We start from the raw sequence: 59,978 nt of genomic DNA, 5'->3' as shown, positions 1-59,978 counted from the left end.
GTAATCTGTATCTATAATATGATTTTGACTAAAGTTTGGAATAAATCAGCTCAAGTAAATTTTCAAAGGCCAATCAAACTGATCGAGCCCATAGAGCCAAGGCAACTTGTTGTGCTTGAAACATTTGCGAGTTGTAATCCATTTATTTCCAGTTGATTATTTGTTAGAAATATGCAGGCAAACATTCAGGTTCACGGATCACTGGTCCCAACTCCATTAACGTTAGTGGCGACCTTGCATGATTGTCAGCAGTTATGGAAACTAATAGATCATTCGAAAAAGATCCAGTTCTGGAAGCGTCAATCACTCTAAAGTGTTTACATTTGTTCGAGCTCACAGAGAAGAGGCCAATACTCGTTTTTTCGTGAGAACTTAGTTTCTCAGTGTTTGCATCAAAAATAAATTCTTTCCAATGCCTATAGTTGGATTGTTGAGCTATACCAGTGGCATTTCTATCTTGAAAATCAGACGTAGCGGGTCGCGCGTCGGTCAGAAATAATATGAATGAGCAGGTTAGGGCAAGTGGACTATAAGATCGTTGACGTTACCGAAACTTTCAAGCCACTGAATCCAGCAAACTGAAACAATACACGTACACAAAATAAAAAATTGCTCAGATATTTAAACTCGCAAGTTTTTTTCAATAAATTTTCTTCAGAGATTCGTCAAGGAAGGACTTCTATTCTGACGTATGGGTAATAAATAGGTGAGATATTATTTTCGCAGGCGAGCTGAAATTACAGAGATGTAGCAGAGAAATATTTCATGCTTCAACTGATTTCGAACCTCTAGTTAAGCTCTACTATCGTACAACTGAGTTATGAGTCAAAATCTTCAAAAAGAGGCAAATTTTTAGCGGTTTGATCATTCTCGTGTAGAAATCTTATCGCAGTTCAGTGAGGCCGAAAACTACACTTTGACCTGTTAAAGACAAACAGGACTAATTAACTGACGCTGTGTCGCGAACAAGTTGTTTGCTTGATTAAGTGGAAATCACAAAAGGTGTGAATTTGACTTCCATCAGACATCATTCAAGAAAAGAGATAAAATACTTTTTCAAAGAGGAAAGATACCTTATGTCTAAAAGTAAGGAAGGGAAGTGATACTGGACTAACTCTCCCTCGGCCGACCGTTCGAACAGATGAAGGAATAAATGGTTATTTCTTTGGGAAAGGACTGCTACGTACTGTATGTGGCAAAAATCTTCAAGTACGTCGTCTAATTTTGAAAGGAACGACCAACACAATCACCAAATTATCTCGGCTTAATGGGTTACCACGTGCTTTTCGATGCTCGCTCTGGAGATCCATTACGATGAAAAAAGAATTCTTATCTTTAGTTGTTACAGCTGGTTGTCACCGGAACATAAGAGCAAACAGCCAAATACGTGTGTATGATAATCATCATTTCCTTTAAAAATATCATATCCCTGTGTATGTTAAGTGCATGTGACTGATATCTGATATTTTCAACCTGACTGAATTATATCTGTACAGAATAGGATTTTCTCCGTACCAAAGAGGTCTGACGCAAAACGCTAGTGAAGTAAGTTGTTCGCGATTAACAATGTTAATATCATGAAAAATCCTATCAGTTCTATTGTAGTATTCCATATTTATACGGAGTACTTATGGATAATTGAGAGCATATCAGTTGTTTGAGTCTGAATGTTGCGGCTAAGAAAGAGAAACATTGAGTATGGATTAAGGCCAGTGAGAGAAAGTCAATGTCGCGGCTTTGTTCATCCTCCACCAACAAATGTCTCGCTGGACTAAAAATCATTTTCAATGAATCTGAAAACATTCGCGAGGAATGAAGAAACAGAGAGGAATCTTTAGTTTCTCTCAGGTTAGAGTGTTCCCCAAGAGAAAAGTATACTGCAAAGTAAACAGGACTGGGTTGAGTTATCAACGTTGAATACCGTAATTATTCTGTTCATTACGAATTAAATTTATGGACCTCGAGGGTGAGCACTTATTCGAGGCTAGGCGCTCACCAGATTTTGACCATTTTGGGCGATTAGTAAGCTAATTTTGCAACAGAACAAAAATAATAACATAACGCGAAGACTTATCACTGAATTATGGCTCAGAGGAATCGCGGCAAATTCATAGCTTGTTTTGAAAGTCTTGAAGGCATAGGCAAATATTGATCGGTTAACGAACATGAGCTGTTTTTCAGTGCCACGTTGAAACACCAAGGGAAGAGATTATATATGCTAAACGTGTGTAACAAAAAGTCTGCAATTTTCGATACAAAAGGCACATTGCCGTAAAGTGACTCTCGCTGATGATTCCGGTCTCAATAAAAGCGGTATTTATGTGGCTCAGAGGAATCGCGGCAAATTCATAGCTTGTTTTGAAATTCTTGAAGGCATAGGCAAATATTGATCGGTTAACAAACATGAGCTGTTTTTAAGTGCCACGTTGAAACACCAAGGGAAGAGATTATATATGCTAAACGTGTTTAACAAAAAGTCTGCAATTTTCGATACAAAAGGCACATTGCCGTAAAGTGACTCTCGCTGATGATTCCGGTCTCAATAAAAGCGGTATTTATGTGGCTATTATATAGAATCACTGGCTATTCTCTTCCGGTGAGTATACCCTTTTAAATTCTTTAATAGGAAATCTCCTGTATGTTCACAGACACGTATGCTGATTCAAACTCGAGACCGGTTTACTAATGAAAAGGGAAATTATCTCGTACATCTCGGCCGCTTTACAATAAAGTAGACTTAGAGGGTTGAAACACATAGGCCATTAGCGAAGGTTAAGTCTTAGTCTAGATGTCATTAGACAACTCTCACTCGAGAATCTTTCGTGTGCTGTAACAACTGCACGTTTATCAATGACTACGTGTACCTTTCTATAATTAATGACGTTTCCCCTGGTGACGAAATCTTGCCAAAACTTATCATTGCTAATTTTATTAATAAAACCGTTCAATCACACAGCTTTTTCAATATTCGCCAAGCTTTCTAAAAATAATGACGTGCTTTTATCGATGATACCGCAGACCAGTGGCTCACCGCCGACCAGTGGTAACAATATATACTTATGCGTAATTTGATAGGAGTAAACCTTGTTTCTCTCACTCATTTTACCCTGCATTAATTGTCTTCCGCAGAATCAAAGATGAAAATTCTGATTATCGTGGTTTCATTCCTTGGATGCTTGATTCCAACTTTGAAGTGAGTTAGAAATATTCATTTTGTATTTATTTTACCTATTTATCCATTCTTTTATTAATTTTTTATTAAGCGAAGGCCGGGGAGGAGTGGGGGATCTGTATGGAGTTGAAAGATTCTCAGCGACAATTAACAATTGGTTCATACGTCAGCGTGCGTTCCTCGAGATATGAAGCACGCGGGAAGTTTGGAGAGCCCGAAAGATGCGTAAGCTCTTACGCATCTTTCGTGCTCTCCAAACTTCCCGCGTGCTTCATATCTCGATGAACGCACAGCTGACGTATGAACCAATTGTTTTATAACATTTTCAACTCGATGGAATTTTTTTTTCCTCGAGGGATTTGTTTGCTGACTTCATGAGTGTGCACAATAGAAGTGTGAAGCACGCTCGCGCAATTGAATTTGATAAGACAATATATAAAAGTTCACACGGCAACCAGGTGGACAATCAGACATAGTTTGACGCTACTCTGGTTTGCAGATTTAATGAATGTAACCGAAGAAGTTACGATTCATAGACCCAACGTTTCGACACTCCTGTCTAGTGCCTTCATCAGGGATGATCTAAACGCTGCAACAAGAGGTCCTTTATATGATCACTAATTAGCGGCCTTTTTTCTGACGAGGTGTAAATAGGCGTCAGGAAGCAAACTGCCATCGTCACGATTTAAAGGAGCGTGGGGAAAGACTCAGAGAAGATGTTTCCCTGGGACAAAGAACTTCTTTGCCTGTGGAGGGTATTATTCCCTCTGGACACTATTAAATCAAGAAAGGGCAAATGTCTATCCTTTTCACGCTCAAGGGTGAATTGGATCGACGGCTCTACTGAATTCAAATGCGACAAGAGGCGCTCCGCTTCATTTCCGGATACCGCAGAAATAACATCATCGACATATCGTTTCCAGAAAAAGGGTTTAACCGGTGAAGTGGCTAAGGCCCTTTGTTCCACGTCTTCCATTACCATGTTAGCAATGACAGCAGAGACGGGCGAACCCTTCGCTGTACCAAAAACTTGTTGATAGTAGGTGCCGTTATATGTAAATTGCGTGGTTTTGAGGCAAAAAGACAGCAGATGAATAATATCCTCCACAGGCAAAGAAGTTCTTTGTCCCTGGGAAACATCTTCTCTGAGTCTTTCCTCCACAACCTTAACGGCAAGATCAACTGGGATTTTGGTGAAGAGCGAAACAACGTCGAAAGAACTGCCAAAAACCAGTTACAAATAGTAACGCTCTTGATGAAAGGGAACCAGTGACTGGTTTTGCTGTTATTCCTTACATACAGGGTGTTACGGAACCCATCAAGAGAATTTTGAATAGCCACAACGTTAAAGTTGCTCAAAAACCTTTTCAGACTTTGGGGCACATTTTCGCCAAACCTAAGGATCCTGTCACGAAAGAACAACGAACCGACGCCATTTATTCTATTCCTTGCAATGACTGTGACGACGAATACATCGGACAGACCAAACGTCAGTTTGGTACACGGTTAAAAGAGCACCAAAAAGCGGTTTTTCTTTGCAAAAAGGAAAATTCAGCTTTATCGGAGCATACATGCCTAACCAACCATACAATTGGGTGAGACAATTCTAAAATTATCACCACTACTCGGCGTTACCATCAGCGCCTTTGTTTGGAGGCTTGGCATATTAACTCCGCCCTCACTCCTTTAAATCGTGTCGATGGCGGTTTGCTTCCTGACGCCTATTTACACCTCGTCAGAAAAAAGGCCGCTAATTAGTGATCATATAAAAGGACCTCTTGTTGCAGTGTTTAGATCACCCCTGATGAAGACACTAGACAGGAGTGTCGAAACGTTGGGTCTATGAATCGTAACTTCTTCGGTTACATTCATTAAATCTGCAAACCAGAGTAGCGTCAAACTGTGTTTGATTAGACAAATTTATTACACCCATTTTGAAATCACTGGTGGTCCCTGTAATCTGATTGGCTCACGAATCGCACCATTTTCCCAGCCACATGCACGCCCGTGCGTAAATAAGATGACGTGAGCATTTTTTTTGCAAGTTTGTCTGTCTTCTCCAATTGCACCGTGCACGGCAGCGTAAACATTATTTTGAACAATCAAAACCCTTGATAACTTCGGGTGTTTGACTTTTAAAACATTTTTCAGTGACACTTGAGTTCATTTAGCTTTGATTTTCTCCATTTTCCCCATAAATTTGGAGCTTTTCATTCACAGTTATTGGTTAACTAGATTAAATGTTCTCGCTCAAACGAAACTATAAATTGTGGCATGTTTTTGACCAGCCAATAGAGACGTTTGTTTCCTTTTTTTGTGCGTTGTGAGGATTTTGCACTCTATCCGGCAAAATAAAAGGCTTCTTAGTGCAGATCCTTGTTGTCGCTCTGTTATAAAAGAATTTGCTCATGCTTTTAGCTGTGCGTCTATCGAGTTATGGATGCACGCGGGAAGTTTGGAGAGCACTCAAAATGTTAGAGTTGCTCTCGGATGCGCCTCGAGCTACTCTCACGCATTCTCCGTGCTCTCCAAACTTCCCGCGTGCATCCATAGCTCGATATACGCACGCTAAGCATGAACAAATTCTCATTTTTCAAGAAGCTAGAGTTCTTTCGTGCACTCCAAACTTCCCGCGTGCTTCATATCTCGATGAACGCACGCTGACGTATGAACCAATTGTTAATTTATAGTCTTTTACCTGAAATCCACATGAACTTTAGAGGGGATTTATATGGACCTTCGCTCTGACGAAGGGCTAACACTCGAAACTTCAGCTTAAGAAACTCTATACAGAGGCTTATATACATCCTCAACTCAGTTGATAAAACCAAATTGTATCATTATACTCCGTACCGACGCAGCGTTACCAGTCTGTTTAGAAGTTCATCTACCTTATGAAATATACTCCAATTCTTATCGCCCATGTCGTTTAGAGTCTCAAATGGCCCTCCGTTTGCTTCATACGGCTTGAAAGGTCTCTTTTAAGTAAGAAAAAAATAGCCAGTGTCAGGCTATCATTTGGCAGAGACGAGCGAAAAAGCGGGCAAGCTTGAAACGGCCGACTGGCCAACACCGCGCTTGCTGTTGTAAGGGAAATGGCTATTCTGAAGTTTTCTTCGCGCAGCCGCTGATTTGCAAACACCGCTTTTTTTCTGAACAGGATAACTAAATCGTTGCGTCTTATTGAGAGCAGTTATGAAACAAAGGTTAAGAAAAATGGTAAATATTGTTTATTTCTCCTTATTAGTATGAAGCAATTTTATTTCGTTATCGATACGCTAGGGTTGCTATGTCAGATTAGATCGCTAAATTTTTGCAGGAGGAAACGCCTCTCTAAGTTTTGAAATAATGAGCATCCAAAGGGTGATTGAGAGAATTGGAGTTTTAGAAAAACACGTCAAACTCAATTTGTTCCCTTCTGCAATCGCACAGGCTCTTTTGAGCGATATTCAAACGGAATTCCAGAACTAGCTATTGACAACCAATCAAATCAACTGCCATCGATTAGAATTTTGATACAATTTGAAGACAATATTGGTTTGCGAGTAGTAAGCAATGTTAGGAGGTCGAGTAGGATGAGTTCTCTAATATATTTTAACGTTGCCTATGGATGCCAGCATCACGTTCAAAACTCGTACAAACCTAAGAAGACAAGCCACATATGCGTTTTTCCGGTCACATTCTTAAACCTTCGCTTGTCTTTTTCCCTTTGTGACTGATATCAAGTACACTTATTTGCAATTGAGCAATCAGCTATGTTTTTGACAATACAACGCTTTTCGAAACATCGACGTGCAGTCAAATAGAAAACTAACCCTGCACCTCGACGCACAGTGAACGAACCATGTGCAGACAAAGGTTTTTCAAATAACTTCAACTTGTATGATGGCGACGTGCTTTTAATATGCATATATCCCACTCGAATATACGTTAGTCTGATAAAATCCTAAATGACGCTTATTTCCGATCAAACAGAATGAATATGATAGCGAATTCTTGCGCATATTGTATATTTGTCCGACAATCAGAATTTTCGGCCAGTCTTTTGTTATCTATTTGAATAATTAAAGACACACAAAGCACAAAACACCTATATAAAGGACGCCATAAACTTAACAACACTATTTAGTAAACGCCCTGAAGCAAACTGCTCATACTGTACCAATAGAAGAGCTCTCTTTTTGAAACGCCGAGATGAATTTCTTGGCCTTCCTGGTCACATTTATTTGGGGCTTTATTACTAGTTCAAGGTATGGAAATATCTTCCTCTTTGCGGTATTGTGAGGGTAGTGTTTAATGCTGTGCACGGCACTTAATTTAAACTGAGAGTTAGACTAACGAAGCCATTGTAGTTTCAAAGATGTCCCACGCGCTTTCTGTATGTCGGAGTTATGTTTTTAGTGGTTTGTCCTTTCTGTTTTTTTTTCCCAAAAGTTTTATCATGAAAATTATTCATATTTTAGTTTAACCTTTAATAATAAAAAGAAATTTGAAACACGCGTTCAGCTCAAAGCACGCTGTTATAACTATTTTAGAAATTATGGGTGACCTCGCAACATTCGATAGTGTAATATAAGATTTCTTTGCGTTTTCGTTTCCAGAAGGAAAAATTCCAGTCCTCTTTCCGTTAAACCTGCAGAGCTCTCCTGTATTACTGACCTGGAGACTTTGCGCTAATATTTCCGCACAGCCCCAGCTCTTGGATAGAGAAAACAATGGCAAAAACAATACATTGCCATTGGGAAAACATATTTATTACAGGGCTGTGCGGAAATTATACCGACTTTGCTTAACTTCAAGAAAGTGAAATTTTATGGCCTAACGGTATTTCGAACTGGTTACTGAATAGAAAGAGATTCCAGGAACGCTCGAAATGACAAGTTCAAGTGTTTTCTTACTTGCTGGTAAGCCAACATCATTCGTCATTTAAAGCAAACGTTTTCGTACAAACATTTTGTGTGTTGGTCATAGCAACACGGAAAGTTTGAAGTGAATGGAAAAGATGTTGAATGCAGTGTTAGTTTGATTTTTGTTATCTATTTGTTCTCTTGAAATCTTTAAAAGGCAGAATATTAGTCGGCGTTGAAGCGAATCGGAAAGTTAGTGGTACAATAGCAGTAGTCGAGGCTTCTAAACGCTAAATTCCAGCCTATAGATGATAAATTTCAATTTTTTTCCCGGTTGGAATCGGTTACTTACGCTCAAATATGGGTGTATTTGTGTTTTTTAAACGTGACCTTATCACGGGGCTCTTACGTTTCACGGTTCAAGAAATTCATTGTACACTTGTCGCAGAGTGGTTGATAGGATATTTGAATAATCAATTCCTAAGTGGCAAAAAACTACAAAAAGATGAAGTGAAATCATACAAAGAACCAATATCTATTGTTCGCATTTGTAAATTTTCCAATTCATGGCTTACGTTTTAAAGGGAAATAGGGAAGAGGCGTCTTTTCAATGGAAATTTTTAGAGCAATTTGTAAATATCAGACAGGGGCTTAAGGAGGCGACTGCCTTTAACCCAAACAGAATAGTTATTCATATTTCTGTCTACTTTATCCCAAAAGATCAAAAACAAACATTTCCTCTCTTCAGTATCATGAAATTTTACTTTTAAGAGTCATAAGCCAGAATTTTAAAATGACGACCTCAACTAACCCACAGATGCTATACTATCAAAATTTTGCTGGGAATCTTCTCTACGTGCTCATCCACAAAAGGGATATTCTTTTCATCACTTTTCTCAATTTGTTTTGCAAATAACATTTATTTGTCGTCTTCAATTAAGTTTCATTTAGCTTATTGGCTTTTTAAAACAATGTTAATATTGTACATCTGAACAGGTGAAATAGTTTGAGAGCTTGACGCGTTCAAAATGGCGTACAACATGCTGTTAATAATATTGCTTGCGATATTAAGATAAGGAGATAAGATTACATGAGATAAGATAGCAACTGAGCCATTTAAGGTGTTCCACCCGCAATATCGAAATGTAATTATCGAATCGCTACATAATTTTACGCACGATTAGTATAAGAACACGCTTAGCTAGGTCATATTTAAACAGCGCTGGACTGCCGTGAGTGAAGTGAAGGGTTCAAGTCCCAGACCCGACCAACACTTAGGGATGTTCTTAAAAAGTTTTTGACACTGAAATTTTCTGACACTTTCTGACTGTGTCTCTGAAAATTAAATTATTTCGAGGGAAAATAACAGGGCCTGAGATATTTGAGCACGGTGACCATCGAATTTATACCAAATTGTTTGGAATTATGGTATTATTTTTTAATTGTAGACATGCATCAGCAACGCGTTGTGAAGTCTCCCTTCCTCAGCATGTCAACTCGGCCGCCTGTATGTCACTGAGGAAAGCTGCTATTGCCAAGAACCAGGAGATCTACACATACAAATTTGATCCAGCTGTTCACGGGTTCGCCCTGTTGAATATGACGGTGCAGGAACTGGGAGCGGTTGCTCTGAAGGACCCTTTCATGGCATACTACACCACAGCATATGTGACAATGACAAGAGCCAGTAACTCACTTCACCAATTGTATCAAAACTTGACATCAGAACTAGGCGAAATTAACCAAATTTCGGAATACCTAGCTCTATCAGAGTTTTTCCAGACGGGCCTGGAACCAATTGTTGGGGTAAACTTAGCATTTTCATTTTTATTCCTTTCTAACCTACCATTGATGATTTAAGAAAGCCCCTAAATTTGATCATGCAAATTACGGTTACCACGACTATGGTATAACTTAGAGAAATTTCCCTAATTTTTGATTACGCCTGAACTTTAGATCACTTATTATTCCCATATCTCAATTTAAATGGGCTTGATTTGTTGTAAATCTCTTTGTGCCCCCTCTCGTCCTTTACTTTCCTTTCAATAGTTTTCAACTCTCATTTCAAGGATGGATTTAGGTCGAGTCCAGCTTCAACCAGTATATACATGGAATATACGTGTTCTACACCCTTTAGTAATGTCATACAATCTTTACTTTCTGTGACATGTAACGTTGCTGATTATGTTTTCAGGAATATGTGAGGCTTCCGTCCAGACACGAGGCTTTTATCCGAGACAAAACTGAATGGATAAGCGACAAATTTTTCACTCAGCAGCGTTTGGCCGGTCCTAACCCTATGTCACTTAAAAAAGTCACCATTCACGGTGAAGGTAGGGTAATTTCCATCTTGCTCTATGCTACAGCGAATATATATCGAGTGGGCACTGGGATGGAAGGTGGAGAAGAGAATTGGAGAAGTAGGTACTGGACACACACAATTGGATCTCTCCAAGGACGGCTAGATCTAGACTTAATTGATGACAGATACACTGCCACTAGACATTATTATAAAGGCATTTTTCTTCTTTAGGTAAAGACGGGTATTGTGGAAACCACGTTTATCCAGGGTCGAATTTTTCCGCAAACACGTGAACTCCTTAAAGTAAACTCTTGATGCTGTCACGGTAGTTCTTTGCTCCCCATACAAATTGCCAATTTTATCATCCTCAACAGAATCAGCAGTTGGACTGGATTGGAATGAATTGAAAAAAACGCTGAACCCTGAGTTTGACTGGGATGGTGCTGTCAAACAGGCTACGAAGTCGAAGTATTCGTTGAATAAAGTAAGCTCACAATTTGATTCATTTTTATGAGGATACATCTCGAAAGCGTTCTGTTACCTATCCGAGAGAAAAGGCCTTTTTTCCCCGCTGGTGAAAAAAGAATAACACCTTTCTTTGTTCGAAGCCCGGAAGCAAAAATTTCCATCTTTCTTTCCCTATGTATGCACACGCGTGTTGCTGATTCTACCAGATTTTCGCGAAACTAATCTAGTAATGGCTTAGCTCAGCCACAAGCCCGCCTCTGCAGCTCAGTGGTAGAGCATCGTCGCACGGAGTCCAAAGGTCCGAGACTCGGGGATCCTTATGGGTAGACCTTGTGACAAATGAATAAGAACGTCTTTCTCAAGGCAAGACCTTTATATGTTAAACGCATCTACGATATTTCCCTACGCTTTTGTTCCAAAACGTTTAAAACCTTCAAAGAAGTATCTTCGAAATTAAATTTCCGCAATGATTGCGGAAATAGAATAGCTTAGGTGTTTAGAAATGCCAGGTTTGGGGAAATCCTTCTTAGACTAACAATTTGTTACGAAACAATCTTAACTTGTTCCGCGAAACTTTTTCATCTCGCTATTTTCGCGTTCCCACAGTTGCTAATTTTAAAATGAAAATATCTGGATTTTCACTTAGAAAATTATCCTACAGCTTTATCTCCACACGATGAAAACAGTTGAGTCAATCAAATTTCTATTTTATTTTCAGGCTATCGCACTTGGTCGCATCTTCGCTCTTCGTTACGAATTGTGTGATGACATGCCTCGTTCACTGGATCTCACAGACCGTAATCCAGAAAGGAAGATGTGGAACTTTCTCTCTCCTATTGCCTTGTTCGTATCGAGGAAGGTTGGTCGGAGAAATCAACTCGTTCCTGTGGCCATACAAATGGACTATACACCAGGTAAGATGGAGTTAGAAACATGTCCTGACTTTATACTGGCAGATACTAAATTTTGACAAGGAATATTTGATTGATTACCTAAACCTATCGATGATTTATTTTCTTTTACACCTTGTCAATTTTCGTAAATAAAACAAAAATAGCAGCAGTTTCTTCGTTTATTGTTCAGGGAGGCAAAACTCTTTCTGAATAAAGTCTTACCATTTTAGACTGAGACAACCATCCTTGTACATCCGAATAACGGATAATAAGAAACTGGACTTCTTGTCGTCCAATTCTGTTTGTAATCATTCTCGTGATTGAAAAATTGGACTCCCGCTTCGCGGTTGTCTAATTTTGTCAGTCACTAGTATGATTACAGAGCGAATTGGACTCCACTTAGTTCTATTATCATTACCAATCATTGACACACTGATATATTCTGTGATTGGTGAATTTTGACGAGTTTTAGTCTTATTCGAGTGTTGTACACATTTGAACATAATTTTTAATGTTAAAATGTGCAATAAAAGCAATAAGTATTATCATCATTATTGTTATTGTTATTATTATTATTATTATTATTATTATTATTATTATTATACACTCTGTAAAACATTCTCTCCGTCAGACTCAGCAGTTTACACTCCTAAGAGTGGGGACAACTGGATGCTTGCAAAACTGAATGTTCAAATCACTGATCTGGGATATTCACAAATCGTCGAACACCTTGCTAAGGTAAGAAATTATCCTTTGCTCAGAGGTAAGTTTCTCTTATCTTTTGATAGAATTACTAAGAAATCGTAATCTCCATCTGTAACTCATTACGTTTTCTTATGATTCCGCTTTCTTTGCTATTTGGCGGCGATAGAAATGAGCGGGAACCAGATACTGAGACTAAGGATACCGGGACTGTAAATCAAATGTGCGAGAAGCAAGAATAAAATCGAGAAGCGAGATATTTCAATGCAGAGGTTCATATGCTTTTATAAGCAGGAAGAAAGACTTCAAAAGCAAGTATTAACTTTTTCGTTCTGCATTTTGAATTTCAGGTTCATTTTTTTATAGAGCCATTCTGTATCTCCTTAAAAAGGACCCTACCACCCGCCCATCCGCTGAACCAAATGCTTAAGTATCACTGTCGAGAAGTGATTGTCCCTAATACGTTCGGAACCCCATCGTTGGTTGACGAGTTTAGATTCATGGATCTTCTCTTTGCTTTCGGAAACGACGGGGCTAATAGACTTCTCCGTGATGCCCATGAATTTTCGACTTGGGAAGTCACAGACTTCAGAAGGAACATTAAGGTAAAGGCTTCCCACTACTTACACTTATTCTCATTTCGAAAAATTACAAAATTCTCCTTTTCTCTCTGTCCGTCGGTCTGTATGTCTGGCTGTCTATCTGTCTGTCTGCTTATCTCCTTGTCTGTGTTCCTACTTGTCTGACTGTCTCTGCCTGTCTGTCTGTCTATCTCTCAGTCTGTTTGCTTATTTGTCTGAATATTTGTCTATCTGTTCATCTGACTATTTGTCTGACCAACTGCCGCCCTTTTGGTCTGTCTGTCTCATGTATATCGATACGCACTTTTGAGTCTTCCTTGCCTGAAATGGCTTATGAACTTTGTCTATTCTCATCATTTACAAGAAACGAGGACTTGCAAACCGAAACCTCCTGCCTTACTTTCCTTATCGTGATGATGGTATGAGAATCCTAACAGTCATCGAACGGATGGTGGAACGTTACGTAGACTTGTGAGTGAAATCATAAAATTTATGCTAAAACATTATATAAAATAATGATTCAAACAGAATCTGTTTTTTCACCTTTATTCAACCATTGCACTCAAAACTTTTAATTCAAGTTTACTTTCGTGACTGAAACTTTCGCTTTTTGCTAATCTTAGTAATTTGCGGGGTGATTATTACTTATAGACGGGAAACATGGCCTAACTAGCCAATTAGTTCTCTGTAACTGCATCATTAGGACTATAGAGGAACTCGTTGCTCAATTCTCTTTTTTGGTGGATGATTGAGGTAATGAAATACTATGCAACTTCTTTAGGTATTACAAAGACGACGACGACGTGGCCGAAGATGAGGAACTTCAGGCTTACATCAATGAAGTATCACTAGATGGAACTGGACCCAATGGAGGAATTGGACGGGTAAACATGAATATTATAGATATGGAGTTACGCTGTGCACGTTGCGAGCTCCGCTGTAAACATTCACACGCTTTACTATCGGAGTGTTACTGAAATAACGTGCGCATTAAGCAACAATAGCTGCACCTGGGCTTCCATTAATTCTTCCATTAATTCTGCGTTGCCGTTCCAATGCTGACTTAACTGTGCATTGCTGAATAAGTTTGTTGAATTTTGGAAACACAGCTATTCATGACCAGCACTTGTTTCATTCATCAGATTCAAGGTTTACCATCTACTATTGGATCCAAACAAGCGCTCTGCGAGATCGTGAGTCGCATCATCTCACACTTGACGATTGCACACGCGGCTGTCAACTACCAGATGTCAGACTACGCTTCGTTCATTCCCAATATGCCAACAAAACTGTATAACGATAGCAGAGTCGCTGATGGAGAATTTTCTGTTTTCCGCTTGCCAAACAGGGCTACCTCGGCAGTAAGTTTTAGCTCAAGCTTTACAAAGGATTGGGAGAGAGGATGTGAGAGAAATTAATCATAGGGAAATTTCGTCGTGGTTGAATAATAATGTCAGTTTAAAAAACGTGATTTGTTTCTGGATCCTTGCAGTATCTTCAGATGTCAGTTGGAATCGGAACAGGAATTGAATTGACTATAATCTGGGGTATGCCACAGCAGACAAAATGTTGTGGAGATCTGTGACGCAATGACGATGACGACGACAACATAGGAAATTTGTTTACGGCTTGCTCTACAATTTTTAACTAAGGAATGAACAGCATTGATTGAATTCGGTCGTAACAAAAATTTCGTCGTATTAAAGAGGGTCGTTATTCAATAATCAGAGTCCTTGTTCTAATTTCAAGTTCGAAAAAGGACATGTCTTTGCCAAAATTGAAAATCCAGTAAATGCCAATAGTCGGGAACTTCAACGAAGCCGTTCCTCCCCTCCGTTCTCCGCACTGTTCAGGACTTGATTAGTTTGTCAAGTGTTGATATTGGGATTATTTTGGGAACAATTATCCTTAACTAAATTAGTTCTTCGTTCACTTTTTTTTTTTTACTATGACAACAATTGTGTTAGCGTAGTTCCAAGTATTGATATGACGTTGCATGACCTTCTTTTTTTTTTGCGTTTTAATTTACAGATCGAAGCCAGCTTTGTTAATTCCCTGGCAACATTCCGCTTCGATTCCTTGTTTGACTACGGCAATGAACTTGAGGACCCTAAGGCGGCCAAGCTCGTTAACTACTACTATTGCTTTTTGATGAGAGTTCTTCAACCGAAAATGCAACTAATCAATCAGAGGCGAGAGAAATATGGCTACCTAACCTATCCGTATTTAATTCCAAGGTGGATGCCAAATGGTATTCAAACCTGAGACTCTTGTTAACTGTCAATATGAATGCATGTTTAGAATCGATCCACATCGTATTTTTGGGGTCCATTCTTGTCTCCAAAGCCCACATTCTTTTTTGCAAGCGCATAGATCAATCTTTACAAGGGCCGCATGTAATGAATTATATGCGAGTTCAAGTTATAGATGCATTACATGTACCCAAATATAACGCGCGGGTCGATCAATTTCCGGCGCTGGGGTTGAAGATTGCGGGCTCTGAGGACAAGAATGCGCAGAGTTGCATTACTACCCTTTAAGTGTGTTATGGTCAGTTGAGGAAAATAATAACATAAAAAATTGTGGTTGTTGTGTCGTGTTGAGCGTTAGTGGGGGCAGCTCATCCACTCGGATGGGAATCTTGAATGATCGATGTGGTCCTATCTTTAAGTTTCATGTAGAGCTTTCTCGTGTAACCTTTAGGAAATAAAGATCCTTTCTTGGGCATCTCTTTTTTCATTTTACACTGGACTCAATTATCTTAAATCTTATGAAAACTTAAATTGTCGTTCACTTACCCCTCAGCAATCAATAAGGAAAAGAACACAGTTGTGCCGAGCTCTTCCTGGGAATAATTTTGATGATAATAACGAGAGTAGTTCGGCAAAAGAATAACGTCATGACATGTCAAACTCATCACAGTCATGAAGAAGATGAACACAGTTGATAAACCTTACGTATTTTAAAGCATTTCTATTCTTAAATTCTTGAATTTCGTCTTTCGCAAGGTCACTCATAAAACCTTCAATCGCAAAATTTTAAGCCCTCCTCCTTGTTACAGATGTTGTCAATTTTTTATTGAAAATTTTATCAGGTATCATAAACAGCTACATAACTATCAATATAAATTTCAAATGCAACATTTAAGCATTTTATAATAATTAATTCCATGCAATTCTGATAGACTATTGAAGAAAGCAATATAAATTTCAAATGCAACATTTAAGCATTTTATAATTATTAATTCCATGCAATTCTGATAGACTATTGAAGAAAGCTTTCTCATATATTCATGAAAGCCAGCAGAGATATACATACAATTTTCAAGATAATTTATTTTCAGATCTTGAAAGGGTTTACCTCGTAAGCTCTGAAAAGTTTTATCGGGTCCATAAATACATTTTCCAAAATTCGATACTCTTTCCGATAATTTTGGATGCGGTGTGGAACTATGTAGTGAGTGGCATCTTGCTCTTGAGAGGGTGATCTCGGAACAATCCATTTTGGCAATTTTTCTCTTCTTTTTCTAGACCTGCTGAGTCGTATGGCATAAATGACCGAAATCTAAGGAAGCTTGAGTTTAATCTTCAAAGTCACTGAGCCACCTCTAAAAGATTTTGTGTTCGGCCTGCTTAGCAGCGCCTCACTCTTGAAAATTGAATCTTGAAATTGAAACAAATCGTTCTGTCTATTTATGGTTTACGTGTTTTGTTTCGTTTATTTATCTCTTAATTTTTTTTTCATCTGTCGAGTCATTAAGCATAAATGACAGAAATGTAAACGAAGTCGAAAGGTCAGGATTTCAAAAGCGAAAGTCCCTTCTCTGAAAGATATTTGTCTTGTACATATGCTCACATAAGTTGATCTGTATCACCGCAAATCGAAGTAAGAAACCCAAAGGACTAAGTTGTATGGTTAAATGGGTTCCTGAGGGAAGTAGTTACTGCCAGCTGTCCCAAGACAGACTAAAAGCGAATTACATTGTGTAGCCGCGTCAAAACTTTGGTCGAAAGCGCTCTGTTATCGAGTGGTCTGGCCGTGCGCCATCGAGGTAAGAATTGCATTTTTTTGAATAATGGTTTGATTTTGCAGAGTCCTATTTGCTTTCGATTCCAGAGGCTTTGTTGGATATTTTCCATAAAGTAACAATTTGTGCAAGTTGTTTGATAGCAATCGGCAATCTCCATGTGATCTGTTCGATTATCACCGCATTTGTCTAATGGGCTCGACCACTAGTACTAAAAAAAAACTACTAGAATCTTAAGTTTTTATAACATCGGAGATCGAAAAATGAACAAACAAAACGTACTCATAGCTCTTTAGCCCAATCTTTGTAATTGTGATGTATCTAGTTGTTTTCGATCATGGAAGTCTCAAAGTTCTGCGCGTGATGGTCGAGTCGCGCGCATGAGGAGCATGCAGTGCATGGCTCTGTGTTCATGAATTCCACTCCCTTGTCTCGTGTTGGCCTCCACTCGGCTCAAATACGCAACAAGATAATTTCGGTAATTATTTGGTTTAATATATCGAAAATATTCAATAGAGTATCGAAGCTTTCATGCTAGGTAAATTCAGAGCAGCGGGGAAATTCGACCATCAAATCCGGCTGAATTGAAATACATTTTAAATAGATATGCCACAGCTTTGTGGTAGAATATCGAAATGTGACCTGACCTGTTCATTTATTTGAAATCTTATTATTCACAAAAGCGATCATCTGATAAGTCTTCATATAAGTTAAGTACGTACACCGAATAGCTGATACGTCATGTAAGACCACTATAGCTCTGGGAATGTTGCCTTGACATGCCATCCAATTCTCATGAACAGACAACCGAGAAATCCATAGGTATCTTTACGGTACGGTTTTGGTTAAAACCGTGGCCCCAAATATTTTTCTCGCCTTTTCGAAAAGAAGTTTAAAAATTTTTCAGAACTTCGGCTGTTCCTGTTCGTAGATCCGGCCAAGCCTATATGGTCACTGGCCCTCGTAAACTTGTAAAACTGCCCGAAGAAGCCTACGACAATTAAACGAAACGCGTCGGAGAATAGAGAAGTTTTACAACTACTGTTGGCAGAATGCTGCTCACTAGTTTAGTTTTTAAAAAAAATTTTCAAAAAATTAAAAAAAAAGGCAGAACGATCCGATTACTGGCAACTCATTCAGTTGGAACGTGACTTAAGGCAATGTCATACGATAGGCAGCGATGCGAAGCAAAACAACACGTTCAACGTTCATATCTTTGAAAGACTGCAGCAACTGTAAAATTTGTCTTTGGTTGATCAGTTGACAGTTGACATTAGTTCCTGGTGAGAATAGCTGGTAATTTTTTCTTTCACGCAGATAAGGATTTCACGTGCTTTTTCATGAAAATTTCTCGGCTGTTATCATAAACAAATCATGACTTGATGTACAAGTGGAATTTGTCCTGTTGGTCACGTGTTTTATTATTGATAGAGGGGAAATCTCGATGTCGTAAAATGGATCCACATTTATTTTGGTACCCTCATTGGTTACTGATCAATTCTCCTTCGTGTTGTGTTATACAAATGGTTTACTTTTAACTTACTGAGACTATACTCGATGTAACTTATTCAAAAGTGGAAGAATGATATTAATCTGACACCATTTTGAAGTATGAGCCTCTCTATGGGTACCCACGGTCTTCGTTTTCTTCGCGATTTTTTTGCAAATCTTCGTTTTTTTTAGGAAGATCTTCGTTTTTTCAATGACGTCATTAATGTCATTAATGATTACATTATCAGTGGACTATTTTTGTCGTTTTCAGCCTTGTAATGGCATCATGTGGTTTCTGTGAAATGTGGTCATATGCCAAAATTCAGAAATAACAGATATTTTCTGTAGTGTTTACGAATATTGACAGTTTTGTATCTAAGTGTTCGATTTGATCACGCAAATTTTGGTCAATTTTCAGATCTTCGCTTCAATCTTGAGATCTTCGTTTTTTCCACGGTGATCTTCGCGTCTTCGATTTCTTCGGAAATACCCATAGAGAGGCTCAAATATAGAACGTGATCCGCTTATATGTCGAGTGTTACTAAATTGCAGATCATCCGGAAGCTGCGAAACCTTTTCGTAAAAGAGAAGCAATGAATATTAAAATTAAAACAAGAAAGATCCTAAAACTATTTGAATAATCGTTTTCGGGTATAAAACAGACTATATTAAACCTGGAAACAACTGACTTAATTGTGGTGACACTCACCGTATGAGGGTATGTTATGTCGTAAGGAGCAATCACCAGACATAAATCCCGAGCGTAAGTAGTTTCAATTATAATTTGAAAGCTCTAACGGTTTGAGTACTACAATATCCGAACAACGCCTCATCCGAAGGCTCTCAGCAAACCTCTAGGCTGGGATCGGCGGCCTTTTATTCCATTTCACTGTATTAGAACTGTAAATGACTCTCGAGTGAGGAACACGAGCGTAAAGTAACTTCATCGTCCGTATTTCCGGTTGATCGGGACGTCCAGAGCGAAGTATGCAGTGTTTTGCTTCCCGTGGATTCGTTCCAGGTTGGCGTTACTCACAGACGTACCTCGTGCGTATTAGGCTGACAGATTCGTTGATTCGTTCGGTTGACGTTAGTCACTGACGCATCTCGTACGTATTAGGCTAATCCGCAGTTTAGTAACACTCTTGCATACCATCCAGGAAAAGTAATTCATTTCATTCTGATCATGATTCAGGAAGATTTCTTCATGGCCTCCGTAGCAACACCGTCATACCATTCAACAAAAGAGACAACTAATTACGCCCGGTTATGCAGGCTTCTGGTGGATGCTGGCTCAGATGCCTTAAGAGACGCCTTTGATAAGAGCCGACCAACAGGAGACCTGAACTCAGTTTTGTCAAGTCCTCCAGTTCATGCAGTTTTACAATCACTTCGAAAGAAAAGAATTCTTAATCCTTCTCAATGGGGAAAACTATATCCTGCCATCAAATCTGCAGTTTCATCAAAGAATTTCGATATCACTCTACTGATGGTTTTGCTGAGGAATATATGCGGTCTTGTTCGTCCAGCTACCGGCTGGGATACACTTCCTCCTGCAACAGACACAACCCTTGAGGCAGATGTCGTTCGCATCAAGTGCTACAGAAACACAGTTTATGGTCATGTCAGCCAGGCCTCAGTTGATGATCCAACATTCAATCAATACTAGCAGGACATCCAAGGCGCGTTGGTGAGACTGGGAGGAGCTAGTTACCAAAGTGCCATTGATGATTTGAAAAAGGAATGCATAGACCCTGATTTCGAAGAATACTACAAAGAGCTTCTTAAACAGTGGGTGATGGATGAAGTCAGCGTCAAGGAAAGATTAGATGAAATAGAAGAAAAGTTGTCTCGCAAGCTGGATGATTGGAAAGAATCCATAGAAAATCCAGAAAAGAAAACAGGAGTTGGAGGTAAATAATAAGCCATTTTCGATATATTAAAAATTCTAACATGGCTCCAAGGCTAGGGGTAATAAAAGAAAAGAAATTAATTATTCACCTTCAACCTCGATGTGATTTCTTTCGTTTTATTCCCCCAAGCCTCAGAGCCAAGTTTGAATTTAATATTCATATCAAAGTTGACAAAGTTGTGAAACTTGGGGCAACTTTTTCTCCATAAAAAGACATCACATGGGTCGGTTGCGTTTACCCAGGGCAGTTCGCATGCCTTTCTACTCTTTTCTTATAGCTTACATTTATCTAACAGCCGCACAGTGTAAATGTATTGAAGACAGGCAGGTGGCTTGGGATCATTACTGTTAGGGGGGAGGGGGGGGGGGGAAAGATACCATTATGTGCATCCAGAGCCTCTCATTAAAATGGTGCAAAGTCGAAACTTAGTCAGTTTTCTATGAAGATAAGACATTAATATTCAGTCCTTGGAAAGTAAAATAGGACATGTAAGCCAAATAGTTGCCGAAAAGTATTTTTAGAGTTTCTATTTTGCTTATCTCAGGGAAAACTTTTGGGATTGATATTAACTTTCAACGAGATAATCTGTAATTAATTTCGAGATAGCCATGCAACAATGAGAATGATGAAATACATTACGCTTCTTTCGAAATAAGTGGATATACATTAAGTTACTTTTTCAAAGTTTAACCTTTGCAATTCTTTCCGCATCACTTTGCGTAAAAAAAATTGAGAAATCAGACGGAAAAATACGCTATTCAAGAAAAAAAGAATTAAAAAACCATCGACAAAAAATAATGAACATTAACTCCTCCAGGCAAGCGTGAGATTTGCAGAACTTTCACATTTGAGTAAAAAAATAACTTGAAATTACATTCGGTCAAAAATTAAACTTGACGAAAGAATTGAATGCTTCTGATCTGGTCTTATTTTCAGCTGTAGCGGCATACACAAACGCACTGAAAGCATCAGTAAAAAGCCGAACTGAGTTTCATACCTTACCTTCCCCCACCATGAAGAAGGCCAGAACAGATGACATATACACAAGTCTTCTCATACAACACGGAAGAAAGCCAATTGAAGACCAAGATATGAAAAGGAAAGAACGCTTACGCCAGTACGGTCGAGTGAGTGGAGAGCCCGTTAAACATAATCAAGAAATTTTCATTTGTGATACCGATCGTAACGTGGTAAAAATACCAAGGTCTGTCTTAGTTACTGGGAAGGCAGGGATTGGTAAAACGCTGTTTTTCCAAAAGTTTATTCGAGATTGGGCCAACAACATGTTGTTTGAAACACAAGCAAACTTGCAGCTGCCGGATTTGAAGTTCGCATATTTGCTGACTTTCCGCCAGTTGAATTCACTTGGAGATGACCGTGTTACTTTGAGGGATATCTTAAACAGATCTTCAGTCCTGGATGAACACTCAAATATCGAAGACTCTGTATTTGAGTACATTCTTGATCATTCAGAAGAAGTTTTGATCCTCATTGATGGTTATGATGAGTATTCGAAGAGAAATTTCATCGAGAGTGATTGGGATGACCGTTACCCGAATAGCGCTCATGAGGAAATGCCAGTAGCAGCCCTGTGTGCCAAGCTGATCAAAGGAAAACTCTTGAGAGATTCCGTTGTCATGATAACTTCAAGGCCCGATGAATCTGATGAAATGACAAGTAGAATTGGCTTTGATCGGTACGTTGAAATTACAGGATTTACCGAAGAACAGGTGAAGAAATACGTAGAGAAGTATTTCAACGAAAAGGAAGTCATGAAGAATGCTGTAATGGATCACATTACAAAGAATGACAATCTTGTCAGCTTCGCCCACATTCCAGTTGTCTGTTTTTTGATGTGCTCTTATTTTGAATACCTCCTAAATGAACCAGTAAACACTGACGTCCTCCCGGTCAACTCAAGTGAAATCTATTTTGAGGTTGTGAACATGTTTCCAGGAAAACATGATAAGGAGTCCGCAGTCTCTTCCGAAGATACTCTGGACAAAATGTCAGAGTTTGCGGCTCATTTGCTTCAGGAGAGGAAGTTTATTTTCGCTTTAAAAGATATGAAAAGGTTTACTTTAGAAGAAGTTAAAAGCCTAAGAGCGAACGGTCTTCTTCACTGCGGTCCTCCTTTCAGAAAATCTTACACTGAAACGACGAAATATTTTTGTTTCACGCATTTCACTCTCCAAGAGTATTTGGCAGCTCGTTGGTTTGTGAAGAGAAAACAGATCCCCTCACACAGAGACAATGTGTCAGAAATAATATTTCAGTTTATGTCTGGTATTTTATCAAAGCAAAAGGACGAATTCTTTATGAGAGCGTTACTTGAAAGACTCGATTGGATGTACAGCATTAGGGTTGGAGTACTGCCAAAACTGCCAAAACTGCTAAAACTGCAGTGCATCATGGAGTACCAAGAGAAGAATTTCGCCCAAAGAATTGTAAAGGAACGTTTCCATCAATTTTGTGATCGTGATGGAGTTATTGAATTTGAAAAGTTGGCCGGTGCGGATTGCACTGCTGTAGCGTTTTTGTTAGATGTCATTAGGACATTGAATGCAGATAAAATCACTGGGGAGAAACAAGGACCCCTTCAACAGTCATCTGTGGCGCTGGCTAAAACATTGACGCTCTGGAAATGTCATCTTTCAGAGACTGGGTTAAGAGTAATCTACAAGGCGTTGGAGAAAAAGTACAGCCCTGTTACCGAACTGTACCTGTATGACTGTGTATTGCAGGAAAAATGTGTTCATTTACTTGGGGAATCGTTGCTAGTATCTAAATTAAATGAACTGGGTCTGGTAGAAGCGCTGATCACTGATGCCGATGTTGTCAGTCTATGTCAAGCATTGAAGACACCAACATGTAAAGTCGCCACACTGAATCTGTTTCGTAATCAGATCACCGATGTCGGTGTTGCCAGTATATGTCAACCACTACAGACACCAACATGCAAAGTCACCACACTGAATCTCGGTCTTAATCAGATCACCGATGCCGGTGTTGCCAGTCTATGTCAAGCATTACAGACACCGACATGTAAAGTCACCACACTTGACCTGTGTCAGAATCAGATCACCGATGTTGGTGTTGTCAGTCTATGTCAAGCATTACAGACACCAACATGTAAAGTCACCACACTTGACCTGTGTCATAATCAGATCACCGATGCTGGTGTTGTCAGTCTATGTCAAGCATTGCAGACACCAACGTGTAAACTCACCACACTACAATTAAGTCATAATCGGATCACCGATGCCGGTGTTGTCAGTCTATGTCAAGTATTACAAACACCAACATGTAAACTCACCAAACTTGATCTGGGTTATAATCAGATCACCGCTGCTGGTGTTAACAATCTTTTCCAAGCATTTCAGACACCAACATGTAAAGTAACGGAATTACGTCCAGGTCATAATCAGTTCATTCGTGAGAGCCAATCATGGATTACTGATGTTCAACTAGACAGTCGTTGAAATTCTTGAACAGTGGAAACAATGATTCAAATTGTTTGTTAAATTTAGGAACGTTCGAAGACAGTTTATCTGGAACGAGTCATTTGTGCAACTCTTTCCCGTTCCTTACTCGGTAGAAATACTATGACATTGCCCAAAATAAAAGAAATGGAATGTGACCTGACTTTTGAGAAGAACTGAAACAAAGTTGATGTGCCAGCGATTGATGTGAAATGGCACCAGTCACGCACATGTTGCAGCCGTTCGGAATAAAAGGGGAAAATAAACCAACGAGAAATTTTTAAGGTGCGCTTTCTCTCAAAGGACAAATTTTCAACATTACACAAGCAAAGAGTCATTGTTATCAAGTTGAGGAATGTTTAATCTGCCTTCCAAGGCATAACAGTAGTTTCCCGTTAAAATCAGTGTTATCTGAACCTTTTTTATATCCTCACTTACCTAGTGCAATACAGTCTTACAGACACAACCTCGAGGTAGCCCCACACCTTATTCTACCTTTTCCAACCCTTCCCAAGTTAGTTTTAAGGCGAAAAAATTTTTGTAACCATACCGTCAAAAATCACACTAAACTAGCAAAAGCAAATTTTTCCTTCAACTATGGTTGACAAAGTTTAAGTACCCTTCAGCAAAGTATGATTCTAAGCTGGAAACGCCAAAATAACACATAGATATAATAATTACATACCCTACGCCAATAACAACCCGAGTACACATACACAAATCTAACAAAAGTTACGCTGTCCTACAAGTACAATCGATTAAGTCTGAATGCCATTGGGCAGCCATTTTGGGATAAAATACGGATATGCGAGGTAGCCATTCTTCTCCCGCAGACGGTTTCTTGCTTGCAAATTAGGCTGAACCTTGTCCATTAGTCGACAGTAGTATGCATTGACCAGGTTCGCAGCCTTAGTGTCGTCAAGCTCGTTGCCGTAGTCAAACAAAGAATCGAAACGGAAACTTCCCAGACTATTGAACGCAGTTGACTGGATCTGCAAAAAGAAACCAGTTAGTACCAAGCGAACAGGGTCCAAAACGCATAGCTGCAGTCGTGTTTACACAAGCGAGTTCTCCACCAAGCTTTCATAGGCAGGGAAGTTTTTTTTTTGAGCTGTGTAAATGGAAATAAACCATAACTTCTTCCTCGACAAGTGACGGAGATATTCGTGAAGGATAAATTTATCGAGGTCCAAATATTTCTTAATAGGGATGAATTGAGGATATTTAAAAGAGTTAAAGCTAAATTTTACCCAACTTAGAAATTCCCTCTTTTGTAATTGACTACTACCCTTGTTAAGGAAGAAATGCTGTTGTACTTGCAGCTCCAAAGTGTTTAGTAACGATGTGAAAACAATTTTTTTACAGTGTCTTCCTTGTCTAGAGTCTTCTTAGTTTCAGTTTCTATCAAGTTTTTTTGGTGATTGTGCCAGATGCAAAAGCAAGACACTATCATGATTTGACATCGTTTATTCCTTGAGGAATCGCAATTTTGATAAACAGACGAAGAGGTGAAATAATAACATGATTCAGAGTAAATTCCATCTTATCGTATATAAAAGACGTAAGGCGAGATGATGAGTGGTGGGAGCTTTCCAATGATACGACCAATTAAAGCTCATTTTCATGAAAAAATGGTAGACCTAGTCATGTTAATCTTACTCCTAACCATAAACTAAACAGAGGAACTAAAGTCAACAAAACTTTTACTCACTGCGCTTGCAGCTCTGTTTGGCAGTCGCAGAAAGGAGAATTGTCCATCTTCCACTCTGGAGTCGTTATAAAGTTTAGTTGGTTGGTTGGGGATGTATTCTGGGTAATCCGTTGTAACGTAATTGACCGACGCGTGATAGATAGTCAAGTGGGAAATAAAACGACTTAGAATTTCACAGAGCTCTCTTTTGGAGTCAACACCTGGTGGTAAACCTTTTATCTGCGAGGAAGAGAACGAAATGTCATCAGCCTTAGCGGTAACTTAAAACATCATGGAATGTGCAAAGGGCGTACATTTCAGGTAGCATTACAGACAAAAAATTGTGATCCCGTGGTCTTATAGTATAGGTCAATTTTGCCATAGAGGGTTGAATTGGCCACAAGACTCAAATGGGATAAATTCGTGACTTCCGAGTCATAAGTAAGGATGGATCGTTCTGATGGGCTTATTTGTTGAAGACATCAAAGATAAAGACTAACAGGTAAACAAGCACTTTTTTGTCACTCAATGGTATTTCCTCGACCAAAAATTTCTTCAGTGATCTAAAAAAACTATATGAAACCTTGTGGATGTACAGTTCATGTAGAAATCTTTTGTTCAGATCTTGAAGTTAATGACGTTAATCTATAGTTGTGGATAACGGTTTGATCCCTAGGCGAAAGTCATCATCAGCATTAAATAAGAAGCTCTTTGTAAGTAGAGGCGGTTTACAACTCTTGTCTTTTAAAACTGATTGATCAATTTTGTGATGTGTACTTTGTGACGTGGCTTACTCAAGAAGCGTAAGTCACTCGCGATCAGTCAGTTTGGATCCTACGACGACGTTAGGTCGTTCTTCTCAAGCAAGCGTACAACCTGTGTTTGTTGTTACACCTCGGTTTTGCTTCGAACTCCTTGCCTGTACTGATCTGTACCGACCCAACCCCAAGCAACAATCTACAAGGAACCTTGTGGGTACATGCATCATGCTGCACAAGTTTTCAATAAAGATATCAATACTTCATCAGATGGGTATGATTAACAATGGTTTTGGTACACCTGAGGTTTTCCATAACCCACATTTTAATATACCTGACCAATTCCTCCATTCGGTCCAGTTCCATCCAGTGACACCTCATTCAGGTACGCCTGTAGTTCCACATCTTCCTTCACGTTTTGATCACTTCTGTAATACCTAAACGAAAAAAGTCACGAAATTTGAATTTGATATTCATTCCCTCCTTTGATCGCCACTAGTCTAGATTGTTAGCTTAACAGTGCTGCGTCGTGAGGTGTGCAACGAAAAACGTTGAACCAATCAATTTACAAAATCTTCATTTGGATTCCTTTTTAATCTCCTCCATCTCAGGCATCAGTTTTTGTTCCTTCTTGCTTTTGTACTACCAGTTTGGTGCTTCCCAGTTTTTTTAACTTTTATTCCTAAGTGTCGTCTAAGTCAAACAAAGCTTTGATCGATCGGCACAAAAGAAAAAAAAATTGAAACCATTGTATGCCCTCATTATCAGAACGGTTACCCATTTTTCTCCTTCATTTGTTTTTCTGTTCACAAGAAAATTCTCTCAATGCTCCTCAGAGCATGGATTTAGAACACTGCAGCATACAATTTCTGTTGATTGCAAAACATCTCAATTAGATTTGCTCTACCCGCGTGGTACTGGGTTAGATATGCGTATTATGCTCGAGACCATGTGCTCATGAGTTTTGCGTTTGGTGGATCAAGTTTTCCTTCAGACTTGCAAATTTCGTGGGTAGTATTTCATTTCGCATTGTTTCGTTTCGTTTAGTTTCCTTTATTCAACTGTTATTGTTTTCATTTTTGTCAAACCAGATCATACAAGTCAGAATAAACAGATTATACAGATATCGAGTCGAATGTATATCAACAGTTTCACTTACAAGTCAATGTAACTTCTCACTAGATCTTCGATTACTTTTAAGATCACCAAACCATCATCTCGGAAAGGATAGTATGGTAGAAGATTCTTGTCGAACATTCCACGTTTCTGGTTAAAATAAAGCAACACTAGCTTAGTTGAAATGACCTTAATTGATTACCGTAAGGAAATTTTGAAATACTTGAAGTTAACTGCCAAAATTAGAACTGAATTATATAGATGCGCTCAACAACATAGATAAATTTACAATTTAGTTAAAAATTCAACAAGTTGAAATTAGGAGGCCACCAGTATGAAGAATCTATACATTGGTGATACTATATCACAGTCTAGTATAAAATGTTTCGACAAACACCATTACTCTCAGTATCCTTTCTTGTATAACATGCAAATAGGAAGTGGTGAATACTTCTTTAAACTTTTCAAGTGTTCATCATTTTGCCTATGCACGATTAGCTCGAAAGTCCTGCATATTTGAATTGTCGTGTAGAGTTTTCTGTTTGTTCAAATTCTCGTAAATTTACATGAAAATGTAGGATCGTTCCTCAGATCTGAATGGCTATACGCTTCTATAAAAGTATCTAGAAGACCATTCTACACCCTTAAACAGTTAGGATACTTTTTCAGGAGAAGCCTGAAAAGGACACATTAAGATATTCCAGACGAAGTATTTTTTTGTTGGGAAAGTAAAAATATGCTTTTACGCCACAGAAACGTAGATAATCTAACGAAGTATTAAATATGTAGCGCAAGGGTGATACCCTCTGGTATATTTCAAGCTTAGCACCGTGAGGGATAAAAAATACCTTGATGTTTTCCCTGTAGTCAGTTATCTCCCATGATGTCAATGGATGTACATCTCGAATAAGCTTTAAAGCCCCTTCTTTTCCATATGCAAACAGCAAAGCTGCGAATCCAGTATCGCCTAGAAGAACAGGTGTTCCAAATGTATTTGGGATGGTCACTTCTCGGCAATGATACTTCAGCATTTGGTTCAACGGGTGCATGGGCGGCAGGGTACGTTTTAAAGAGACACAAAAGGGCTCCACAAAGAAATGGATCTATAGGATAATAAGAAGATATTCTTCACTTATTTACGGATGTCTACTACTCGATATGACACTTCATATTACAGAAAGGGCTGGTTTGAAACTGATAGTAAATCACTTTCCCCAATAATAATCCAAACCCTACACCTTGGCGCTAGATCATTTCCCCTTGCTTTGTTTTGATTCAGTTTAGTTCTATTTTGTTTTGTTTTTTAAAATAGGGATTGAATTGATCTTCTTATGCGATATTACTTCTTTGCTATAATCTTTTTGTGTTTTAGCCAATAGAAGGCTAAGGGTTTGAATATGCCCTCAAGAAAAAAAGCAAACAAAAGGTAAAAAAGAGGATAGTTTTTTTCAGAGGGACCAGAAATCTGTCGGCTAAATTGCAAATAAATTCGATAGAAAATTGGGTGTTGATATTTTTTCATCTTGTTGTTGCACGAAAAATGAATTACGTCTTAATTCCTAGTAATAAATGAACTGTTCAGCTGATTTTACCTTGGCAAGATGTTCAGTGATTTGAGCATATCCGATGTCTGTGATCTGAACATTAAGCTTGGCGAGTAACCAGTTGTCTCCATCGGCTGGAGTATACACCACTGAATCTATCAAAGATGATATAAATAACGTTAAAGTGAGTCTTAAGGGTTTAAGCTTACAGTAACGGAACTCATGCCTCGAGATTACGAGTAACAGAGGCAGGAACATAGTGCAGTTAGGTATCAGGAATTCCTCCACAATTTCCACTGGTGGTAACTTTTCTGAGTGCAGTCGTCACTCTTATGCAATGGTATTTGTGTCATTATTTGCCAAAACGTCTATTGTAGCTAACCTGGTGGGTGGTCCATTTGTATAGCAACAGGTACAAATTCATTCCTTTTTCCTCTAACCGTCTTTGATGCAAAAAAAGCGATGGGAGAAAGGAAATTCCACATCTCCCTCTGAGGATCTCTTTCTGTGAGGTCAGGAGCTCGACCCAAATCGTCGCACAACTCGTAACGAAGAGCATAAATGCGACCCTGCTCTATCGCCTAAAGTACAAGAAAAACAAGGATTAGGCCATATAAGTTGAAACGTTCCTAGACTTTCCTGTCATAGTTAAAGACTAAGACAAATCAAAATGAAAAACCTGATGTTAAAAGCTCAGAGACACCATTTTTCTGCGAGGAGATTTTTATGCACACTCACACCTCAGACTTTTGTCACTGAAGTTAACAAATTAAGCGAACATACATCTTCCAAAGAACCACCAGTTCCCAAAGCCGCTCTGACGGCACCATCCCAGTCAAAGTCAAGGTTCATTGTCTTCTTCAATATACCGAAATCCAGTCCTGATATTTCTGGTTCTTGTTCTGAGAAAGAAGTGTGGTGATCATGTGAACTTAAAAATTAAAACGTCGAGAACTACAACAAAATGGGTTTTGTGGGCTTTATGGTAAAATTGTGTCCGCTTTAAGGGCTGAACTAGTCTCATACCAAGACCTTTCACGGCCAAGCAGTTGCAATTACACGGTACGATCTGGGTAAGAGATTGGCGCTAAACATGGGTTTCTATGTTTGTGTCGTATATTGGGTATGAAACTTTACCATTTAGTCATATTCATTCTTATGCTCTGGCACCTCTGTAACAACTCGTAGAAATATCATTAGGTGCAACGCTAAGTGTTGCTGTTGTGAAATCATGAGCATGCATTCTTAGTTGAAGTATGTTAAGTGTAGGATCAGTTTTAATTTTTCATCAAAAGATGAAAAATCAATCAAAAGAAAAATAAACGCATGAGTTAACGGAAGACAACAAAGTGAAATATGATTTAAGACAATTACTGAACGAATAAGTTTCATTCTACCTGCACAATATCCCCATTTCAGTCTCTTTCCCCGTTTCTTTGCCGCCGTAAAACACCAAGGCCTGTGGCTTCCTGCCCTCGTACACTGACGATAAACTTTACCAAGATATTTAAACGGGAAACGGCAACACGCCCCTTGAATTGTCTTTGCTGCACATCCTAAGTTGCATACATTAAAAATTGTCTTTATCACTGAGGCAGGGCAAACAGTCAGTATTATTATATGTATAAATATATATACTACATCAGTTTGTCAGTTACGCAGCCTAAGACTATCAGTAGGCAGTTCAGTGTCGCTGTCCATCCGTCTGTCACTACGTACTCATTTGTGTTAATATGTCATTCAGCTGATCTGGTGGCCCATAATGCACTACAATGATCCCACTGTCAGCTGCCCCGGGCATACGTTTGTCACAATTTTGTCGGTCGTACTGACAATTCGCCGGTGCCCTTTTACACTCCTGGTGGAGAGAGGCAATGTGAGCGTCAAATATATTTTCCAAGAACAATACTCATTGACAAAGCCAGGACTCGACCCGGAGTCCTGCGCAGTATTCATTGGGCCATGGCGTTTCTCTGGGTGGGCCATTTAGTTTCAGTACAGATTTGACCCTATACAAGAAATTATAGGTCGGTTGATAATCTCTTGCCGTGCATTAAAAATGAGTTCTACCTTACTGACCTTTCATGGTTACCCGTCTGATTGCCAACGGGTTATTCCCTGCTAGACGCTGCTGAGCGAAAAATTTATCGCTAATCCATTGGGTTTTGTCGTCAATAAATGCTTCGTGCCTTGAAGCCGACCTCATATATTCCTAGAGGCAAAAAAATAATTAATTAATTTGTTTACTGACTGGAATCAGATGACAACCTTACAGGAATGGACTTAGTGGGTCGAATGCTACGAGAAAAGGCCACTGGTAAGACCAGCTACTGTGAAAACAAGCCTGGAGGTGGAGCTCAGAAGGTGGAAGGATGGTGGAAAATTCTAGAAAATCTAGAGAATACCTGAAGAATAGAAACGAGAACTGAAAAAGAGACATCATCTGGAACTCAGCAACGAAGACCACAGTAAAAAAGGTTGTTCCTCTCGCTCAGGATTCATCTTGGAAGTCCCCCTAACTTCAACATGGGAGCTCAGTGGAACAACCCGAACAAAGCTACGCTATGTAGAGGGAAAGTCCCGTGTACCGGAACGAAGAAGTTTGAACCTTTTACCTCAGGATTTGTTTTAGTAAGGAGGGCTTTGTCAATAGCTGTGCTGTCCAATCGTGGAGCCCTCTTGCAGGTCTCAAAACACCCTTACATCATAAACAGGGAAGAAAATTATATTTACCCCAAGTACTGGCTCTAGAACTGTCTGGAAAAACTCTGACATCTCGAGATAGTCCGACAATCCAGTTATTTCTTGTCCTGCAGTTGCGTTGTTGTACTTCGCTAAAATCTGGTTATTTGTCTGGGTCATTCCCACGTATGCCCTGACGTAGTAACTGATAAATGGGTCCTTTAGGGCGACAGCTCCCAGCTCAGAAATGGTCATGTTCAACAGCACAAAGCCGTATTGACTTGGTTTCATGGTATAAGTTTCTTTGAGTTTGTTTAGAGTAGCATTTCTGATGGCTGCACACTTAGGGGAGGCGTGTTGAGGTAGGGACACCTCACAGTCGACAGCCGAGGCAAACCTTAACCCAAAAGCAAAGCACAAATCATTTAGAATGGATGTTAGGGTCTGGTAAAAATTCAGTATCGGCTTAGGAGGGGGTGGGGTGCACTCTCGGTGTAGGCACGAAGAACTTTGTTTCCAGCATGTATCGTAATTTTTAACCTAGCTCATTGACAATTATATTTACTTTACATAACTGGTGTTAATGTGTTTTGTTGTTGTTTTTGAAACTCTCCCTTATTAAAAATTTAAGCAACGTATTTTTATTAATAGTATTATAAGTATTGTAACGTAAATTGTATTAGTACTGTATTGTTCACTTTCTAAGTATTGCTTCCGATATTGGAATAAAAACCAATGATCTTCGGCCAAAAAAAAATCATCGTTGTGGTGTACTCTTGTTTTGGAGCTTGACGGTCGAATTCCAATTCTCTCCCTTTACTTCAATCAAATGGAACGCTTTCTTACTTTTTTTAATTTTCTCAAAGCTCTCCCACGAGCGCAGATTAACAGAAGGGTGTTGATTAGATTTGTTCAGTTAGGCTCCATATTTTACATTATTATGCTAATTCTTTGTGCTCAGAAAATGTCACCCTAAAATTCAAACACCATCACCGTTAGGCTCCATTTTAATTAACATAAAAATAAGTACAATCAAGGTAATGGTTTCTTTAAGTTATTGTTTGTTTAATCATTTATTTTGCGTTATTATTCCAGTGTAATACTCGATTCTTCTGGTTCATTATTATGCTTAAAATCCAGTGTGCCGACATAACATCGATGCTACATACTGTTCCACAGTTTTGGTCCGATAAACTCGTATTTTTCCAGATGAGCGAACACGCCCTTTACTGACTGCCAACCGACTGATGGGGCAAAATGTCACATTTGTAAACTTTTGCACATCTAAAGATCAGTTTTAATATAGTAACCACGAATTCGAACCATCAAAGACCTGGTTCTGAGGAAAATTAAACCATTTTGAGCCACTTTGACCTTAAATAGTATTCGTGTGTTTGTTGTCGCGGAAGACATGCTCACAATACATAAATCAAGTTTATTGATATGGAACGAACGCGTCTTTTGAGCTGAAACCTATCGTGCGTAAAAATTACGCAACAGATAAGAGTCGCGTCAGTTATTTTCCATAGTTTAGAGCGCGAAGGTGACTTATTCAAATATAATGATCATTGCTTCATGACAGCGTGGCTTTAGTGGCCAAAAAAAGCACATTCCATACTTAAACCATAAAAGGCGATTTTTGATCTGGCAGTTCAGCGCAGCTTTCAATTCATTTCCTTACAGTTTATCTTTTGATAGAGTGAATACTCCAAAGTGCTGATAATTTCCATTACAATACAAACTGATCCCATGCAGCTCTCTTTCTCGACCTTAGCGGTGATATCTCACTAGGATGCAGATAGATGCGCAGTGTTTTCTTAGCTCGGTCAGGATCAATAGTAATCCAGCTGTGATTCAGAACTTGGCTTATGCGCAAATAATTGAATAAACAAAAATATGAATGCATAGGAAGTAGGAAGAATACAGTGCCCCTAGTTATAACAAACCAAAGCACTCATTCCGTTGCGAAATTGAGCTCGGCTTCTCCACGCCTTTCAACTAATTTGTGTGTTAGGGCAAGCGGCGCACTAAATTTTAAATTGCTCACGCATGATCTGTATACTTTTTATACAAGATGATAAGCTTACAACCGTTACAGTGTTTCTTTACGACAGAAAAGGTATTATTACAACAACGAGGACGCATTAATCGCACTGTTGCTATCTAATTTTATCTTGATAAATAAATTAAAGCGAAAGCTTACCGTGAAAATGTCGACAGACCTACGAACAAGGGAATAATGGTAACTAAAAGCTTCATTTCAACCCAACTCAGGAGAGAAGTACTGTCGCAGACTGTTCAAAGCACTGTGAAGAGTCAATTTGAGTGTGTATGGAGTACTGGCATTGTTTATAAAAATAAGAGAAAGGCGTCAACCGAAATAATTACAAAGGCTTTATCTCCGTTCCACCAATACGAATGTAGATCACGTTCTGTTTGGTTTTTCTTGACCACTTGAGGTTAGAATTTAGGGAATGTCCAACCCTAACACCTAACGGTGCGTGAGCAAGATATTACAAAGGGCAGAAAAGTACACCACGTACAGCTGATATTTGATTTCGTGAGCTTCAATGCGTGCAATTTTTAGATGCCTACTTTTTCACGTTTTTCTTCGGTTTGAGTCCTTTCCCCTTTTTTTTTTTTTTTTTTTGGCAGTTAAAACTTTTCAGATCACTGAATACACCCCCAATTTTCTCTCTCACACAACTTGGGCTGATTTACTGATTTTGGCTCGTACACCATCGGAAATAAATTACAAAATCTCAGTTTATGGCTAACGCCAACATATGCAAGGCCAATGTTAAAGGGCGACCTTGAAGTTACGATAAAAGTCAACCATTCATTTTGAAAGGACATGTAGAACAATTCCGGCCCTCTAAAGTTTAACGATTTTAGAGTGATACTCTTTTGATCGTTCCAAATGGGTGACTTTTCATCAGTGGAAAGGAAACTTATGCCCCTGCTCGGCCTGTATCACTGACCTGTCATTATGCGTCCCGAAACACACTCACTTTTTGATAGTCATTGAAAATGACGCATTAGTCTTTCCAACGTGGACGGACACAAATTTAAGTTCTAAAATTAATTGAAAAATAATTTTTTTCCGATATGCCCGTCGAAGACTTTTTACGAAGACGTTTTGGACAAGAAATGTACTTATCCGACGTGATTTCATGTTCGATAACAATCTCGCATTAATAAGGTTCTCAGTGGGGTTAACCATTAGCCGTAAAATGGCGAAAAAATTTAGACTTTAGGGGTTAGTATAGACAATTTTTGAGCCGTTAGTGGTAAAAAATACTAAACATAAAATTTTTTCTCTTTACTTTAACGGAAAGAAGTTAACCACTACCCGCAAGCGGCTAAAAGACATCACCCGGGTGGAACGCTCAACGGTCATACCTTCACATCTCCATGGTAACCATCACGGTTGATATAAATTTCACTTTTTGTAAGTAAATCAGTTCAGTGATGATGTCAATTTATATTATCCTTTTCTTTTACCTCTCTATATTTTTTATCCGTGATATGAAAACAGTTAATACCATTTTGCCTATCTTTTCAAAAAGTAAGATGAAAATTAAATTCCACAAGAAAGATAGCGGTTGCCTAGATATCTATAGGTTTCTACATTTGTTTCTTTTTTTAGACAAGAAGAATTCGTAAATGTCTTTCAAATTCTTCGCTAGCGACACTTACTTATCAAAGCTTTTTTCCTTTAAAATTAAACCTTATATGTGTAAGTAAATTTGATAAAAATAGCATAATTGATTGCTTTTTCTGAAGAGCGGGGAGACATCATTGTTTCATTCTAATTTATAGAAACTAAAGCTTTTTAACTTTTAACAGTGTATGAGCCAATAAATTGATGGATCAACAAGATTTATAACATAGCTAGTAAATTTGTTGGATCAATATCAGTATCTGGGCAACTGCCCACTTACCCCTCCCCTAACTCAAACAGTCAATTGACAACGAGTTAAGGTTAATGTTAGGTTAGGGGAGGAGTAGGTGGGCAGCTGCCCAGATACTGATATTGATCCAGTTTTTCTGGTCAAATTCAATAACGTGAGCGTGCTTCATATTCCTATTGTGCACGCTCATGACGTCAGCAAACAAATCCCTTTGAGAAAAAAAGAATTGAAAATGTTATAAAAAGATTATAATACTATTTTTCAAGAAGCTAGCGTCGCTCTCGGCTACGCCTTGAGCAACTCTTACGCAACTTTTGTGCTCTCCAAACTTCCCGCGTGCTTCATATCTCGATGAACGCACGCTGACGTGTGAACCAATTTGTTAAATTTAAAGAGCATTTTTGTAATTAGAATTATTTGCGCTCTAAGGAAGAGTTCTCTTTGATTCATTTAAAAAAGCTCTGAGAAGAGAGAGATGTCACTAACACTTAATTACTAATTTAAAATTTGGCAACTTTAGTTTGATGAAATTCGTATCTATCATAATTGTTGTTTTAAGGGCCTAAGAAGAGTTTAATTTTTCTTTTTACTTAAGAATATGCATGCAAAAACGTTAGCAAACTCAAAGGCTGACAACACGTCAGTTAATCCCAAATACTATGAAATCTTGATATTGCATGCAAAAAGTGTAAATTTAGTGCAAAGAGTTGGAATTTAGTGCAAGAATTTGGAATTCTGTGCAAAATATTGAAATTGGTAGGAAAGTCGCCAGGCATAACCAAGCGAAATGGTGCACAGGTTAGGAAGAAGCAACAACGTTTTAATTCAGAGTTTGAAGAAAAATACTCAAGAACAAAAGCATCCAACAAAGCACAAACAACTGGCTTAAAGTCTTAGGCCTCCAAAAACGGCTTTGACGAAAGTATTGAAAAATACGAACCGGAGGCCATGAATAAAACTGATTCCCGAGAACTTCCACACAACAGTTCGTGTAAGAAAGACAGGGAAGATTACGAGCATCGTAGCCTTCAGGTGAAGACTACTACTATCGAACGAACGCTCTATTATTCGTGACGGAGATATAAAGATGAATGCAAGTTCTTGAGCGAGGAACTCGACTCATCCAGCAACAAGGCAAAGGCAAGCGGCCGAGCCAGTCAGCCATGGCACGGAAAAAACACGACTAAAGGAGGTACCAGTGTCAAATTTGCGCTCGTATATCATTAAATAGCATATATTTGTAAATTTTTCAAAGACCACAAACCTTGCACTCAACCTTCGAGTAAGTGCAACAATTATTAGGCCTTTCAAAAACTTATACGCGCTGATTTATGCCATAATAGCGCTCGAAATCATCTGATTACTTATACTCATCATGAAAGATATCTTGTAAACAATTAATCTTACCTGAAAGGTGATAAGAAGATTATAAACGAAGCCACTAAAATGAACCAATTATTTTCCATCTCATAGGCTATTGGGACTGAAAAAAAGGGAGTCTTTTTTAACGAGAGACCCTCTTACTCCTATTCATTGGCCCCTAAACAGCAGACGCTTCTAGTTTATATTTAGGCTATCATCTACATGCAAATTAATCGATGGCTGTGTCTACAAAGAAGAATGGCATTTTTTTTTTTTCTGTTATCACTTTGTGTAAACCTCGTTAACGACAACAGACTTAAGTGGGGCTTTGGTTTTACCAAGTCGCCGCGAACAAGATAGTGATAATTATTAACGTCCAAAGGGTTAAATTCCCTTTGGAGGTTTCTTTACCAAACACGTTTGAGCTTCTCTTAATCAATAGGCAGAATGCCTACTGCTTTGCAAATTTTAAGTGCAGAGGTAAGACAATAAAAGATTTGAAATATAAGCAGCGAAGCGTAAATAGTTGGTTTTCAGTGGACGATATAACCAACGCCTTTCTTTTCAGTGGATTCTTCTGCCTTTTCCCATTTGTTCGTCAGGAGCGGAGCAATGAAACTGACAAAGTGGTCTTAAATTTTGTAAATGCTATAACGGGATGTTGTGCATTCTAATTGGCGAAAATGTGAGCAGATCTTTAATTCTCAACAATATGCGCGCCAAAGTTGAATTCGGCACTCCTGAAAAGGCGAGGGTAAAATTTCCGCACAGCCTTATTCTACATTTTGCATTCAGTTCTTGGATAGAAAAAATAATGACAAAAACAATACATTGCCTTTGGGAAAACAGATTTGTGTTGGCTGTGCGGAAATTTTACCAAGGCGAGTTTTCACGAAGCTCAGTTGGCCAGTTTTGGTGCATTCTTCTTTATGTCTGAGGCTCTTCTGAGCGAGTCTGCCTTCAAATTTGCTATTGTATCGGTTATTGAAAATCAGTAATATCGCCGCAACATGGGGTCAAATTAATTTCATTCGTGAGAGTCATTGTTTTAACTTTGGTCAAGCAGTGTGGTTCTGAAATCAGGACATTCTAATACTGATAAAAAGTAAGAAAGCGCACCCCTTCGAATAGGCCGTGCAATAGGAATGCGACGCCACGACAAGTCTAAAAATTTATCAAGAGTCGTGTTGGTCTTTCTGGGAAGAAATGCATATATGCTTCGCCCTTAGGAAATGCACGAAGAAAGCATCCAAGTCGTCTTAATCGGCTATCACCTGTTGTTTTCGTTAAAATTACAACAAATATTTGACGTTGCTCACCTGTGGCAAGTGATAATTTGACGAAGATATGTAAACTTAGTGAAGAACTCCTTAGTAATTGAAAACATCAAATTGAGTGCGAGTTGCTGATGCAATAACTTAGGAAGAGAATTTTCTTGTATTTCCTTGGCTCCCGAAGTATTCTGCGATCAAATCTCGAATTGGTGGCAATTGACGCATCAGCAACTCGCAAAAAAATTATTATGTTTTCAATTATAAAACAGTTCTTTTCACAGGTTTACATAAACATAAACTACAGGTTGTCACTCTCTTCAGGTGAGTAATGTCAAATATTTGCCGTAACTTCAACGACAAATGCAATATGAACAAACTCATGGTGACAACTGTAAACCTACGCTAGGGAAACCCATATCTTTGGCAGAATTTTGTGCCAACCGGTTTCCATAGTTGACAATCGGGGAGCAAAAGATAAACCTTGATGACAGTCTCGTAGGGGTTAAAACCATATTAAAACCCAAATCATATCTTTGCGAGTCACAATTTTCTCATCTTTCGATGAAAAGATTGATGACACGGTGTCATTTTCAGTTTGCTGCAGTTGAGAAAATTTATGTGAACGGAAAAATCATACTTTTTGATTGGCGCGCCTTCCAAACGTTAACACGTTTAGAAGAATAAGACTTTTGAACTGAAATAAACTAACCCTAAAATTAAATTATAAAAAAGTATACTAACCTTACCTTAAAACTATCGTTTAACCCTCCAAAACGAGAACAAATAAGAATTCCTTTGTCACCATTACAATCTAAGTCTCTCAGAAATAAACTATCTGAGGGCGGGATAATTGGAATGTCTTGCAATTGTTTTTCATGTTTCATTGATTCAAAGTGTAATCAATTCAATTTCTTCACGACTTGATCTGTGAAACCGTCACCAACCGTTCAGTTTGATAGCAACTAAATTATCACGCACCTAGGACCGAACGGTTCCTTGTTTCTTTCGAAACTCGAGGAGATTTTAAAGGATTGCTTTTCAGCAACGAGTTTCCTAGCAACTAGTATTCACCGGAAACCTTATTTCACGCACCCTTGCGGTTTTCTTGGAGTGTTTGTACGAGAGTTATCTCAAAACATACTGGTTGTTTATATTTTACAACGCACAGACGGGTGTTTAGGTTTAATAATGAACAGACTTGTTAAACTACATAAGCTTCATAGTGAAGTTTTCATGATAACAGTTAAAAAATGTTGGGTGTTACGATAAGGGAACTGGACTTGAGAACGACAGGAATGTGCTCAAACTGCGGCCAAGTGTAAGATCTAGCTTGACTCTCACGGCCCTCTCCTCCACAAGGGGTCTAAGTGGGAAGGAATGAGTTCTGGGTTGTAGACAAAACCTGGGGAATGGGGTGGGGGAAGGGAGGTCACTTGCAACGGACTACTATCCCACAATTCACTTGTAGATAACTACAGCAGTAATAAGATATCGACACCGTCATGAAGGTAACCGAGTTTAAGACAAGAACTAAAAAACGACGACTTTGAAAATTCAGGGTTGGTGACGGCGTTCTCAACATCAGTCAGCCAGTCAGTCACCCATAACCAACAGGCAGGCTCTATCAAGACCACCTTCACAGTTAATATAAAGGAGTAGATTAGAACAAAGGAAAAACACTTTTGTGATGTTGTATTTCCAAGCACATCAACAAATCAGCATACGAGTTAAAAACATGATCATACGACACATCGTAACATGCTTCAGGAACATATGAACCATCCGCTTGCTTAGGTTTCGCTACTTCTTGCTGAGCTTCAGTAGATGTCAGTTATAAAAACTTCACGGGGGTGGCCATTAAATTATAAAGAAAACGTCTGCAAAAGAAACTAGAAGATAGCGCTTTCTAAAGAAAAACGTAACTCACTTGTTGAAAGTCAATAGCACTTTCCGAACTCTAGCTTCGTTAATCTGCTACTTCGCCGATTGAACTGCAAGAATTTTTTTTTTAAAAAAGCCATCGATCGCATTCCTATACAAAATTGCATCTGTCGAAGTTCAACTTCTCAGCCTTGAACTTTTCTCTTTCTTGAAAGTGTTGTATTATTCTCTTCAAACTTAAGCAAACAAATGTGTTCCTGAATGCACATCGATCAGATGTAAAACTAAAACCCGCTACAACTCGATATTTCTCATTTTTTCTGCGTCAAAAGCCAGTTAAATGTATTACGTGGAAAATCTCATTGGCTTATTCGAGTATTTACCTTAATGAATGTTCGGATAGGCTGTTGTAGTTTGGTTTTTGGCTCTAAGAAGCTTGATCGAAAAGCACTCTAAAACAAGAGTTGTAAAACAAAAAGACTTCATATTATCAAAGGGACAGGGTGTTGAACTGTCGGTTCAGCTTTAAACGGCAGTATGACGTCATCAACTAATGGAACTCCTTCCTATGATACATTTCTGGAGCGTAGAATGACGTCACCACCACTCGGTTAGCAAACTTGCGGCCGGCCAGGGCCTGGGCAGCGCTCTTAGAGTCGTCTGATGACCCGAATTCCACAAATATCTGAAAGAGAATAAACTCAGTCAGTATTATTTGAGGCAGGAAGTTACCAATATTAACCCTTCCACACCTACAGCTGTAGGAGAGACTAAAAATAACTACCTCTTCAATCTTACACTTTACATTACTTTTGCTTGGTTATTCTCTTTCTCTCATGATCTAACGGACGTTTCTACCTTACCCCACCAACGCAAAAGGGGACCACTCATGTAATATTTAGCGTTCCCGGCCTTTCTTCAAATGAAATGTCCGTCAGTTACAAATTTCTAACGGGCGCTTTGCAGGATTGAACTCTTGGGTGCTGGCAGGAACGGGAGGAGAGTGTGAAGCAACTTAGCCATGAAAAAAAAATATGTATATCCCCTAACAAAAACATGGACCCTTCATCCCCTAAAAGCGACTGGCTTCCACTTTCTCTTTACAGTATCACTGAATCAAATGTTGATCCTTGCGAATAAAGGAAACGATCACCAATTCAACAAACTCCTGATTGTCAAACAAATTCTCCTTGTCAGTCCCATAGGAAATATAAAGAGGACAGAGAAGAGAATATAAATATTACAGTTAAGGTTAAGGAGAAGGGGAAAAAAAGCCCACAGACCATTACGCAGAAAAGCTGAGAAAACGTCATTTGATAACAGGACGAAGGTGACGTACATTAAGACCATCTCGGGTTGTAACCATTACGGATAAACTGGCCAATCGAAAAGGTACGTCATGCTACAAGTAATTACCTTCCCACAGCCAGGTGGTTCAAAACCTTCCACAGGTCTTGGTATTTCAAGGCTGACGACTGTGCCATACTTTGAACATTCTGCGCGAACATCTTCGTAAATTTCTGGATGATAAAACAAAAGAGAGATCATTTAACCATTTCTGCCAACGAAAAATCTTTCATCGGTAAGCATTATGGAATTTGAACATGCAAAAAAATCTGTCAGGTTTTTCATTCTTTTTTTGAACTACACAGAGCTTTCTACCGCACAGAACAGAATCAATGGTATTAAATCGAACATGGGACCCCTCCTTACTGTCACAGTAGATATCCTTTGATGGAAATTAATTACCAAGTTAAAAAATTTACCACCTGACCCAGAACACCGTTAAGACTCAGTGGCGCAGCGGCACAGCATCGCAGCACCGAATCCGAAGCTCTGAGATTCGATTCCTCGTGGGTGCTCAGAACTTTTTTTTCCGCGCTTGTGACGAGATGAAAATATAATTCTCTGCCCCCTGATAGTTACTACGAGAATTTGATGTTCTATCAACATAACTTTGATAAGGGATCTTCCTCTTTTAACATTTTTGTTACCTTCATATTCCTCGTCATCCATGAGTTCTTCTATGTCCAACATGTTCATTAGACACAGAACTTCTGTAGCACTGTTGTGTAGATTGGCTGACAGGTCAAGACCAGGTATTTGCATCTGGGCTGGAATCATGTTTATTGCATCAGGCTGGAGGATAAAAAAAGGTAAAAAAAAAAAAATTGGACCATTTGATTCAAAGTGTTTACATTGATTCAGTTGATTAATCCATCTGTCTGTCGGTCAGCTAGTTCTGCACTCCTACTCTATCTCCCTCCTTACATTATTCATGTTGGTCTTGGCTCCCACACTTGCTCTCTGAACAATTAACTTCTTCTCTCCAAGCTGCATACCATTGAGTCCAGTGATAGCCTGCATTGAAAGAAACAGTTCATGAATTTTAAACGTACAACAAAACAGTTCAGAGTCGACAAAGTTGGGCACTGTCATCATTTCTCTACCATATCCAAAGTATCAGTCAATGTACAGTACTACAAGCCACTTACCACATCTGTAATGTTCAGATCCACATATTCACAGAAAGCATAACCCTTTGAGAGGCCTGTTGCACTGTCTTTCACAAGATTAAAGGCTTTGAGCTCACCAAATGATGCCAACAGCTCCTTAACCTGCAGAAAGAAGGGAGATGGTCGCAACTTTGGTTAAAAAAATAAAATAAAAATGTTTTAACTAAACCACATATTAGTGGATATCAAGGCAGTCAGACCAGTAGAAGCTAAAACTGTGTACATTGTGTTTATTCATTTGTTTTTTCATTTTTTTTTTGAGGGGCGGGAAATCTGTTTGCTTCTTACATGGAGCACTGTCTGGTCAGACTACCTTGGATCATGACAACTTCTAAGACATCATACACACCCAAACGTAACACCATACTTCAAGCTTTTGTTTGAAACTCATATCAAGATGCACAAGAAGCAAGGTGCTAAATTGTGGTGTAACAAGATGAAATTTCAGTCAATAAGACAGCAACAAAGTTGAAAATGGCTTTGATTTGACAGGGAAGCTTTGGAATTGAAACTTTGGATGCTGCATTAGTTGCTATGCTACACAAATACTCCATACACACTGTACTGTGCACTTTCTTGGCACTTCAACATCACCATTAAATTTGAGTCACATCAGAACCGAACAGTTCAAGAGAACATGGATAAAATTTGACACAATTGGAACACTTGTGGAAAATGCCAGTGCTTCAATGCTTATCAAATCGTTCTAAATTGCATGTGCTCTGCAACAAAGAACAACCCTTCAACTTCAAAGCCACTTTAAGGTAGACAGTCTTAAGACACCTGTATCAGCTTTTTCTGTCGCCAAATTTTAATATCAAATGATAAAAAAACCAAATTCTTTCAATTTGTTTCATGCTCCACAGTTTATAGCTGTAGGTGTCTCATTCCCGCCTAAGTGATTTTAAAGACACATCTGCAGTGCATACATCACTCTCCATCAATCCCTCCTTCCACACAATTGATGCAGAAGAACTTGCCTTTAGCCAGTTTTGATGACCAATTTAGGCCCCCCTAAGCTAGGGATCAAATGAGGGGGAAATAAAAGCGTAAAATGTCAGTGTCTCTTCATTTAAAACTGATTTAAATTCAAAAACCACCTACTCCTGGGGAATTAAAGTGAAAGCTACACCAGGGAGCTGACTTTGGATATTGAAAAACTGAAGCTCTTCCAAGTTCTTAACAGAGGAAGAAGCTTCTGACATTGATCACACAAAGAAGTGCAACCCATCATCAGAAGCCACAGTATCATTTCCTGACTCACAAGTACTTGGAGAGAGCCACAGAAATATAGTACACCTTTTAAACAACTTGAATTCCTGAGACCTACAACTAAGTGCGGTATGCTAAGAAAGGGATGTACATGTATTTACAACATCTACAATGAAGGTTGTCGTTGGAACACAACTTTGGTTCTACTCTAACATGACCACTACTCTTGAGATGACAGATGATAGTATAGGAAGACATATGCCTCTCTCATTCCACTTATTAACTTGTAATTTAAATTCTCTTGTAGCCTAAAAGCATTGTTTTGACCAGTCATTATTCATGTCTGTTACCAGATCTGATCTTAGATTTAGTCTGCTGCAAAGACTAAGTCATAATTTCTATTCTGATTGAAAATCTATTCATGTCTTGTCTACACGAACACAGCATCTAAAAAAAGAAATTGCTGAAAAAGAAGTGTGTTGCGAGTGGAGTCTTTCATAAGCCGAAGATGGTTCACAATTGTTGATCTAAAAAAAATAGAAAGGCTGAAACACAATTGCTGAAAAAACAAAAGTAGAATTTTGGCATTAGTTCGTTGCTATGATATTCCTGCCAATGAGAGAAATTTTCTTGTCTTTAGAAGTTAATTTGCTTCCTTTTTGGAGCTGCCAAATATTCTACCAAAGTTTTTTTTTCTTTTTCATTCTTGCAGAATCCTGCATTCTGAGGGAAGAGAGTTGACACATTTAAGCCATTGCAGTGTGGCATCAAATGTATCAAGATGACACGGCTGCACGGTAAAAATTTTTCTAATGGATCCCAATCAAATTTTTTGCACTTCAGCTGAGTCTAATTGACAGAGAACCTTCACAAGATTTTGTAACCTTTATTCAGTTATAATGCCTATCATTTTTCAACAATTTTGTCAACACACTTCCACTCCCTTGCAACCTAGTTCCTATGCATCCCATACATCTTACCTGATCTTCATTAAGGTAGTTTGGCAAACCTCCAATGAAAATCTTGTGTGGAGAGTCAGGCACAACAGTTGAAACAACACCTGGCACATGAATTGTGGCTGTTTCTGTAGAATTAAAAATTGGGTGTCAGCATCTGGAAATGCTGTACTTGCTTGTAGAAACAGAGAATATTAACCATTAAAATATGAGCAGAAGATGAACGTCCTGAATTGCACATACAAGTATGCCTACAAAAAATTGGAACTATAACAAGTATGATAGCTTTACTACAACCACTTAGTACCTTACTAATTACAAGTATGCTTCAAACTCTCTGGATGAGTGATCTTCTTAATGGCTGGTTTCATGTATAGAAAGCTGCCAAAAGCATGCTCTTCATCAGTGAAGCAAGCAACAATTGGCTGCTCTCGCTAGCTTGCTAGACATGTGCAAGTACATTTAAACACACACACCACAAACCAGCATTAAGAAAACAATGCTTTCTCTTGTGCTTTAGCATGTCTTTAACCACTCTTGTGCTAGCCCCTTTGTTGTGTCTGCATTATAAGTTTAAGTAATTAAAAGGTCAAACATAGGAGAAAACTTGATTAAAGAAAATAATAAGACTTGAACTGTACAGACACAGACATGCAAATTAAAAAAATAAATAAACATATGACCACAGTACCTGACATTCCTGGAATAGGTTGGTAATCCTTAGGCCTTCTAATTTTCAATGATTGGCCCTAAAATATAACAATCAAACAAAATGTCAAATATACTAAAATATTATTGATTCTGTAAACTACAGGTACAGTGTAGCAAGATAGTCTTTCTTAATAAATGAAACTCTTTTTTTCTTTGAATAAGCCCCTGGTGTTTATTGAAAGAAGGGCACTCAATTGAGGGGGCGCTCATTAAGAAACTATTAACCTGTACTGATTCCACTGTAATTGAAGCTAAAAAAATGTAAATGGCGTGCTGATAAAAAAGGAAAGTGAGGGAAGAAGGGGGGGTGCTTATTTGAGAGGAGTGCTTGTTTGATATTATGGCCTAAGAGATGGGCACTTATTTGAGGAAATAGAGTGATTTTATCTTCCCTTAAAGTAACCAATAAATTAATAGTTACAGTAGTCAAATTCTTTCCACTTGTGTTCATTGACATTAGATTTGCTGAGACCAAACTACAACACTTTCTGAACTGTACCTCTAAAATAATTCCATCAAAAGCCATAGCTTGAGTGGTCTCTTCAACTGAACGAAGCTGGTAAGTTTGGGAGAACAACAAATGAGTTAACACTGCAGAATATATTGATTGCTTTAAATTAAATACACACACCATGCAAGTGTATTCTACATTCAAAACATAACAAGATCTTATTAAAACCACCTCCACCAGCAACAACAAAGACAGGATTGACAAAAAGATGGCAACAATACAGGTGTATGTAGCAAGAATTTGATGAAAGATGGCCAGCAATGCTAGCCTATTCCTCTGCTATTTTTCCTTTGTTATTACTTTTGGCTGATGACAACTTCAATTTCAAACCATTAATACATGTATATGTGGTCCCAATCATATAAAATACACAAATGCCAGCAAACAAACGAATACCTGGAAAAAGAAACAAGACCATAACAATGTACCTCAATAAAGGCAAAATTTTGCTCCAAGTTGATCTGTGCAGCAATGACAGGGTTTCCTGGTGCTGTGTTTAACTTGGCCTCTTGCATTTTGGCATTGAAGAATTCTATCATCAGGTTCTATGTTTGAAGAAGGAATACAGGGTATCAGGGTATTGGAGATAAAAATACATGACAATGTTTACTTCAACTGCCACATGTCAGTACTTTCAAAGCTCTCAAAATGGAAAATCAGGTTGGAGAAGAGAATTATCTGTTAACAATTTCTATTTTTCAACACTTGTATAAATAATTGTATGTAGCCACCCCAAGTCAGAGTTCATTCATTTTTCCAAATTGGGTCATTGTAACAAATTCCAAATAAAAATCAAATAAGCAAAGGGGAAAAACAAAAAAATTGATAAAAAGGAAAATAGGAAAGAAAAGAGGAAACTATAGTACATGTGGGCAGAGTGGAATGTCTGAGACCACTTAAATACTCCTACTGTTTCCCACTCATGAAAAAAAAGTTTACTAGTACCTTTAGCTAAATGTTTCAAGTTTATTTTATTATCAATAAATTATTGCTAAATTGCTTGTATGTGACCAATAAAAAATCAATAAATACAAAAAATGAAGCCATAAAACACAACTGCCACACCTTCACTCTACATGTACAAGTAATTAAATAGAATTTTAACTTAAACCCTTTACATGTGTAACTTCCATGAATGATCAAGACAGAATTTCTCCTTACAACATCAATACAATATCAGTGGGTAAGAGATGAGAATAGAGAAAAGTATCAATTAGGGGATTATTAGTTGATCCAATACAAAATTCTTCAAACCAATATCATAAGAGTTGTAGAACAGACAGTAAGGAGAATTAGGTGAATGATCTTAGGAGTGAAAGGGTTCCACATCTAATGAAACTACAGCTATAATTATGCAGAACACACCTCTGTTATACCAAAAGGAATGTTTCCAACATATAATCTACGAGCCTGTCTTGTCATCTGACTTCCTTGTGGCAAACTGCTTACGGTGCCCCCTGGGACTGGACCACCTGCATTGACTGGTATCTGACCAGCAGCTATTTTGATTGACAACAAATAAACAAGAGCTTTTAAAAGATAACCTAAACAATCCCAAACACTGAAAGTACTATAAGCCATGAATACGGATAAGCTTCACCATGAGTTTGGTGACTCAAATTTTGGAAAACAATTCTTTGAAGAGAAATAGACAAAAATTACAAGTCAAGTCTGGAGAAAGTTGCTTTTTTTTGGTTGCTTCATTGAACATACATGCACGTTCAGTGACTAACATTGAAAACAGAGAACGCTTTGAATCCTTATTGATAATTGTAGCTGTAGTAGTATGGACAACATGTCTACAGCACCAACCTGGACTTATATTTGATCTTATTCTAGTATTGTTCAACCAGTATTTTTTAAATTCCTGTCAGATTCACAAAAGAGTTCTACATAAAACAACACCTAATTTTTAGCAGAGCTAATATATATTGTTCGTTGGATCTAATGCAATAATGTAAAAATCAATAATAATTGTTCACTTGAAATGTAACTTTACCTCTCATAGCCTTGTACTGTGCAGGTGTCAAATGCTCATATCCAATTGGAGGCCTGTCCCATAAGCTTTCCCTTCAAAAGAAAATATACGTGTAAGGTACATTACACCAGGAACAAAATCAGAAAGAGTAAACAACAAACTATACAGCCTTAGACATGAATGAAAATCAATATGGAACTTATGTGACAACAGTAACACTTGGTATACCTGTAACACTAGAAAATTTAACTCTTTGATTCTTACCTCTTTCTCCTTCTCCGTGGTGGTGAGGGGGACCTAAAAAGAAAAATTAAAAGCATATAAATTCTGTTAACCCTTTAACTCCCATGAGTGACCAAGACAGAATTTCTCCTTACAATATTTATACAATATCAACCAAGTAAGTGATGAGAATAAAGAAAAATAATTATCAATTTGAGGATAATTAGTTAATCCAATCCCAAATTCTCTAAACTAACATTACAAGAATTGTATGGTTTAACAGTAAGGAGAATTAAAAATTTTATCTGGGAGTTAAAGGGTTAAGGATAAATTTTGTCAAAAAATAAACAAATTTATCATTCAACTTTCATACACTGTATGAATTCCAATTTTCTGATTGGCTGATTAGTACCACATGATACTTGGTTGTGACAAAACAAACTCCTTGATGTCATTATTGTGGTGTAATAGCCTTGGTGTAAATTCAACACACCACTGTCATTACACCATGGCTTTGGCTGACTCAAAGTTCGACAATTTGTCAGATGCAGAGATTAATTCTCTTAATGATGATGGAATTCCTAAAAACACCAAGAAAGCAACTGCTTAGGGAATATCTGTTTTGAAAGGTAAGATTGTGAATTTTACATTTTTCATTCAAGCTAGTTGAAGTGTTTTTGCATTTTGTATAGTGGTTTCAAAGAAGTGTTTCTTTGTGCAGTGTATTCAATTTCAATTTAAAAATGTTAATGCACTCATTGCTCATGAATTATTGGGATTTACCTGTACTTGTTCACAAACAATGAACTCTTCCAGGTAAATCCTGATAATTCACTTGCTGAGTGCCTTAAGCTGTAAGTACCCTGTGAGTATCCATCACCTCATGTGCAAACTACAATAGAACTCCTGTCAAACCTCATGAAGCAGTGGGTTCGCATTTTTTATGAAAATTCAAAAGCAAATGGCTTCTTCACAATTATAAAAGATGGACATCAAATTATTTAAAATCTAAGTACAAGTATATCCTTAAAAAAGAGTATATGACATCACCTGTTTCCCCCTCGATATCTGTCCCTTCCACCACCAAAGTTTCTTCTGTCTCTGTTAGGACTTCTTGATCTTGACCTGGACCTGCGCCGTCGATCTCTGCCTCTATCACCTCTATCTCTTGAGCGGTCACCTAGAAAATAATAAAAGTATAAAAGGTACAATTAAAATAGACAGAATTCCATGATTCCAAAAAGTACTCATTAGCATAGTGGAAGATTATAACAACTTCTGACTGATACAGGGTTGTCAAAAAGATTTGATTAACCATACTTTGATACTGAGTAGGTGACACATATCAGTTCCACTTCCATCAATGTTATGTTTACATGCTGAAAATTGCACAACAAGTATAGACAACAACATAAGGATGGATACAGGAACACAAGACATAAATTGCCACTAAAATACAAAACTTCTACTTCACTATTTCATCATGCTATTCATTACTCTTCTTGGTTACCACTGCTTAGCTATGATATAAAATTCCTCACTGAGACATTGTAAAGAGTGTAGCACATGAGTATACCACATCAATTATTTGTTCTCCTTCCGAACGTGTACGGTTATATGTGACCCTCCACGGGAAAACGGACACTAACGCTTTTCCGTTAAACGGTCTCGAAAAACGGTTGTAAACGGATAGTAAACGGTTAACTCAAGCGTTTAAACGGATGCCATAACCGCTTAAACGGATGGCAAAAAATTTAAACGGTTGACCAAAGTCCGAAAACGGATAGCTTAGGCCTTCAAACGGTTGACCAAAAATAAAAACGGATAGCACGAAACGTTAAACGGTTGACCAAAGTTCAAAAACGGATGGCTCACACTTTTAAACGGTTGACCAAAAATAAAAACGGTCAGTCCGAAACGTTAAACAGTTGACCAAAGTCCAAAAACGGATGGCTTGAACCGAGAAACGGTTGACCAAAATCGACAAACGATGAGCTTAAAATTAATGTTTAACGGCTGTGGTTGAGCCGGCGAGATCTTCTGCGGAAAAACTTTCAGAGTGACAACGGATAATTATCCTTTAAAGCGAAAATATTTAGCATGATAATTTGAAAAGTAATAACTTGCATATACTTGCGCATTTTATTTCTGGGTTAATTACTGCCGCTTTCGTGTGACATTCATGAAATAAGCGCAATTTACTGAGAATAGTTTCGCTGCCGAATATCCTGAACGGCTACCGCGAGAAACTCATAATCTTCTCCTTTGTTTATTCTTATTAGTATTGAAAATGAACTTCATTTCTTCCTGTTCGGAAGTTTCGCGAAACAAATTTGCATATGCAATGCCGCCACCTTGTCTGAAGCCGAGACCTTTCAAGGTCAAATAACGCAATGAAGTTCCATTGCAAATAAAAGGTCGAATCGGTGTCACGCACCAAGCGGGGCCGTTAAAATGATTGTCAATAAAACCAAGAATGATGAATCAAGATGATATAAACAGAAAGAGAGTAGCCGATTTAACTTGTTTGTCAAAGGATGCGACGGAACTCGCTTACTATGATCACGCAATAGATAAAACCAAAATAAGATACGGTCTTTCTGTATTTCAAGAACCGGCGAGTATCGAGCGAACGTAAGATTGATACTTCGAACTGCCTATTACAGAATGATAGGCAAACAGTCCAAAGCTTTCCGTGGAACTTTAAACGGATAGCTTTTTTTTTTAAACGGGTAAGCAAACCGTTTAAATGTTTTTGCTAGAGCGTCGAACGGATGCAAATTTTTTTAAACGGATGCAAATTTTTTTAAACGGATGAGCAAACCGCTTAAACGTTTTGGCAAAAGCGTTAAACGGATGCAAATTTTTTTAAACGGATGAGCAAACCGCTTAAACGTTTTAGCTAAAGCATTAAACGGATGCAAATTTTTTTAAACGGATAAGCAAACCGTTTAAACGCTTTCATGAACCGTTTAAACGGATATAAACGGATAGTAAACGGTTTTGCAGCTTAAACGGAAAAGCGTTAGTGTCCGTTTTCCCGTGGAGGGTCACATATACGTATGTAAATGTATGTATGATTCCTAAATCCTTGATGTATGCATCATTAAAATACCTGTAGCTGGAATTCTGAATGTATAAGAAATAAAAATAATTCTTCAAATTCTGACTCATCTACAAATGTACCACTCCTCTGTGTGTTACTTAAGTTAAAAGTGGTCCTGAAATCATCTACTCATCATCTCATCAGTGTAAACGAAGAAACACAATTAAATAATTTGACAGTTTCAACTTATACTAGGAAAATCGAAATATAAAACAAATACAAGAGTAAAGAAGAGTTTAAGGTGATCAGATGATCTGATAATTCAATTTTAACATGACTTAAAACTACATGAAAGCGAGCTCATACACAAAACGCTTATAACTGCATCATTAAAATGAATATATAGCAACGTTAAACGATCGTTCACCTCTAGGACTTGTTACGTTATTCAGTCTTCTATGGATTTTCAGTGAAACTACTCAATCAGATCTACTTCACGTTAACCATTTTAACACGCCGAACTTAACAAAAATTTTACCAAAAATTTGTAGGAAGGTGATCGAGACAACAAATCAAACTGTAAGGTCTGTATGGATTTCTCAGTTCGATCTTCGCTGCATTTGTTAAAAAATGGTCCCTTACCGTAATCTTCTCGGCCATCGCGGTCATTGTCGTATTCCTTGCGAAATCCACTTATTTTAGCACCAACGTCCTCATCCAAATTGAACCCAGCGCCGTCTACTGCTGCCATATTTGTCTGAAAACTTAACCACTTTCCCTACTAACGCTAAACAAGCATGGACGACAGTTCTCTCGAGGTCGCGAGGAACTGCAAGATTCATGGGATAAAATCTTCATCAAAACGAGGCTGGAAAAAATTAACGGCAGAGAGGAACTGGGAACAAGATTGCGGTTTTGGCGAGTGGAAAAACCTAGAGATCTAAATGTACCCCGGTCTCGATTCAAATGATACTGCTTTAATCCTTAAGCCAACGCTTCTCTTACCCTTAACCATACCTCTTGCTCTCTGTCCTTGTTTCCACATGCATGAGAACGTGAAGGTTAATACCATGCGAAACATAGTTCTCTGTGTTTTCTTGACATAATGGACATCAGGTTTACTTGACCTTTTGTTTACTTTGATACAAGTGATAATAGAATAAAAAAAAAAATTAAAAAAAATCAGGAAACGGTTAAAAACATCAACAACCAAAGATAATGTACCTGTAGCTGATACAGAGTATTGTTTCAGTTAGATTCCGAGTGCGCTAGAGCCACTATACGATCCTAGAGTCTAGGATCATTTAGACATTGTTAACGTGACCCAAGCCATACGCTATCGTATATTTCTATGCTCATTAAAGCTTTGTAAGTTAAATTCAATTATAAGGGAAAGCGACCATTCCTTTATTAACAGAGGATGATTAGTTGTTCCTTACATGAAAGACGATTCACCTCTGTGTCGAAAGGGTGATGTCAGCGAGCTGTACAGGATTATCAGTGGGGTAAATCCTGTTAGATGGTAGGCTACTGAAGCATGTTGTTGCATTCATATTCTCTCTGAAGTGTTGGTTAAAGAGAGAGATATACAAGCGCTTTTACGGCAGAATTAGACAAGACCATTATGTTACAAATGGCAACGGGAACTTTACCAATGTCGCAGGATGCTACGTACATCATAGCGTAGTCAATTTGATTCGTGCCCCAGCATATTGCAAATGTTACACTTACAGCCACGACCATCAAGGTGATTCGTTTTCGCCCCTTAATGACACCCTGTGGAGCGAGAATGGAGGGCAAGATCGTATACTTTTGTTTAAGAAATAAATCGGGAAAGAGCTCAATCAGTCTGTTCTCGCTAAGGAAAACGCGTAACCGTTTCTTATTGCAGAGTAAACAGACCAAACAAGAAAATTGAATTATTTGTCTATTTATCTGCTCATATCGAGTCAATAGAAACATGATATCAGAATGGAGTAAAGTCGAGATAAAAAAGGGTAAGAGCCTTATTGGTAATCCTCATTCAGGCTTTCTTGTTAAGGTAATCACCGCATGGGAGCATCCGGAGTAACTACCTTTAGTCATTTATACATTTATTTTATTCGTTCATCTGAACACCACAAACTCACCATTTTTACAGTCAAGTGTAAACATTTTGTCATTTGCTCCCCTTCTCATCAATGACATCGCATTACAAAAAATGACGCAACAGAACTTACTTATGAGATGTGGGAAAGAAATTTCTTGCCAAACTTCGACACGAACATGCAGCTCTTCCTTTTGTTGGAAGGTGAGTCGGTGATCTGTGTCGCGTTTCAGCCATAATGTATAGATGACTCTGGAGTATAACCCAACCATAACTGACAACGTAATGAGGGCCAGTGCCACCCACGCCAATAGTTAATATTTGGGCATTCATTGTTCCAGCCAGATGTCCACGCATGAGGTTTTCCCTTCAATGAAGCTCGTAACAAGGAGCAGAAGTAAAATGAGAATCAGTGAGAAGGTCCAAATACTTGGAATCATGAGCTGCGCAAAGGAGGTTAAAAAATTGTGACTTGACTGTCTTGGCTGTTTTCCAAAATATTTCTGGATTTTCTGTGATCCGAGAAGGCCAGTAAAAATCAACTAACGACGCTACCTTCTTAGTATTCAATTTCGCGTTTTTTGGTGACTGTTAAAAATCGCGAAATGAAGGAGGCTCCATAAGGTTTAAGACCACGCGAGATCTGGATACGAACATAGCGCAGCTGCGCACCTGCCCCTCCTTTAATCCAACAAAAGTCAACTGGGTTACAAGTTAGGGTTAATGTTGAGTTAGGAGAGGGGTAGGTGGGCAGTAGATCCGATACTGACATTGATCCACAACCTCTTGATCAATTGAAATGATGATTACTGAGATTATACCTTCAGTTTACGCTCGCTAAATTTCCCTTTGTTATCAAATGAAGAAAGAGTTGCATAATGCCTCTCAATGGAGATAATAACCAAAGTTACAATCGAGGATATGGCTCCCATCCATGCAACATTGCAGTCGGTAAGAAATTGGTATAAACCTGAGCCAATAAATCCGTCAGGGTGGGAGCTCGGAGCAATAAATGCAGCGTACATGAAGTCTGCAACAGCTAAGTTAACCAGTAAATAACGGATGGGGTTCCTGCGGATTAAAAAAATAACTGAATCCCACCTCTCGGCTCGTCATAACTTCCTTCAAAGTTTAAAGAGCGACGAAAGATATAAGGAAATTTTCATTTTGTTTTTGTTCAGTGGTTCTAACTTTTTACAAATGCCAAACTAAAAAGTAGCGAAGTCTAAGAGAGGCCAACAAAGTGAGCAAGACAGTCCGAATATCTACAAAGGTACACACGATCTGAACCACTAAATTGACCAATTAAAAAAATTAGACGGTGATTTTCAGTCGATTCGCAATCCACTGTATTTTTCAACCCCACAAATGGCATCGGCCTTTTTCATAATCCACAATGCGTGGGTTTGCAAATTCGTCTTTCCAAGAAATTTAATAAGGTTTGAGCTAAGTACCGTTGACAAATTTCCTGTGCTATTTAATAAGGGAAAATAGTTTTCTTCTGTTTAAAACTCGCTTTTAAATAAGGCTGGATTAGAATTTCTGTTCTAACTCGATCCGTCTAAAACCAACCAGTTATGACCCAATGGTCATAACTTATGATCTACGTGCTGCAGTATGACCCGAAGAAATAAAACAAGATATTTCAGTTGCTTCCTCTTAGACAGCAGCCTCAAGGAACTTAATCAAAAGTAACTCATTGATTGACCTATGGTTTATTTTGTCAATCATCCAAAACTTAATGACAAATATTGTGCTTGCTGGTGTTACAGGGATACGAGCTTTGCTTTTGAAAGAAAGAAAAAAAACCAATTGAAATTATAAACCTTAGTTTAAGAAATTTTGGATGAACAGTATTTGTTATAAATTTTTTGTTTTGTTTGTGCAGTTTCTGTCTTTTTCCTTTTGTGCGAGATTATGTTGTTTCGCGCTGTTTAATACCACGCTCCGATCATACGATGGCAGACATCTAAAAGCCAAACAAAGTGCATCAAAAGCACCTGACTTCCTGGAAAGTCAGTGACATGACTGACAACAGCGTCAAATGTAAGAACTCTTGAGTTTGCATGTTGAAAAAGGATTAATGCAATTCTAACTGCACAGATCTCCTACAGTCCTAGCTTCCACTACGTTATTACGACGAAAAACGACAGGTCCTACTATGGAGGATGTCTCGCGCGTGAGTACGCTTGGTTTTTGACCTGAGGCAGGATCAAAGAATGAACGATATCATTTTTGAACTGTTATATCATAGTGACTCCAAGAAAAGCGAATTATGTAACAGAAATTTTATAGCGTTTCACGCGTTAACTCCACACTACTTCAACAACCAAGTTCCCATTGGATATGTCATATTTCGTTTATTTAAGATGGTAAAAACCCTTGGATCGTAACACCCGGCCGTTTTTCCACAGTAGAAGAAGGTTATTTAGTATCATCAACTGAGTTGATAATGTAAATTGGCCACTGTAAAGAGTTTAAAAACTGAAGTTTTGAGCGTTAGCCAATCGCTCTTACCCCCTTTATTCATTTGCCAATTGAGGAGAATCTTTTTCGTCTTCTTCTCAGATAGAATACAACCTTTTTCATTTTCAGCTGTTCTTGGCTGGCATTCCAGTTATCCTGCTCAATCTTGCAAGCACATACGGGAAATTGGAAGATCTAAAGGGAACGGGGAGTACTGGATCGACCTTGAACGGAATGGAAACCCTTTAAAGGTATATTGTGATATGACAACTGATGGAGGTAAGTGGTGAAATAACATTTCGAATATAATTAAAATTTTTCTCCGTGAAGTTGAAGAAATAAATGTTCCTTGTGTAAATGAGGCACAAGTGATTATGATTTGTTTTTGTGTGAAAAAGAGTTAGTGAACCCTAAGTAACCAGTGCAATACTAAATCAGACTCAAATCAGGGGTTAGAAATATAATTTTATTTGTTAGGTATAAAAGATAAATAAAACAGATAAGTGCTTAGGAAGCAGATCATGGGTCCTTCAACTTTCGAAAAAAAAATAAAACAAGTCGTCGCCTTATTATCTCTTTTCCATGTATTAAAAAGGTTTAATTTGTCTTCGGTGTTGTCTAGAAATTACAAAAGGCCCACAAAAAAAATTAAAGAGGCTCAGATGATATCCTCAGTCGCCATGGTTGCCGTGACGATATGGTGTACTTGTAGAAGATTTTAATGTTATAACCACTGCGCGCTGGGAATACAATTTATATAGTTTTAGAAAAAGGAGGAATCCTGCCATTTTATCTACATCTTTTTAAAATATTTTCTTTCTTTTCTATCGCTAGGAGGTTGGCTTCTGATATATAACATTGTGATAAATAAGTCGTCTACCCCGACCAGTTTGGATGTTAAGAAGTCATACAGGGGAATCAATCGTTACTACAACAACAAGCTGGTTCTTTCACCTGACGGTATGCGAGAACTGAGAACAATCTTACCTTTCAATCAGCTGAGATTCCACTGCCGTAAACAGCAACCTGGACGAACTTTCCACGTCAAAACAGCCGCTAACGCCTCTAGTGAAGCTGTAGTCGCTTTTTTGGCGGTGATACCGACGTTTTTCCCAAAGCTTGTGGTTCATTTGAGAAACTTGAGGGAGACAACTCAGTCCTCGCGAGTAGATGCGTAGAATGGGGGATGAAAAAGGGCGCGTATCGTGTTTGAAAATGGGGACATGAAGGGCAGAAGGAGCTGTCTGTATACTCAGCATTCATTGTGGGTAGCTATCACTGGATCACTTGGCTAGGTTCTAACACATGGCAATGTGATAATACTTTGGAGAAAATTGCTGCATCTGGTGACTTCTGGAGAATCTATGTCCGTTGATAACTTTGCAACTTTGTCACTTCTGCATTCTAGAACATTTTCTATTTACTTTTGAGACGCTAGCATTCAAAACTACGATGTGAGAAGTTTACAACCTTGCCACATGGTAAATAGTACATTATCTTTCAAAATATTGTCGATTAAAGGAAGACTTCGTTACGTTAATTCAGAAGCAAGTTCTTAAAGTTGGCAATGTTCAGCGGGTACTGTATGTCAGACATTGCAATCTTCTGCGGGTATTGAAAGTTGGACATTACGATTTTCTGCAGGCACTAAAGACTGTAACTTGTAAATCTTTTGGGTAACTTTATTCAATATCTTGACGTACTCCATTGTATCAGCAAGTTCATTTGGCCTTAAAGTGCAAATCTCTGCTGTAGAGAGTCGTTCCGCTATCGAGTTTTGTCATCCAATCAAATTAAGAAGAAAAAATATGAATATTATCAACTCTTGGAAAATTGAAAAGGAACCCAGACTGAGAGGTAATGCTGTAGATTGATACATAAACTTAAACAAAGAGCACTGGAATAAAATCCGTAAATAATTAAAAATAATGATTTGCTATCATCAGCAGTATTCAAAACACATCAGGCTGATAAGGCCGGGGAAATCAGTGAGAATATTTTAAAATAGATTCAGTTCCAATGTCATGACACAAAGCAAGGTTAAAAATTCCAACTGATTAAAATAATGAAGATACAATTTCCCGAATGTTTTCAAATTTTATTCATATCAATATTGAATTATTTATCACTGAAACTGAATAGTGATTGCGATGAGGAAAAATTTCCTTTTTACAGCTTTGACAACATCTGAGGATCTAAGGATCAACGGAATGAGGTTTGAACGACTGTGAATGTAATTGCGGATTGATAAATGAAGATAAGAGTAATCACACTCGTCTTCATGGAATGACGTTTGAGAGGAAACCAAAAGAAAATCAATTTTTTTAGTGTACTATGAAATATGGGAAAGGAAATGTATGTTATTATCACTAAAAGCAGGTGTTGGGAGTTATATTCATAGCCCCCTCGCCTGGCTAGTCTTGACGATGATTGTAAGAAAACAAAAATTACTATGAAATTGTTATGAGGGTTTAAGAAAAAACACAACACTGACAATTATGCACAAAAATATTTTAAAAAAAATTCCTGGTGGGAGATTGAATCTCTTTTGTTTGCGTCAAGTGGTTGATGTCGATGAGAAACAAATTTTTTAAAAAGTTTTTTTCGGTTTCTTTCAGTTTCATTGTAGTTTACTTTGAGCTTATTTTCCCCTTGGGATTTAAACTATAAAACTATAATGCAGTACGTAAATTATTAGGAAGCTTTGTTTATTTTATCAATTGTGAGAAAACCAACTTAAAACAATACAAGGTTGCGGAAAGAATTCAAAAGGCAGAGTTCATACGCAAAATATAATTTCTTTCGGTGCAACCACCGCCCCTCTGTACAAAACATCGAAATCTCTCTTTTGTAAAAGCTGCCGTTGAAAGAGTTTTGATTCAGTTACGACAAGAGTTCAAGGGAAGCCTTTATCAGTCAATGGCTAATACAAGTCCGATTCAGTTGGCCTTTACAATTCTTATCATCTCCTGCCTGATTTTATCTGTGATGGCAAACTCTGACTTATGCGGACGCGTCTTCGAAACCCAAGTTGGTAAGTGAAAAAAAAGAAAACCCGTAGAAAATGAATTCCTTTTCTTTCGATTTGCATTTGTAAGACAATCATAAACAGAACAGTAGCGATATTCACCAGTTCTTAAGAGATTTTCATGTACTCATAACTTCTAGATCATATTCTTGTTGGTAATGTCATGGAAAAGAGTGTTGTTAAAAACGAATTTGAATGCCAGGAGAAATGTATTGAGAAGGAAAGCCGCTGTAAATCGTGTAACGTTTACCCGGAGGAAAACGATGTTATTTGTGAGCTGAACAACAAAACTCGACTGATGAAAGCAGCTGATTTTAAAAGGAAGAGAGGATCTACGTACTACGATTTGTTGCAGGTAAGTTCAGTTGTTTGCGTGAATTCCTTTAAATTACGTTTTCTTGGTTCATACTTAAATTCATTAATCGGCGATCTTGACAACTCCCGTTTCACGAAGTCGCGTTTTCGCTCTTTGATTACTGAAACTAAATATATTTTTGTATTTTTAGCTCTTTCAACAAAGTTCGAATGGCAAAATACGATGGGAAATATATATTTTTGTTTGTTTGTTTTTTTTTTTTTTAACTTTTTCAACAAAGTTCGAATGACAAAATACGATTCCTTCGGGTTTAGTGCTTACCTTGTCATCGATATTTATTTCGAGCGAGGAAATGAATCGACGAATTATTTTTGCAATTAAACAATGAAACTGGTTAGATGGAATTTCTTCTATATACTTTCCGTGCTTATCGATTTATCATTGGTGCTTATTGGAACTTAATTCCTGTCGTTGCAAAGTCCACTAAGAGTTAAGTTTGAACAAAGTTTATTGAAGTTCTCTGTCTCATTGCTTCCATCTATCTTCTGATTTTTAAAAAGAGTTTCTCAGTTATTTATGATCGGCAAGTTTACCAAAAAATACAATTCAATTGAAACTAAGAAGTAAAAATACTTCGGTTCCTGAGAAATGTGCAAAATTTCCTTTTCAAATAATTTAGTTGCTTTGAACTTGAAGGAGAAATGAATCGGAATTAACTGTTAGAATCTGCAACCATGACTGCAATATTTGATTATTTGAACATAAAAACGCCATCAAAATACATAAAAACTTCGAAAAACTTGAAAAAAATTTTTAAAACTGTTCACCAAA

At 38.1% G+C, this 59,978-nt stretch overlaps 5 protein-coding genes and 1 pseudogene across 8 annotated transcripts; 4 read left to right on the top strand and 2 right to left on the bottom strand.

The window, feature by feature from the left end:
- Positions 1–1,194: 1,194 nt before the first annotated feature.
- LOC131791054 (polyunsaturated fatty acid 5-lipoxygenase) lies at positions 1,195–15,709 on the top strand. Of its 3 annotated transcripts, XM_066171070.1 has the most exons (13): positions 1,195–1,209; positions 1,497–1,545; positions 3,130–3,193; positions 9,468–9,825; positions 10,214–10,352; positions 10,696–10,805; positions 11,508–11,703; positions 12,314–12,420; positions 12,735–12,989; positions 13,330–13,436; positions 13,747–13,849; positions 14,108–14,326; positions 14,997–15,709. In XM_066171070.1, the coding sequence occupies exons 3-13, from the start codon at positions 3,138–3,140 to the stop codon at positions 15,228–15,230; spliced, it is 1,884 nt and encodes a 627-aa protein (XP_066027167.1). In that variant the 5' UTR covers positions 1,195–1,209; positions 1,497–1,545; positions 3,130–3,137; the 3' UTR covers positions 15,231–15,709. The 3 variants fall into 3 exon arrangements, with proteins under 3 accessions (XP_066027167.1, XP_058964351.2, XP_058964352.2); XM_059108368.2 differs by lacking the exon at positions 1,195–1,209 and having other exon boundaries at positions 1,428–1,545; XM_059108369.2 differs by lacking the exons at positions 1,195–1,209; positions 1,497–1,545; positions 3,130–3,193 and adding an exon at positions 7,303–7,422.
- Positions 15,710–16,837: 1,128 nt separating this feature from the next.
- Positions 16,838–20,275, top strand: LOC136282939 (E3 ubiquitin-protein ligase DZIP3-like). Its single transcript, XM_066171062.1, has 2 exons — positions 16,838–17,016; positions 19,679–20,275. Exon 2 carries the CDS (start codon positions 19,691–19,693, stop codon positions 20,150–20,152), a length of 462 nt encoding a protein of 153 aa, XP_066027159.1. The 5' UTR covers positions 16,838–17,016; positions 19,679–19,690; the 3' UTR covers positions 20,153–20,275.
- LOC131791061 (NACHT, LRR and PYD domains-containing protein 12-like) lies at positions 20,148–24,017 on the top strand. Its single transcript, XM_059108376.2, has 2 exons — positions 20,148–20,396; positions 21,333–24,017. Exons 1-2 carry the CDS (start codon positions 20,282–20,284, stop codon positions 23,876–23,878), a joined length of 2,661 nt encoding a protein of 886 aa, XP_058964359.2. The 5' UTR covers positions 20,148–20,281; the 3' UTR covers positions 23,879–24,017.
- A 195-nt stretch (positions 24,018–24,212) lies between these two features.
- LOC131790999 (polyunsaturated fatty acid 5-lipoxygenase-like) lies at positions 24,213–37,141 on the bottom strand. Of its 2 annotated transcripts, none has more exons than XM_059108300.2 (12): positions 36,990–37,141; positions 31,720–32,065; positions 31,066–31,198; positions 30,384–30,542; positions 29,770–29,888; positions 29,369–29,567; positions 29,035–29,141; positions 28,291–28,545; positions 27,486–27,592; positions 26,661–26,763; positions 25,590–25,808; positions 24,213–24,870 (listed from the first exon to the last, which is right to left on the bottom strand). In XM_059108300.2, the coding sequence occupies exons 1-12, from the start codon at positions 37,046–37,048 to the stop codon at positions 24,637–24,639; spliced, it is 2,040 nt and encodes a 679-aa protein (XP_058964283.2). In that variant the 5' UTR covers positions 37,049–37,141; the 3' UTR covers positions 24,213–24,636. The 2 variants fall into 2 exon arrangements, with proteins under 2 accessions (XP_058964283.2, XP_058964284.2); XM_059108301.2 differs by lacking the exon at positions 36,990–37,141 and adding an exon at positions 33,872–34,031.
- A 2,752-nt stretch (positions 37,142–39,893) lies between these two features.
- LOC131791000 (splicing factor U2AF 50 kDa subunit-like) lies at positions 39,894–52,063 on the bottom strand. The gene is made up of 14 exons (XM_059108302.2): positions 51,894–52,063; positions 49,256–49,385; positions 48,248–48,280; positions 48,005–48,075; positions 47,371–47,504; positions 46,434–46,550; positions 45,994–46,050; positions 45,475–45,532; positions 44,808–44,911; positions 42,595–42,717; positions 42,371–42,460; positions 42,094–42,238; positions 41,516–41,619; positions 39,894–40,784 (listed from the first exon to the last, which is right to left on the bottom strand). The coding sequence occupies exons 1-14, from the start codon at positions 52,000–52,002 to the stop codon at positions 40,650–40,652; spliced, it is 1,410 nt and encodes a 469-aa protein (XP_058964285.1). The 5' UTR covers positions 52,003–52,063; the 3' UTR covers positions 39,894–40,649.
- A 2,152-nt stretch (positions 52,064–54,215) lies between these two features.
- Positions 54,216–57,178, top strand: LOC131791010 (uncharacterized; annotated as a pseudogene).
- The last annotated feature ends 2,800 nt before the right edge of the window (positions 57,179–59,978 follow it).

The sequence above is a fragment of the Pocillopora verrucosa genome, chromosome 8 (assembly GCF_036669915.1).
Source record: "Pocillopora verrucosa isolate sample1 chromosome 8, ASM3666991v2, whole genome shotgun sequence".
Classification (NCBI taxonomy): domain Eukaryota; kingdom Metazoa; phylum Cnidaria; class Anthozoa; order Scleractinia; family Pocilloporidae; genus Pocillopora; species Pocillopora verrucosa.
The sequence above is the reverse complement of the archived record's forward strand: the minus strand, read 5'-3'. Positions and strand labels throughout refer to the sequence as shown.

Coding starts and splice junctions, on each gene's coding strand:
- LOC131791054 (XM_066171070.1), top strand. CDS start 3,138: ATGAAAATTCTGATTATCGTGGTTTCATTCCTTGGATGCTTGATTCCA. Junction 13,850..14,107: donor CCAATGGAGGAATTGGACGG/GTAAACATGAAT, acceptor TTCATTCATCAG/ATTCAAGGTTTACCATCTAC. Junction 14,327..14,996: donor CAAACAGGGCTACCTCGGCA/GTAAGTTTTAGC, acceptor TTTAATTTACAG/ATCGAAGCCAGCTTTGTTAA.
- LOC136282939 (XM_066171062.1), top strand. CDS start 19,691: ATGGCCTCCGTAGCAACACCGTCATACCATTCAACAAAAGAGACAACT.
- LOC131791061 (XM_059108376.2), top strand. CDS start 20,282: ATGGATGAAGTCAGCGTCAAGGAAAGATTAGATGAAATAGAAGAAAAG. Junction 20,397..21,332: donor AAAGAAAACAGGAGTTGGAG/GTAAATAATAAG, acceptor TCTTATTTTCAG/CTGTAGCGGCATACACAAAC.
- LOC131790999 (XM_059108300.2), bottom strand. CDS start 37,048: ATGGAAAATAATTGGTTCATTTTAGTGGCTTCGTTTATAATCTTCTTA. Junction 26,764..27,485: donor GTGAGAAGTTACATTGACTT/GTAAGTGAAACT, acceptor TTTTTCGTTTAG/GTATTACAGAAGTGATCAAA. Junction 24,871..25,589: donor CAAACAGAGCTGCAAGCGCA/GTGAGTAAAAGT, acceptor TTCTTTTTGCAG/ATCCAGTCAACTGCGTTCAA.
- LOC131791000 (XM_059108302.2), bottom strand. CDS start 52,002: ATGGCAGCAGTAGACGGCGCTGGGTTCAATTTGGATGAGGACGTTGGT. Junction 48,076..48,247: donor CCACGGAGAAGGAGAAAGAG/GTAAGAATCAAA, acceptor TTTCTTTTGAAG/GGAAAGCTTATGGGACAGGC. Junction 44,912..45,474: donor ACCTATTCCAGGAATGTCAG/GTACTGTGGTCA, acceptor TTAATTCTACAG/AAACAGCCACAATTCATGTG.